General features: G+C 47.5%; 2 protein-coding genes and 3 long non-coding RNA genes across 5 annotated transcripts; all 5 read right to left on the reverse strand.

Annotated features, from left to right (window-relative positions):
• Positions 1–15,193: 15,193 nt before the first annotated feature.
• Positions 15,194–46,962, reverse strand: LOC116969836 (NACHT, LRR and PYD domains-containing protein 3-like). The gene is made up of 6 exons (XM_033016615.1): positions 46,957–46,962; positions 46,407–46,615; positions 39,370–39,540; positions 15,741–15,911; positions 15,418–15,585; positions 15,194–15,236 (listed from the first exon to the last, which is right to left on the reverse strand). Exons 1-6 carry the CDS (start codon positions 46,960–46,962, stop codon positions 15,194–15,196), a joined length of 768 nt encoding a protein of 255 aa, XP_032872506.1.
• Positions 23,232–30,647, reverse strand: LOC116969841. Its single transcript, XR_004410933.1, has 3 exons — positions 30,588–30,647; positions 23,377–23,548; positions 23,232–23,295 (listed from the first exon to the last, which is right to left on the reverse strand). It is a non-coding gene; the product is annotated as an uncharacterized LOC116969841 (long non-coding RNA).
• Positions 30,703–36,613, reverse strand: LOC116969844. Its single transcript, XR_004410936.1, has 3 exons — positions 36,585–36,613; positions 32,367–32,459; positions 30,703–30,757 (listed from the first exon to the last, which is right to left on the reverse strand). It is a non-coding gene; the product is annotated as an uncharacterized LOC116969844 (long non-coding RNA).
• On the reverse strand, positions 45,757–46,400 carry LOC116969838 (ribonuclease inhibitor-like). Its single transcript, XM_033016617.1, has 2 exons — positions 46,084–46,400; positions 45,757–45,904 (listed from the first exon to the last, which is right to left on the reverse strand). Exons 1-2 carry the CDS (start codon positions 46,341–46,343, stop codon positions 45,817–45,819), a joined length of 348 nt encoding a protein of 115 aa, XP_032872508.1. The 5' UTR covers positions 46,344–46,400; the 3' UTR covers positions 45,757–45,816.
• Positions 46,963–51,746: 4,784 nt separating the features above from the next.
• LOC116969842 lies at positions 51,747–53,877 on the reverse strand. The gene is made up of 3 exons (XR_004410934.1): positions 53,827–53,877; positions 52,084–52,255; positions 51,747–52,002 (listed from the first exon to the last, which is right to left on the reverse strand). It is a non-coding gene; the product is annotated as an uncharacterized LOC116969842 (long non-coding RNA).
• Between the last annotated feature and the right edge of the window lie 17,696 nt (positions 53,878–71,573).

Genomic DNA, 71,573 nt, shown 5'->3' on the forward strand with positions numbered 1-71,573 from the left:
CTCTGCCTATCCTTAGCCCCACGTTCCCCTCCCTTTTCATCTGCATTAATTGCCTCATATTGTGTTTTGAATTGAATTTTGTCTTTACTTTGTGTACTAGTCATGTCTCTACTATTTATTTCATTCCCCTTACATGTTTTTCCTCTCCTTGCTAAATTTTTGTAAGGTGTCCTTGAGACTCTTGAAAGGCGCCCATAAATAAAATGTATTATTATTATTATTATTATTATTATATTGGTGGGACATTTATATCTGACGTAATTCTGCAACACACCGTCGTTTGTCCTCATTGGCGAGGCCACTGGATCTACTCCCTGGTCCACTCCATCAGCCATGATGGTGACTGCCGTTTACACGTCCCGCTGCTCTGTAATACACAGATTAAAAGCTGGTATTAGACAACAATTGCAAGGAGCAGGACAGCACGTTCAGCTGATGACATCACATGCTGTCAACTGTGTAGGAAAGAACTGCAGATGTTGGTTTCAATCGCAGAAAGACACAAAATGCTGGAGTAACTCAGCGGGACAAGCAGCATCTCTGGAGAGAAGAGGTTTTTTTTAAATGGGTGACATAGAAAATAGGTGCAGGAGTAGGCCATTCGGCCCTTCAAGCCTGCACCGCCATTCAATCTGATCATCCAACTCAGTATCCTGTACCTGCCTTCTCTCGATACCCCCTGATCCCTTTAGCCACAAGGGCCACATCTAACTCCCTCTTAAATATAGACAATGAATTGGCCTCAACTTCCTTCTGTGGCAGAGAATTCCACAGATTCACCACTCTCTGTGTGTGCAAAAACATCTCATGTTTTCTCATCTCGGTCCTAAAAGATTTCCCCCTTATCCTTAAACTGTGACCCCTCGTTCTGGACTTCCCCAACATCGGGAACAATCTTCCTGCATCTTGCCTGTCCAACCTCTTAAGAATTTTGTAAGTTTCTATAAGATCCCCCCTCAATCTTCTAAATTCTAGCGAGTACAACCCGAGACTATCCAGTCTTTCTTCATATGAAAGTCCTGCCATCCCAGGAATCAGTCTGGTGAACCTTCTCTGTACTCCCTCTATGGCAAGAATGTCTTTCCTCAGATTAGGAGACCAAAACTGTACGCAATACTCCAGGTGTGGTCTCACCAAGACCCTGTACAACTGCAGTAGAACCTCCCTGCTCTTATACTCAAATCCTTTTGCTATGAATGCTAATATACCATTTGCTTTCTTCACTGCCTGCTGCAACTGCATGCCTACTTTCAATGACTGGTGTACCATGACACCCAGGTCTCGTTGCATCTCCCCTTTTCCTAATCGGCCACCACTCAGATAATATCTAAGCCGCAATTTTAGTACAGGTAGTTACTTAAGTTATGATGTCGGATGGAAGCTGCATACCCAAATCCCGTTGCACTTATGTGCATTGACAATAAAATATATTATTATTATTATCCTGCAGTGGTCAATAGATTTATGCAAATTTCACATTTCCACTCACATACACAATAGTCCCAACTCATTTGAATAATAAAATGAGAACTGACATGTACAAAATGCATGGTACACAAAAATGCTGGAGAAACTCAGCGGGTGCAGCAGCATCTATGGAGCGAAGGAAATAGGCAACGTTTCTGGCCGAAACCCCTCTTCAGACCACTTTGTACAAAATGCATTCTGTGTTGCAAATCTGAAATCCTCAAAGTATCCTTTCTTACATAGAAACATAGACCATAGGTGCAGGAGTAGAGGCCATTCGGCCCTTCGAGCCTGCACCGCCATTCAATATGATCATGGCTGATCATCCAACTCAGTATCCTGTACCTGCCCTCTCTCCATACCCCCTGATCTCTTTAGCCACAAGGGCCACATCTAACGCCCCTGTCCCACTTAGGAAACCTGAACGGAAACCTTAGATAATATCTAAGCCTAAATTTTAGTAGTTACTTAAGTTATGATGTCGGATGGAAGCTGCATACCCAAATCTCGTTGCACTTATGTGCAATGACAATAAAATATATTATTATTATTATTATTATTATTATTATTATTCTACAGTGGTCAATAGATTTGTGCAGATTTCACATTTCCACTCACATACGCAATAGTGTCAAATTTTTATGCTTTATCTGATGGGATAAATTGCAGACTTGACTTTTAAAATCTCAAAATTTTGTAACATTGCTACTTACTATCCTTCTGCTGCACCTTCTCCTGGGATCAATGTGACCAGAGGGTGATAAAAATGTGCAACTCTCCTTACAGAAGGCTCAGGAACGCCTTGACTGGCAATTGAGGAGGTTTTAGCAGCAAAAATAACAAACAGGAAAAACAGGTTTCATTGTGAAATAGTTCCCTGAACATTCAGGCATTTTGTAAACGTAAAACAAACTGGGACATTTGCTTTGATTCCAGCAACACATGAAGTGTTGGTTGCAACTTTATACAAGTGCAACTTTATACAAGTGCAACTTTATACAAGTGTAGCTTTATACAAGTGCAACTTTATACAAGTGCAACTTTATACAAGTGCAACTTTATACAAGTGCAACTTTATACAAGTGCAACTTTATACAAGTGTGTGGACAGCATGAATCTCCACCAACACAAACACAGCAGCATCTGTTGCTCAACATGACATTTCTGCTGCAAACTATCACTAGGACACATTTACACACAACAATAACTTCAATGCGCTGCTGACAAGACAAGAGCAAATCACATGCAATGGGGGGGGATTTAACCCAAGTCTCTCCCCAAGTTTAGAGCCGTGAACTGGGGAGCGGCGGGCAAAATACTCACCGATGGATGGATGTCAATCTGCTGTCGTCGCTCCCCGGCCCCGAGTCTCCCCGCCCGCCCGGACTGCCGGTTCCTAAAATGACTGCCAGTAGTTAAGATGGCCGCCTATGGCTTCACTCCCATTGACTTCAATGGGAGACTGCCAGTAGTTAAGATGGCCGCCTGTGGCTTCAATGGAGCCGCTGTTCATCGCTGAGAACGTGTGTGTCGGGTCCGTGAAGCCCCGACGGAGCGAGATCCCCAACACGTGTTGCCTCACACACTCCCCGATAAACTCATCTTCCCCCCCCCCGGTCAACGCCGGTCCCGCCAAACACCATCGATACAGATCAATAATGTTTCATCGACCGTCGCTCGGTCCCCGCGCACATTCCACAACATTCCCGCCCCCGCCCCGGACCCAACTGTCGCCGCTCCCGCTCCCGCTCCCGGCTTCAAACGGCTTTGAATGTGTCGTCACCAACGGCCGCTCCCGTCCCCGGGTAACGGCGCGGGCGGGGGGCGGGGCCCAGTGACGTCAACACACCACCCCCTCCCCCCCCCCGCCCCGCGCACATTCCACAACATTCCCGTCCCCGGGTAACGGCGCGGGCAGGGGGCGGGGCCCAGTGACGTCAACACACACCCCCCCCCCCCCCCCCCCCCCGCGCACATTCCAGAACATTCCCGTCCCCGGGTAACGGCGCGGGCGGGGGCGGGGCCCAGTGACGTCAACACACAACCCCCTCCCTCCCCCCCGCGCACATTCCAGAACATTCCCGTCCCCGGGTAACGGCGCGGGCGGGGGCGGGGCCCAGTGACGTCAACACACAACCCCCCCGCGCACATTCCAGAACATTCCCGTCCACGGGTAACGGCACGAGCGGGGGCGGGGCCCAGTGACGTCAACACACCCCCCCCCCCCCCCCCGCGCACATTCCACAACATTCCCGCCACAGACCAACTGTCGACGCCCGTTATTTCCCGCCCGCCCGCGCCCGGCGGCAGCGACAGGTGATGATGATGATGATGATGACGGTGATGGTGATGACGGAGCCGTTTCCAGAACATTCTCCACCGGCGGCCACTCGCTTCATACATTGTGAGTTCACTTCTCCACATCCACCTTCACTTTCCCCCCTACTCTCCTCATTCCCCCCCTCCATCCTCCCTTCCCTTGAGGTCCAAACGAAATGTCGTTTCTGCAGCCATACATTACAAACAAATAGACCCAAGACACATCCCTCCTCCCTCTCACTCTCCCCTCTTTCTTCCTCCTCTTCTTCTCCCCCCACCTCCTTCCCTCTCTCCTTCTCCCCTCCCCCCCTCTCCTCCTTCTCCCCTCTCTCTCCTCCTTCCCTCTCTCCTCCTTCAACACTTGGATAATAAATTCGCTGCATTTTTGCTGCTTTTTATTTTTCATTTGACACGTTTGTTTTGAAAATATTTATTTTTGATTTCATTCATTATTTCGATTTAAACCATGTTTTTAAGCCGACTGTCAATGTTTTTCTGACATTTTTGTTGCATTCACTATAAACACTGGGTTTGTTGTTGCTGTTTGTTTTGAAAATCTTTATTTTCATTTCATTCATTATTTTGATATAAACCATGTTTTAAAGCAGATTATCGATAAAAACACTGGGTTTTCTGCCCTTTTTTGTTGCTGTTAGTTTTGAAAATCTTTTTATTTTTCGATCACATTCACTATCTATAAAACACTGGGTTTTTTGTTTATTTTTTGATTTCATTCATTATTTCGATTTAAACCACTTTTTAAGCCGACTATAAAAACACTGGGTTTTTCTGCCCGTTTTTGTTGCTGTTTGTTTTGAAAATCTTTTTATTTTCGATCACATTCACTATTTCGATTTAAACCATTTTCAAAAAGGTCAACGCTTTTATTTTTTCCCCAAAACATGGGCGCTTTCTTCATATATTTGAATAATCCTTTTTAACAAGATGATTACATAACTGTTTAAAAACGTCGCGCTGATTTAGACCAAAATTGCTTTTCTTACATTTACATTAATTGTTTAATGAAACTTACATTTTGAATTTGCTCCTATAGGGAGGTTTCACGGCAGTCGGGTCACGAACTATGACCCGTACTGTTGCTACGCTACTCCAAGTGGAGTACAAGCCATGAACTGCAGGTAGGCACTCACCAGTGTTTCCAGCGTAGCGGGCCCTTTAAAACCCGTCGAAATGGTCATTTTTTGCGCTGTAAATAATTATGGAAATCGGGATAAGCGTGAGAGACATTTATCCTACTTCAGAATTCCAAAAGTGAGGAGAAATTACGGTAGATAGAAGCGAGAGCTGAAGGGACAACAACAGCCAAAGTGCTTGGCGAACAGTGGCCGTTTGCTCACTGCATTTCATCTACACTAAGGCATTATTTGTGTTTTTTCTTGATTCCTTTGGCATCTAAAACGTTTCAGAAGTGATAAATCTGGCTGTAAAATTTAAAAATAGCCCATGGATCTCAAGTGGGTTTTCACATACAAAAAGAAAACGCCTCTGAAGCAAAGTTTACAGCCAGATTTATCACCTGAGACTTTTTAGATACCAAAGGAATCAAGAAAAAACACAAATAATGCCTTACTGTTGATGAAATGCAGTGAGAAAATGCGATAATTCCCAATATTTTCAATTCCAATATCTGCACGGCCAATGTTCGCCAAGCACTTTAGCTGTTGTTGTCCCTTCAGCTCTAGCTTCTCTTTACCTTCATTTCGCTTCACGTTTGGAATTCTGAAGTTGGGTACATGTCTCTCACACTTGCCCCGACTTCCACAATTTTTTACAGAGCAAAAATTCAACATTTTGGCAGTTTTTAACAGGTAGGATAGTACGCGTTTCTTGCATTAATAACATATTGCTGCGATGTCCTCCAGATGGATTGAGCGGCTCCGTGCATCAAGCCTTATGGCCCAGTGACCTAATGTGCAACCCCCCTATATTTACCATTTATATAACGTCAAAGTTTGTAAAAGAAAATAGAAAGGAGAGAGCAGAGGGGGTTTTAAAATTCAAAAATAGTTACGTTTTATAATCTAGGGACCTATCTCCAAAACTGTATTATTGGTCATTTCTACATCTTTTTTCCCTTTCTATATAAAAAAAATAGAAGCTGTGTTAATATGTAATTGATAAACAAGGATAGCTAGGATCCCAACTATTAACAATATGTAACTGATAAACAAATTGTGTTTTGATTACGATATGTATATGCTTCTAATAAAAATATTATACAAAAAAAAGCAATAAGCAAATAAACAATTAATTTTGTAAAAATTAATTGTTTAATGTAAATGTTCTCCTTTCTATTTTCTTTTTCAAACTTAGCCATTATTTACTTTTCCGTTTATATCCCCGCTGCGATCTATCCTCAAAGTCACAAAACTAACATGTGGCGGCCGCTGATTTAGACTGAAACTGCTTTTCTTTAATTTACATTAAACAATTAAATTTTACAAAATGCTTATTTTTGAATTTTAAAACCCCCACCGCTCTCTCCTTTCTATTTTCTTTTCAAATGTTGCTGTTATTTACTTTTCCGTTAATATCCCCGCTGCGATCTATCCTCAAATTCACAGGTCGATAAACTGACGACCCTGTTTCTAGTGTGTATCTTTCAAATAAATATTCCACGATTCCCTGTAAATCCACGGTCCTGCAGGTAAGCATTGACCATTGTTTCCAGCGTAAACCCGTCGAAATTGTCTTTTTTGCGCTGTAAATAATGATGGAAATCGGGATAAGCGTGAGAGACATTTAGGCTAGTTCAGAATTCCAAAAGTGAGGAGAAATTATGGTAGATAGAAGCGAGAGCTGAAGGGACAACAGCAGCCAGAGTGCTTGGCGAACATTGGCCGTTTGCTCACTGCATTTCATCAACACTAAGGCGTTATTTGTGTTTTTTCTTGATTCCTTTGGCATCTAAAAGGTTTCAGAAGTGATAAATCTGGCTGTAAAATTTAAAGATCGCCCATGGATCTCAAGTGGGTTTTTACATACAAAAAGAAAACGCCTCTGAAGCAAATTTTACAGCCAGATTTATCACTTCTGAGACTTTTTAGATACCAAAGGAATCAAGAAAAAACACAAATAATGCCTTACTATTAATGAAATGCAGTGAGCAAATGCGATAATTCCCAATATTTTCAATTCCGATATCTGCACGGCCAATGTTCACCAAGCACTTTAGCTGTTGTTGTCCCTTCAGCTCTCGCTTCTCTTTACATTCATTTCGCTTCACGTTTGGAATTCTGAAGTTGGGTACATGTCTCTCACGCTTGCCCCAACTTCCACAATTTTTTACAGAGCAGAAATTCAACATTTTATCAGTTTTTAACAGGTAGGAATGTACGCGTTTCTTGCATTAATAACATATACCGGAAGCTGCGATGTCCTCCAGATGGATTGTGCGGCTCCGTGCGTCAAGCCCTATGACCCAGTGACCTAACGTGCAACCCCCCTATAGGACCACGTTGCTGTGAATCTTGTGTATTCTTATTATGATGTTATCAGACTACTGAAAGATCCTTCCATTGGTGAGTTGTGGCCTGTGTGTGTGGGGACACAGTCCTTATTTTTACAAACTATTTCATTGCAGACGCTGGACGTTTTCTCTGAACCTTTTCCACCCAGAGAGTTGTGTGAATCTGTGGAATTCCCTGCCACAGAGGGCAGTGGAGGCCAAGTCACTGGATGGATTTAAGAGAGAGTTAGATAGAGCTCTAGGGGCTAGTGGAGTCAAGGGATATGGGGAGAAGGCAGGCACGGGTTATTGATTGGGGACGATCAGCCATGATCACAATGAATGGCGAATGGTGCTGGCTCGAAGGGCCGAATGGCCTCCTCCTGCACCTATTATCTATGTTTCTCGCCCACTCACCCTGCACGATAAGATACAGTGGGCGGGGCCCAGTGACGTCAACACACAACCTCCCCCCCCCACCCCCCGCGCACGTTCCAGAACATTCCCGGCCCCGCCCACACCAACTGTCGACGCCCCCGCGCGTGAAGACGAAGAAGAAGCCGTTTCCAGAACATTCTCCACCAACGGTCGTTCGCTTCATACATTGTGAGTTCACTTCTCCACATCCACCTTCACTTTCATCACTACTCTCCTCATTCCCCCCCTCCATCCTCCCTCCTCCTTCTTCCCTCTTTCTCCCTCCCCCCTCCTCTCTTTCCCCCCACTTCCTCCTTCTCCCATTCATCCTCTCCTCCTTCTTCCGTCTTTCCCCCCACTTCCTTCTCTCTCTCTTCCCCTCTCCTCTCCTTCTTCCCTCCTCCTTCCTTCCCTCTCTCTCTTCTCCTTCCCTCTTCCCCTCTTCCTTCCCTCTCTCCTCCTCCCCTTCTTCCCTCTTCCCCCTCTTCTTCTCTCCTCATTCCTCCTCTCGTCCTCACTCTCCTCCCTCTTCCTTCCCTCTCTCCTCTACCCCTCCCTCCCCCTCCTCCTTCTGCCGCTTTTTATTTTTCATTTGACACTTTTGTTTTGAAAATCTTTTCATTTTTCGATTTCATTCATTATTTCGATTTAAACCATTTTTAAGCCGACTATCTATAACTCTAACTCCCCCTCCTATTCCCAATCCGACCTCTCTGTCCTGGGTCTCCTCCATTGCCAGAGTGAGCAACAGCGGAGCAACTGCGGAAATTGGAGGAACAGCACCTCATATTCCGTCTGGGGACCTTGCGTCCTTATGGCATTAACATTGAATTCTCCCAATTTGGCTAGCCCGTGCTGTCTCCTCCCCTTCCTTCACCCTCTAGCTGTCTCCTCCCACCCTCCCATCCGCCCGCCCTCGGGCTCCTCCTCCTCCTCCCCTTTTCCTTCTTTCTTTCCCCACCCCCCATCAGTCTGAAGAAGGGTTTCGGCCCGAAACGTCGCCTATTTCCTTCGCTCCATAGATGCTGCTGCACCCGCTGAGTTTCCCCAGCAATTTTGTGTACCTATCTATAAAAACACTTTTTTGTTGTTTGTTTTGAAAATCTTTCTATTTTTCGATTACATCCATTATCTATAAAAACACGGGGTTTTCTGTTGCTGTTTGTTTTGAAAATCTTTTTAGTTTTGATTTCATTCATTATTTCGATTTAAACCATTTTTTTAAGTCAACTATCTATAAAAAACACTGGGTTTTCTGCAGTTTTTTGTTGCTGTTTGTTTTGAAAATCTTTTTATTTTTCGATCACATTCATTATTCCGATTTAAACCATTTTCAAAAAGGTCAACAATTTTTCCCCCCCCAAACGTAGACGATTTCTTCAATATTTATTTATATTTGAATAATCCTTTTTAACAAGATGATTACATAACTGTTTAAAAACGTCGCGCTGATTTAGACCAAAATTGCTTTTCCTACATTTACATTCATTGTTTAATTTACATTTAGAATTTGCTCCTATATTGACCTTGTGAATTTGGAGCAGACAGCAAAGGCTGAAGGGCCTGTCCCACTAGCGCGACTTTTAGAAACATAGATGCAGGAAGAGACCATTCGGCCCTTCGAGCCAGCACCGCCATTCATTGTGATCATGGCTGATCGTCCCCAATCAATAACCCGTGCCTGCCTTCTCCCCATATCCCTTGACTACACTAGCCCCTAGAGCTCTATCTAACTCTCTCTTAAATCCATCCAGTGACTTGGCCTCCACTGCCCTCTGTGGCAGGAAATTCCACAGATTCACACAACTCTCTGGGTGGAAAAGTTTCTCCTCATCTCAGTCCCAAACGGTCACAGATTCACACAACTCTCTGGGTGGAAAAGTTTCTCCTCATCTCAGTCCCAAACGGTCACAGATTCACACAACTCTCTGGGTGGAAAAGTTTTTTCTCACCTCAGTCTTAACTGACCTCCTCTTTATTCTAAGACTGTGTGTGACCCCTGGTTCTGGACTCGCCCAACATTGGGAACATTTTTCCTGCATCTAGCTTGTCCAGTCCTTTTATAATTTTATATGTTTCTATAAGATCCCCCCCCCTCCTCATCCTTCTAAACTCCAGTGAATACAAGCCTAGTCTTTTCAATCTTTCCTCATATGACAGTCCCACCATCCCAGGGATCGACCTCGTGAACCTACGCTGCACTGCCTCAATCACAAGGATGTCCTTCCTCTAATTCCTCTAATGTCCTTCCTATAATTTTATATGTTTCTATAAGATTCTCCCCTCATCCTTCTAAACTTCAGCGACTGTCTTCGCCCTTCATGCTCGAGGGCACTCGCCTGGAATACCTTGCCGCCGATCCGTGACTTTGAGGATAGATGGTAGCAGGGATATAAAACGGGAAAGTGAATAACGGCAGCGTTTGATTAAGAATGGACAGGGCAGTGGGGGTTTTAAAAATCAAAAACAAGCAATAAGCAAATACATTTTGTAAAAATTAATTGTTTAATGTAAATGTGCTCTCCTTTCTAGTTTCTTTTTCAAACATGGACGTATTTTTCAATATTTATTTATATTTGAATAATCCTTTTTAACAAGATGATTACATGACTGTTTAAAAACGTTGCGCTAATTTAGACCGAAATTGCTTTTCTTACATTTACGTTAATTGTTTAATGAAACTTACATTTTGAATTTGCTCCTATAGGGAGGTTTCACGGCAGTCGGGTCACGACCCATGACCTGTACTGTTGCTACGCTACTCCAAGTGGAGTACAAGCCATGAACTGCAGGTAGGCACTCACCAGTGTTTCCAGCGTAGCGGGCCCGTTAAAACCCGTCGAAATGGTGATTTTTTGCGCTGTAAATAATGATGGAAATCGGGATAAGCGTGAGAGACATTTAGCCTACTTCAGAATTCCAAAAGTGAGGAGAAATGATGGTAGATAGAAGCGAGAGCTGAAGGGACAACAACAGCCAGAGTGTTCAAGAAGGAACTGCAGATGCTGGAAGATCGAAGGTACACAAAAATGCTGGAGAAACTCAGCGGGTGCAGCAGCATCTATGGAGCGAAGGAAATAGGCAACGTTTCGGGCCGAAACCCTTCTTCAGACTGATCACAACAGCCAAAGTGCTTGGCGAACATTGGCCGTTTGCTCACTGCATTTCATCAACACTAAGGCATTATTTGTGTTTTTTCTTGATTCCTTTGGCATCTAAAAGGTTTCAGAAGTGATAAATCTGGCTGTAAAATTTAAAAATCGCCCATGGATCTCAAGTGGGTTTTTACATACAAAAATAAAACGCCTCTGAAGCTCCCCCCCCCCCGACCAACTGTATTACACTCGCTCCCCCCCCCGACCAACTGTATTACACTCGCTCCCCCCCCCCACAACTGTATTACACTCGCTCCCCCCCCCCACAACTGTATTACACTCGCTCCCCCCCCCCCACAACTGTAATACACTCGCTCCCCCCCCCCCCACACAACTGTATTACACTCGCTCCCCCCCACATCTGTATTACACTCGCTCCCCCCCCCCCCACAACTGTATTACACTCGCTCCCCCCCCCTCCACAACTGTATTACACTGGCTCCCCCCCCCACACACAACTGTATTACACTCGCTCCCCCCCCACACACAACTGTATTACACTCGCTCCCCCCCCCACAACTGTATTACACTCGCTCCCCCCCCCACACACAACTGTATTACACTCGCTCCCCCCCCCAACTGTATTACACTCGCTCCCCCCCCCCACAACTGTATTACACTCGCCCCCCCCCCCCCAACTGTATTACACTCGCTCCCCCCCCCCACAACTGTATTACACTCGCTCCCCCCCCACACACACAACTGTATTACACTCGCTCCCCCCCCACACAACTGTATTACACTCGCTCCCCCCCTCCCCCCCCACAACTGTATTACACTCGCTCCCCCCCCCCACAACTGTATTACACTCGCTCCCCCCCCCACAACTGTATTACACTCTCCCCCCCCCCCACAACTGTAATACACTTGCTCCCCCCCCCCACAACTGTATTACACTCGCTCCCCCCCGATAAACTGTATTACACTCGCTCCCCCCCCCCGACCAACTGTATTACACTCGCTCCCCCCCCCCCGACCAACTGTATTACACTCGCTCCCCCCCCCACAACTGTATTACACTCGCTCCCCCCCCCACACAACTGTATTACACTCGCTCCCCCCCCCCCAACCAACTGTATTACACTCGCTCCCCCCCCCCCCCGACCAACTGTATTACACTCGCTCCCCCCCCAACTGTATTACACTCGCTCCCCCCCCCCCCCACAACTGTATTACACTCTCCCCCCCCCCCACAACTGTATTACACTCGCTCCCCCCCCCTGACCAACTGTATTACACTCGCTCCCCCCCCCGCAACTGTATTACACTCGCTCCCCCCCCCCCGCAACTGTATTACACTGGCTGCCCCCTCAACCTTTTTTTCCCCCCAAACGTAGACGTTTTTTCAATATTTATTTATATTTGAATAATCCTTTTTGAAAAGATGATTGCATAACTGTTTAAAAACGTCGCGCTTATTTGATCCGCTGATTTAGACCGAAATTGCTTTTCTTACATTTACCTGAATTGTTTAATGTAATAATAATAATAATGGATGGGATTTATATAGCGCCTTTCTAATACTCAAGGCGCTTTGCATCGCATTATTCATTCACTCCTCAGTCACACTCGGTGGTGGTAAGCTTCTTCTGTAGCCACAGCTGCCCTGGGGCAGACTGACGGAAGCGTGGCTGCCAATCTTCGCCTACGGCCCCTCCGACCACCACCAATCACTCACACACATTCACACACAGGCAAAGGTGGGTGAAGTGTCTTGCCCAAGGACACAACGACAGTATGCACTCCAAGCGAGATTCGAACCGGCTACCTTCCGGTTGCCAGCCGAACACTTAGCCCATTGTGCCATCTGTCGTCCTGATGTAATTTACATTTTCAATTTGCTCCTATATTGACCTTTTGAATTTGAGGATAGATCGCAGCTGTGCACCCCAGTGTTGCCACAGACCCCCAGCCAGAAGAACAACCCTCTATCTTCTCAGTAAACGGGTTCTGAATGTTTAGGACCACATTGCTGTGAATCTTGTGCATTCTTATTATGATGTTATCAGACTACTGAAAGATCCTTCCATTGGTGAGTTGTGGCCTGTGTGTGTGGGGACACAGTCCTTATTTTTACAAACGATTTCATTGCGGACGTTGGACGTTTTCTCTGAAACTGTATCAAAAAACCTTTCCACCCAGAGAGTTGTGAATCTGTGGAATTCCCTGCTACAGAGTGCAGTGGAGGCCAAGTCACTGGATGGATTTAAGAGAGAGTTAGATAGAGCTCTAGGGGCTAGTGGAGTCAAGGGATATGGGGAGAAGGCAGGCACGGGTTATTGATAGGGGACGATCAGCCATGATCACAATGAATGGCGAATGGTGCTGGCTCGAAGGGCTGAATGGCCTCCTCCTCCACCTGTTATCTATGTCTATGTATCGCTACATGCTGAGAAAACTATATTCAGCACTCTCTTCACTCTACCTGCTGTACTTACACTTGGCTTGGTTGTATTGATGTATAGCATTACCTGACTAGATTGGATAGCATGCATGCAAACAGAATATTTTCACTGTTTCTCAGTACATGTGACAATAATAAGTGTTCAACATCCTTGACCTCACCATCTCCATCGCAGCGGATAAACTTCTGACCGACATACACTACAAACCCACTGACTCACATGGCTATCTGGACTACACGTCTTCCCACCTTGCTAAGGACCCCAAGGACTCCATCCCCTACTCCCAATTCCTCCACCTACGCCGCATCTGCTCCCAGGATGAGACGTTCCACACCAGGGCATCGGAAATGGTCTCGCTCTTCAGGGAACGTGGATTCCCCTCCTCCACCATAGATGAGGCTCGCACCAGGGTCTCTTCCATACCCCTCAACACTGCTCTCTCTCCCCATCCCCGCACTCGCAACAAGGGCAGAGTCCCCCTAGTCCTCACCTTTCACCCCACCAGCCGGCAAATACAACAAATCATCCTCCGCCATTTTCGCCACCTCCAACGTGACCCCACCACTCGCCACATCTTCCCATCTCCCCCCATGTCTGCCTTCCGCAAAGACCGCTCCCTCCGCAACTCCCTTGTCACTTCTTCCCTTCCTTTCCGTACCACCCCCTCCCCTGGCACTTTCCGTTGCAACCGCAAGAAATGCAACACCTGTCCCTTCACCTCCCCCCTCGACTCCATTCAAGGACCCAAGCAGTCATTCCAGGTGCGACAGGTTCACCTGTATCTCCTCCAACCTCATCTACTGCATCCGCTGCTCTAGATGTCAGCTGATTTACATCGGGGAGACCAAGCGGAGGTTGGGCGATCGTTTCGCCGAACACCGCCGCTCAGTCAGCAAGAACCTACCTGAACTCCCCGTGACTCAGCACTTCAACTCCCCCTCCCATTCCCAATCCGACCTCTCTGTCCTGGGTCTCCTCCATTGCCAGAGTGAGCAACACCGGAAATTGGAGGAACAGCACCTCATATTCCGCCTGGGTAGTCTGCGTCCGGCGGGCATGAACATTGCTAGCCCTTGATGTCTCCTCCCCTTCCTTAACCCTCGAGCTGTCTCCTCCCATCCCCCCGCCCTCGGGCTCCTCCTCCTCCCTTTTTCCTTCCTTCTCCCCACCCACCCCCTATCAGTCTGAAGAAGGGTTTCGGCCTGAAACGTCACCTATTTCCTTCGCTCCATAGATGCTGCTTCACCCGCTGAGTTTCTCCAGCATTTTTGTGTACCCTGACAATAATAAGTGTTGGCACATTAGTGCAGCTAGTAGAACCGCTACCTCACGGCACCACAGACTCTGGTTCGATTCTAACCACGGCCACTGTTTGTGTGGAGTTTGCATGTTTTTCCTATGACGGCGTGTGTTTCCTCCCATATCCCTAAGGCATGCTGGCATGAACATCAATTGCCCTCTGTAAATTAGTCTCTCATACGCAGAACGCAACATAACATAAAACTAGTGTGATCGATTGGCGTGGACTCGCAGGGCCGAAGGGCCTGTTTGCATACTGTACCTCTGAACTCTGAATGCTAACCCTAAAGCTAAAGTGCGAGAATAAGTCGCGTTTAATGTCAACAACGGTGTATTCTGTCAAAAGGCGTCGACTTTGTGTCCATCCAGAATCAAGAAGAGAATGTACCCGTGGGGTTGAACAGTGGGAGAGGGACAATTGTTGTGAGTTAGCGCATTGTTTAGATGCCGCAGGGAATAAGTTACAGCAACAGCCTGGGGACTATTGTCAGGGCAAGTCGAGGATGGCAGCCGGGTCTCCCTCCCTCCCTCCGTGCAGTGTGTGGGTAGATCCGGCACGTGGCCTGACAGCAACAATATTCCGGTCCCCAGGGCAGTGACGTTTACACCCAGAGATGTTCACAGATCCATACTCAGTCCGGGTCTGCGTGCCTTCAGCGACCTCAGATCCTCCTCCCCGCTCGGACTGAACTCATTCTCCCCAGCCTGAAACAAGTCGAGGAATAAAGAGGAAATAAACAGGTTAAACAACAGTGTCAATAACAGGGACTGGGGTTAATATTTCAACAACACTTTACAGAACAAAATCACAGGAGAAAGAAGCCCGCGGATGGATGGATGGATCCCCTGATATTTTATCACATTAAACATTAACACAAACACTCACCCGATCCACTCCAGTCTCGGGAGGGTCAGTATGAGGCGGTGGAGAGCGGGGACACATCGGTCTGTGAGGGAGTTGTGTGTCAGGCGCAGATCCGTCAGTGAGGGCTTTTTCCTGAGAGCGGAGGCGAGATCCTCGGCTCCAGAATATGTGAGACCGACACTGTTCAGCCTGGAGATGAGAGAGAGTGAGGGTGAGGGACACAGAGAGACAGGAGACGGTGTAAATCCCCAGTGTGTATCAGTGACACAATTACTGATCATATTAATGTTCAGTGTCAGACACCCAGTGAGTGTAAACACAATCTCTCACAGTCTGGGACTTACCCCAGTATCTGTATTTTACAGTCCGGGTTCCTCAGAGCTTCAGACACCAGTTTCACTCCAGAATCTCCCAGTTTATTCCCACTCAGGTACAGCTTCGTCACCGTGTGCTTTGTACTGAGAGCGGAGGCGAGATCCACGGCTCCAGAATCTGTGAGACCGACACTGTTCAGCCTGGAGATGAGAGAGAGTGAGGGTGATGGACACAGAGAGTCACAGGTCTAGCAAGCTGCTTTTAAGCTCAAATACATCCCCTGACTTCATACAGACATGACGGACTGGTCTGTAGGCTTTTTTGTGGCCTTGTGCCAGAGAAAAAACATTTTCTGCTAGGATGCAAAATACAATTTTTGGCCTTTTGCAAGGTCCAGCTAGCTCCTTTTAAGCTGAAATACATCTCCTGACTTCATACAGACATGAGGGAATGCTTTCTGCACTTTTACAGGCCCTTGTGGGGCTTAAAATGCATTCTCAGCCAGGCAGGCAGCAAAATCCATTTTATGGCCTTTTCCCTGGCTTGGCAAGGTGCTTTTAAGCTCAAATGCATCTCCGGAAGTGGCGGCGCTGTGAAACGGCTGCGGCTCGCCTGCAGTCTGTCTGTTTTTACTTTTTTGTGTTGTTTTTTTGTCTAGTTCAGTTAAACCTTTGGTTATTAGGTGGTGTTATGTGTGGGGGGGGGGGGCTGAAACAGGGCTTTCTGTCTCTCCCTTCGGGGGAATGCGACTTTTTTGTCGTATCCCCCTTCTCTTTCCCCGCCTGAGCCGAGGCCTAATGGCGGAGCTGGCGGCCTCCAACCTGCGACCGACCTCGAGGCTCTGGAGGTAGAGCCAGCCAGGACTCATCAACGCGAGGCTGGCTGTCTTCGAGCTGCGGCGACGTTCGGGCAGCGGCACGACTCGGCGCTCCAGTGAGGGCGGACGGCGCGGGGCTGAGACACTCCTGTGTGGGCGGCCCGGCTACCGGCTGGAGGGCGCTCCCGTGTGGGCAGCCCGGTGCGGGGCTGAGACGCTCTCGTATGGGCGGCCCGGTGCGGGGTGAGACGCTCCGTGTGGGGGCCCGGTGCGGGCTGAGACGCACTGTGGCCGTGCGGGTGAGACGTCTGGGGGCCGGTGCGGGCTGAGACGGTGCTCCGGTGGCTTGGCGGCGGCGACCTGAATCCGGGGGCGCGGCCAGTGGAGACATCGTCGGAGCTCGCAGGTCACAGGCTGGTGCCTGTTTTCGGAGCTCCCGTGGCAACAGCTGCGTCCGCTGGACTGGAGGGCGGCAGCTTCGACCACCCCCGGGCCGCGGAGCTTGAACCGCGGGACTGACTTACCATCGCCCGGTGTCGTATCGCCTCAGCGCAGAGGGAGAAGAGGAGGGAAGAGACAGTAACTCTAAGACTTTTGCCTCCATCACAGTGAGGAGGTGCTTGGTGAACTCACTGTGGTGGATGTTAATTTGTGTTTATTGTGTGTTGTTATTATTACATGTATGGCTGCAGGCAACGACATTTCGTTCAGACCGAAAGGTCTGAATGACAAATAAAGGATTCAATTCAATCTCCTGGGTTCATACAGGCATGAGGGAATGTGGTTCCTTTATCTTGACAGGAACGGTACTGATTGTGGATTATCAGCCGTGATCCCATTGAATGGCGGTGCTGGCTCGAAAGGCCGAATGGCCTACTCCTGCACCTATTGTCTATTGTTTATTAACCTTTTGGGAATCCTGCACCAATACTCCCAAGTCTCATTGTATCTCCGATTTCTGGATTGTCCAGCCTGGAGATGAGAGAGAGTGAGACAGGAGACGGTGCAAATTCCCAGTGTTTATCAGTGAAACAATTACTGATCATATTAATGTTCAATGTCAGATACCCAGTGAGTGTAAACATAACCTCTCACAGTCTGGGACTTACCCCAGTGTCTGTATTTTACAGTCCGGGTTCCTCAGAGCTTCAGACACCAGTTTCACTCCGGAATCTCCCAGGTCGTTGAGTCCCAGTCTAAACACAAACAGACAGAGTAAGAAACAAAGGTACACAAAATTGCTGGGGAAACTCAGCGGGTGCAGCAGCATCTATGGAGCGAAGGAAATAGGCGACGTTTCGGGCCGAAACCCTTCTTCAGACAGTAAGAAACAAACCCCGGCCGACGAGGCTGGGATAGATAACTTCTCCCAAACGGATATTTATGGAAACACCTCATCACATTATTGAACAAATCTCTGTGAATGTGGTGTTTAGTGACTTTCACCATTTATTCTCATTCCCCGACCGACGACCAGGAAATGTTCCCCGTGCAGAGAACGGCGACAGGGCAGGCAGGCAACACGCGTGACCCGGGGGAGGGAGTCGATCACAGGTGAGCCGGGGGAGGGGGAGTAAAATAGGAGGGGTGCCCCCGTGCACAGTGACGGCCGCTCGGTCCCATAGAAGGGGTGCTGGACGGAATAACAAAATAGTGAAACAATTTTACAGTTCAGTGTTAGCGTCAAACGGACAGTTACCTCAAGTGCTGACACTTGTGCAGAGCCGGTCCCAGCCGCTGGAGACCTTCACACTGAATGCGGCAGCTATCCAGATCGAGGTGGTCGATTGTATCACAAAGCCTGATGGTATGAGACAGGATCGCGCAGTCAATCGGGGTCAGTACCAGTCTACTGAATGAAAGTGTTTCCACAGATCCCAGTGTCTCCTGAGCCAGTGCAGGATTCTGAGACTCAAACAGGTAGTGCATCGTGTTCAGGAGCCTCCGTTTACCAGCGTCACTCTCTGTGTTTCTAGCCCAGCGTTTAACCTCCTTCTTCACCCAGTCAATCACTCGGCAGATTGTTTGATGAGGGAATTTACCCAGAAACTTCTCCAGGATCCAAGCTGCCCGTGGGGAGGAGAGACCAGCGACAAAACGGAGAAACACTTCAAATCGCCCGTCTGCCATGCCATGGGCTTCAATGAGGAGTGTCGTGATATCCCCGCGATCTACAGTCATGAATTGTGCGAGTGCGGCTACAAACTCTTGGATGGTGAGGTGCGGGAAGGTGTACACCACGCTCCGGGCTGAATCCTCTCTCTCCAAAAGTTCCATCAGGAACCCGGACAGGAACTGGGAAGGCTGCAGATTGTATTTGATCAAATCTTCATCTGTGAACACAATCTTCTTCTCAGCCACTCCAGTGAAGGCCATCTGACCAACCCTCAGTAACACCTCACGGAGGTTCTCAATCTCACGGCTGTGGTTTTTCAGGATGTTGTAAATAAAGTAGCAATATAGTTGTGTGATGGTCTTGGGAACTTGCTGCGGGTCCCGGTGTGTTTGTGTGAAGAAGGGGCCCAGTGTCAGGACAAGGATCCAGCAGTAGGAGGGGTTGTAGCTCATGGTGTACAGGATCTCGTTCTCCTTCACGTGTTTGAAAACAGCTGCTGCCACCGTCTGATCTTCAAAATACCTGGTGAAATATTCCTTCCGTTCCTCACCACCAAATCCCAGGATTTCAGCCCGGACACTGATCTCTGCCTTTTCCAGTAAATGTAACGCAGTGGGGCGGGTGGTCACTAGCACTGAACACCCTGGGAGCAGCTTGTGCTGGATTAAACTGTACACAATGTCAGACACTTCACACCACCACTCGGGATCTGGGCACTGGTGCTTAGGTTCGGTGTCTCTCCGACTGTCAGCAAAATCAATTCTGCCCTTGAATTCATCCAGACCGTCGAATATAAACAGCAATCCCTCTGGGTTCTTCCAGACCTCTCCTAGCATATTCCCAAAGTATGGATACTGATCCAGAATCAGTTCCCTCAGGTTTGTTCTGCCTTTAATCATGTTCAAATCCCGGAATTTGAAACTGAAGACAAACTGGAATTGTTGGTATATTTTCCCCGTGGCCCAGTCATGAACAATCTTTTGCACCATTGTTGTTTTTCCGATCCCTGCGACTCCGGCCACGGCAGACGAACTCCCAGATTTGGATTTGCTCGCTGAAATGTTCTGGAATAACTGATCAGTTCGGATTTTTTCAAACTCTCCCCCGAGATGTTCCTCTCTCCACTCTTCATGGTCCCGGCCTCTTGCCAGCAGCTCATGTTCCACCAGTGTCCGATCTCGAACAGTGGAGATGACCGTGAGCTCAGCGTATCGATCACGCAGCTGGAAAACCTTAACCTTCTCGTTCATCAGGATGGTGTTCACTCTCAGTGTTTCAGTCTGTGCTTGCAGAGTCTCCTTGTGTTTCTGCTGAACATCTTTTATCAGGTGAGATAAACAAGAGGTCCTGAAATTAGATTCATCACGCAAAGAAAAACACATTCACGGATTCTAATATTACGGTTATTAGTTGACTGTGTTATTGATCATATGTTATCTGATAGTTATTGTTATTTATTGGTCAACTAAGCAGAATATTTGGACAAGTACAGGGATTGGAAAGGTTTAGAGGCGCGACTCACGTTGCAGCGGCCCCTGCAGCCTGTCTGTCTTTTTTTAATTGTTGTCCAGTTGAATGTAGTTTGTTGTGTTCTTTTATACTGTTTTTCACTGTGTATATGTGGGGGGCGGGGGGAAACTTTTAAAATCTCTTCCCTGCACGGGAGACCCGATCTTTCCCTGTCGGGTCTCCGTTGTCGTCGGGGCCTAGCACCGTGGAGCGGCCTCCAACCGGAACGACCTGGGGGCTTCAGTCGCGGAGTTTGAGTCCTTACCATCGTGGGGCTGGCCGGCCTTGGAGCGTGGGGAGCGGTGGTGGCTCGCTGCTGCGGCTGGACTTCGGAGGCTCCAGCCGCAGGCCCGGTGGACTGGACATCGGGAGCTCGCGGGTCCGGGTGGGAGACCGCATTTCGGAGCTCCCGCAACGCAACTTCTCCCGCCTGTGTCGCGGGGTTGGAACGACCCGGAGCGGGGCCGTACATCGCCCGGCGCGGCTTTAATGGCCGCGAGACATGCCAACGCCCGCCGGGGGCTCCCACATTGAGACATTAAGACCTGGAGCGGGGCCGTACATCGCCCGACGCGGCCTTAATGGCCGTGGGACTTACCATCGCCCACCTGGGGGCTTTAACATCGGGAGAAAAATGGAACACAGGGGAGAGAAAAGACTTTGCCTTCCATCACAGTGAGGAGGAGATTCTCTGTGATGGATGTTTGTGTGAATTGAATTGTTTGTGTGTCTTGTAGAATTGAATTGTTTGTGTGTCTTGTCTTTGCGTGATGAATCTTGTTACTTTTTTTATGGCTGTAGAAACAGAGTTTCGTTTGAGCCTCATTGAGGTTCAAATGACAAGGAATAAATATTATATTGTATTATAATATTGGACAATCGTGGCTGGTCGGGAGAGCTTAAATGGGGCAGTTTGGTCGGCATGAACAAATTAGATAGAAGATCCTGTTGCTGTGCTGTGTGATAGTGTAAATCTATCGCTACAACTCTAAATTCAAGAGTAATCAACGCGGGAATGAAAGAGTTTCCCGTAAAGTGGGTGGTGCGAGTTATGCCGTCATTCATTAGATAGTGTACTTCCACTATTTGAGACTATCAATGACGTGTCTCTCCATAATCGCAGAGGACTGGAGAGTACCCAGGATTGTTCCTTTGTTTAAAGAAGGAAGTAGAGATGAACCAGGACATAAACCTCGTCAATGGTTAGGAAGCCATTGGAGAGGGATTGTTGGAATATGATTTGCTCGCACATGGAATAGGATATGACTACTAGGGAAAGTCAGCGTGACTTTGAAACATAAAGACATAGAAAATAGGTGCAGGAGGAGGCCATTCAGCCCTTTGAGCCAGCACCACCATTCATTGGAGTCCGCAGTGATCTGTTTATGATATATGAAAATGACTTGACTGTAAATATAGATAGGCTGCTTCGGAAATTTCCAGACACAACCAAAACCTTTTTTGTTACATTTAATGCATAGAGTTCTCACATTAATATCATTTAGAGGAGAACTGTCCCCTCAGAGATAAAGTACTTTTTGATTTATTATATATACTTTTTGTTATATATACATATTTCCTACATGTTGTAGGAAATAAACAGGATGGGTGAGTGGGCAGATGCGTGGCAGATGCAGTTTAATGCTGACAAATGTGGTTATCCACTTTGGTAGCAAAAACAGGAAGGCAGGTTATTATCTAAATGCCGTCAAGTTGGGAAAAGGGAAAGGGATCTGGGGGTCCTTGTTCATGAATCAATGAAAGTAAGCATGCAGGTACACCAGGCAGTGAAGAAAGTCGATCATAACAAGAGTAGTTGGCCTTCATAACAAGAGGAGTTGAATATAGGAGCAAAGAGGTCCTTCTATTGTTATACAGGGCCTTAGTTAGACCACACGTGGAGTATTGTGTGCAGTTTTGGTCTCCAAATTTGAGGAAGGACATTCTTGCTATTGAGGGAGCCCAGCGTAGGTTCACCAGGTTAATTCCCGGGATGGCGGGACTGTCATATGCTGAGAGAATGGAGCGGCTGGGCTTGTACACTCTGGAGTTTAGAAGGATGACAGGATATCTCATTGAAACATATAAGATTATTAAGGGTTTGAACACGCTAGAGGCAGGAAATATGTTCCCGATGTTGGGAGAGTCCAGAACCAGGGGCCACACACACACACACAGTTTAAGAATAAGGGTTCGGCCATTTAGAACGGAAACGAGGAAACACTTTTCCACCCAGAGAGTCGTGAGTCTGTGGAATTCTCTGCGTCAGAGGGCGGTGGAGGCCGGTTCTCTGGAGAGAATTCTTTCAAGAGAGAGCTAGATAGGGCTCTTAAAGATAGAGGAGTCGGGAGATATGGGGAGAAGGCAGGAACGGGGTACTGATTGTGGATGATCACAGTGAATGGCGGTACTGGCTCAAAGGGCCGAATGGCCTACTCCTGCACCTATTGTCTATTGACGATGCTCTGAGCAGTGTTGATGTACTGATCCTTGTGGTACAAACCCATAACCCCTGACCAAGTGCCGACAAAGTTGATAAAGTGGTGAAGAAAGAATATGGTATGCATTGTCCCACGGGACATTCAGTATGAGAATCACAAATTCATGCTGTAGATTTACAGAAATATAGGATAGTACTGGAGTAACTCATCAGGTCAGGCAGCATCCCTGGAGAACATGGATATGAGAAGAGTCATGTCAGGAAACCTCTTCAGGCTGTTTATAGTGGGGGTGGTTGGAGAAAGCTGGGAGCCCTGGAAGACGACTGCCTCACAGTGCCAGAACCCAGGTTTGATCCTGACCTCAGGTGCTGTTTATGTGGAGTTTGCAGCTTCTTCCCGTAACCGTGAGGGTTTTTTCTCCCAGAGTCCTTCACTTTCCTCTCACACCACACACACGTAGGTTAATTGGACTTCTGCAAATTGTCCCTAGATTGCAAGTTGATATAAACATGGGATACACTAGGACTAGCGTGAAAGGGTGATCGATGGATGGATGGCGTGTACGCAGTGGGCAGAATGTCATGTTTCCATGCCGTCTCCCTGAACTAAACTAAACAAAACATGCAATTGAATACCTTTCAGATCAGCAGGTAGTTCCCAGGAAACCTTCATGTTTTTGAACAATTCGATCAGATCAGAACCTGTTGGAATCAGTTTGTGAAATGAGTCTGAGTTGCATTTTGACAAAAAGATCACATTCTCTATAGAAAAATGTCCTGTACCTTCTTCCCCCATTGCTTTCAGCAACTCCTCCAGTTCGGGGAGCAGGTGGTGCATTTTTACGAAGCATTTCCATATCAGTTTAAGGACCCGCGGCTCTTTCTCAGTCACCAGGTTGAGGAGAAGTGTGGAACCGGCCGCACGGCTTCCTCTCTTCGTGCGTTTGATGACTTGCTGTGAAGAGTGTAGAGACAAGTAGTTATAGAGCTGTACTGCATGGAAACAGAACCCTCGGCTAACCTTGTCGATGGATTTACTAGAGTCACATAAGTGGTAGAGTGATGGAGCAGTATACCACACGGAGACAGGCCATTCAGCCCACATTGGCCATGCCAACCAAGTGGCAATTGTAAGCTAGGGCCATTTGCCTGCATTTGGCCTACAGCCCCGTAAGCCCCTCCTATCCACTTGATGAAGCTGAATTTTAGTTAAAATATAAGAAGATATTAAATTGGCTTCTGGGCTAGCTTACAGCTTATATTTAGTCTCAAATTAGGCTTGCCTCAGGTTGCGGGTGTGTGGGATAATAAATCCTATAACATTGTCTCCCAAGTGAGGAAGTGACAGAGAAAGAAACAGCTAGTCACATCTTTGAAGTAAAATGGCATTATCCAAATAGCCAATGTTTATGAAGGACGAGAGAGGAACAGGGAAGTGGAAAGATAAAATGTCGTAAACCAAATGGCCAATGTTATCTTGTAACATGTAAACAAAAGGCCTTTGATGTGATGCATTCTGTGGAAACCTTTTCCTGTACCTCTGACCATGACTAATGTCTGTGAAATGTGCTAAGGGGACAAAAAAAACCCTATTTAAGGCAATGTAATTCTGTTGTTCAGTGAGGTGAACGGAGGACGGTCAAGTGTCTGTAATGGTCACTTGACTGGAGTTCTCCCTCCCTTCCATCGGCCGATAATAAGTAAAGTTGTGAACTGGTCTACCAAATAGTTTGTGTGGTGTCTGTTTATTAAGAAGCGAACCTGGTTTAGTAGTTAAGAAAGTAGCTTTTTCATTGGCGTAGTTATGCAGGCCTCGCTGGGACCACATCAACAGCTGACTGTGCAAGAGGTTGCAGAGGTTGCCGGGATTGGAAGGGAGATAACTGAGCTCTATCGGCCCCCTTGTAAGACCGACTCCCTAGAAACTCCCGGGAACGTTTGTGATCCTTCAGCAGACATTGAATTGGTTCCCTGCCGAGGTTCTTAGAAACAGACAAAGGTAAGACCAGTTGGGCTTTATATGGTTTTTTTTTGAGAAGGGATTGTGTATGTATTTTTAAGACAGAATTGTGTATGTATTTTTGAGAAGGGATTGTGTATGTATTTTTAAGACAGAATTGTGCATGTATTTTTAAGAAGGGCTTGTGTATATTTTTAAGAAGGACTGGAGCGGTTTCTCTTTCTATCTCTCTTTGTTTTCTGTTTTTTATCTCTATCTCTACTAAGGGCTCATCGGCCTCGTTAAGACATCCGTGATTTGTCGGGTTGAATGGGGGGTGAGGTGTGCGTCTGGCTTATTGAGACATCTGAAGAGATGTCGGATTCAGAAATAAGTGGCGTTGAATATTAAAGATTTAAAAAATCTGCCAGGTTGAGAAACAGGGGTCCCGGTTAGTGGGTCTGCTTCGTTGAGACACTTGGGTCGTATATTAAAGGGTTAAAAAGTCAGCCAAATTGAGAAACTGGGGTCTCGAGTAGCGAGTCGGCCTGGTTGATATATTTGGAACAATTAGTCAGCCAAATTGAGAAACTGGGGTCTCATTAGCGGGTCAGCCTAGTTGATATATTTGGAACGATTCGGAATTAAGAAGTCTGTTTTCTCTTTCTCTTTCTTTCTATCTATCTATGGGGAATGCTCTGGATAACAGTCCAACATATGTGTTATTTGAATCCTAGGTATAATAAGAAATTTAGAATGTTAAGTTACAAGTTGACCAAACGGTTAGGGGATGAAGCCTGGCCAGTAGGGGGAACATGGAATGTAGAGACATTTATATGGGAAAGGAAGGCAGGAAAGAAATGGAAGAAAGGAATTAAAACATGGGACGCAGACGCAGTGAAGAAGCATGAGGAGAGTATAGAGTTTGAAGTTGGATGGATGTTGCATGTCAGAAGGGGATAGAGTTAAGAAACAAGGATAGAACTCGGAAAGGATGGAACGTATTGCAACTAGAATGCCAGTGGGCAGAGGAACAAGAGGAAATAATTAAAAGACAGACAGGAGGTGAGAAACAGGTGATGGTTAGTAAAAAATAAACCCAGTACTGGTAAATCCTCTGGAGGAGACTTCATGTCTGGCACGACGACCCTATTTGCTAATGAAGATGAGGAGTTAGATAATCTTGGGAGATGTCCACCTCCCTATGCCCTACCAGTAGCAATGGCATCTTTACCTGGGACAGTTCCGTCAGTAACATCCCTATACCTTGAAGTTCTGACCTTACAAAGCTCCCCAGGATTGGGAGCACGGGAATGCCTTTCTGTGCGTAATTTGTTTAACGCATTGATGCTACCAGAACAGCTGGTCATTGTTAAATGTACTGCACACACTGGTGCTAGGGACCCTATAGCAAAAGGCAATAGGTTGCTGATAATGTATCCAAGCAAGCAGCCTGTACATCCAAATGCGTAGTGACAGCACGTAAACAGATGCTAGCAAATAGAACGGTCCTGCCAAACATGAAGGAGGTATGTACATTACAGAGGGACGCCTCTCATATATAATAATAACTATGGAAACAAGAGGGCTGTGCCATTGATTCAGCACACCCCGCTTGGACAAGTTGGTGTATTCGTTACATTTTTACTCGTCTTACCCATGCTGGTAAGGAGGGAATGATAGGATAACAAAGGAAATGTGGTGGCAGGCCTCTGAATGTAAAATTTGCCAACAAAGTAATCCAGGCAAACCATTTTAAGATACCCTCAGGGGTGACGCCAATGCCATCACGATCATTTGAATGCATACAGATTGATCTTATTGGTGACGCCAATGCCATCACGATCATTTGAATGCATACAGATTGATCTTATTGAAATGCCAAAGGGCCCAGTGTTATAAATATTGCTTAGTGATATTAGATTTATTTAGCAGGTGGAGTGAAGCTCTACCAACCACTAATAATACTACTGAAACTATGGTAACATTGTTGTTAAGAGAAGTTATTCCCAGGTTTGGCCTACCTAATGTCATAAGCTCAGACAATGGTCCTCATTTTAACCACTATTAATAAGGAAATATGTGCACATTGTAATACTCAACAGCAATTCACTGTGTACACCACCCACAGGCATCTGGGATGGTGGAAAGAGTCAATGGGGATTGCAAAACAAAATTACCCCGGAGGTAAATCCTTTTTCTGACAGGCAACTATGTTATAAAAAAATTGGGGATGAAGGGAAATTTGATGGAGAAATGAGGAAAGAGCTAGGGAGACTGAAAAGTCAAGGGGAGTCTGACTAATCATGATCTGGATCAATGTCCAATTAGGGTTGGTAACCAGGATTTTGGTAAACAGAAGTCTTGTCAGAAAAAGGGAAAGTAAATTACAAAGAGATGTCTTTGAAGATGAAATATTATATACTGCTGGTAAAACAATGTTTTTGTATATATACTGCTGGTAAAACAATGTTTTTGTATATGTACTGCTTGTAAAACAATGTTTTTTATGTGGAATGTGTGAAATTCGAAGCAATGAGCAAAGTTGTGTGTCGCTTTAAGAAGTTTGTCCTTTAAAATGCAAATGCGACAGACAGTTTATGGTGTGCTCCGTTAAGAAACAGGCATGAATGGGGGGGGCGGAGCTATACTCAAATGATAAAATGTGTTGGTTGATTATAAATCTTTTGAACCAAGTTTAAAAAAGACTCATCCCAATTAAAGTGTTAAATGAGATTGGAAATGTCAAAATTACAGAGAAAAAGAAAATGTATTATTGATTACTGATTCTGAGTGAGTTCTTTTAGGTAAGATTGTTTTGATATGATAACAGAGGTTGTCTTTTAAAATGCAAATGAAGCAAGATTACTGTTTTCAAGCAAACAAAAAGATGTTGAAGCATGGGCTGTTTGAGGAAAATGAAGGTAGATGAAAAATTGTCTTATGACTTACAAAAGGGGGTTTGAGGGAACTCACAATGAGGGATGAAAGGTAAGAACATAAAGTAGATTTGGGAAGAGAACATATTTGGAGAATTGAATATTCAGGTGGAGAGAGCCTCTTCGGATATAATCGAATTAAAGAATAAATTCAAAGGGAAGTGTTAAGAAGGAACTGAGATACTGAAGGATCAAAGGAAAACAAAAGTGCTGGAGAAACTCAGCTGGGAACAAGATTTACAACTTTTTATTGATACAGGAAAAGCTGATGTGTCCACCCCCTGGAGAGTGGGGGGAAGCCACCTACAGACCCTGGGCAATTAACTAATTATGTATGGTCGGCAATTAACCCATGTCTTGCCAGATCTACATTCCCAGGTTGGAGGAGTTTTTGCTGGAAACCAGTGACCAAGGCCATAAAAGCTATATGATGATGGTGCTGGGACAAGAAGAATTGAGACTGTGTTGAAAAGAACAACCAAGTGTTGCTAACAACATGAACTGCTGTAAAGATTGAAGATCATCGTCGCTGGATACATTTGATTGACTGTGAACAGTTTGTGGAAACAAGGACGATGGGCTATTGATACTCCCTTTATTCTGGGGTGGCCCAGCCCACATGGACTGAACTTTCTTCAGAATGGCAAACTTGCGGACTAACCCACATTTAAAGGATGGTACACACCTCCTTTTAAACGAGATTGAAGTCAAACATGACAAGCACAGCAAAGATATCCTGACTACAGACAGTAAGAGGTCTGCAAAGGCCAGTTAAATCTACCTGTTTTTGCCACAACCAAGGCACTGGTGTATTTTTAGGAAACAGTATATTTGTGACAGGCATTGTTATGTTGCAAATGCAGTGCCACACAAGAGAAGCATGAACCAGTTACACCAGCACACGGGGAATTCCAAGCGAAGCCGAATAAAGGCTGAGCAATTTTTATGATCCTTTTCCTGTCCTATGGTAGTATCTTAGTGTCACGTTCGGGGGAGGTTGGTGGCCATTTAAAATGTTTGGAGGGACTTGTGGAACGATTGTCCACTATGAAATGATTGTGTTACTAGTGTACTATTAATTTGTCTGATGAGATGCTTATGGTCTTTCGTATGTACTCAGCAAGGACTGTAGTTGTTATCAAAAATTTGATAAAAGGATGGAATGATGAAGCTGAATTTTAGTTAAAATATAAGAAGATATTAAATTGGCTTCTGGGCTAGCTTACAGCTTATATTTAGTCTCAAATTAGGCTTGCCTCAGGTTGCGGGTGTGTGGGATAATAAATCCTATAACATTGTCTCCCAAGTGAGGAAGTGACAGAGAAAGAAACAGCTAGTTACATCTTTGAAGTAAAATGGCATTATCCAAATAGCCAATGTTTATGAAGGACGAGAGAGGAACAGGGAAGTGGAAAGATAAAATGTCGTAAACCAAATGGCCAATGTTATCTTGTAACATGTAAACAAAAGGCCTTTGATGTGATGCATTCTGTGGAAACCTATTCCTGTACCTCTGACCATGACTAATGTCTGTGAAATGTGCTAAGGGGACAAAAAAAACCCTATTTAAGGCAATGTAATTCTGTTGTTCAGTGAGGTGAACGGAGGACGGTCAAGTGTCTGTAATGGTCACTTGACTGGAGTTCTCCCTCCCTTCCATCGGCCGATAATAAGTAAAGTTGTGAACTGGTCTACCAAATAGTTTGTGTGGTGTCTGTTTATTAAGAAGCGAACCTGGTTTAGTAGTTAAGAAAGTAGCTTTTTCACACTCATCTGTGTGAATGTACTCTGTAATCCCTAATGTTATCCACTTTTCCAGCTTCCTGTGGCATTGTGTTCCAGATATGGGCTGCTCTCCAGGTAAACCTGTTGTCCCCAGATCCCACCTACATTTTTCCCATCTCCCCTCAAGCCTGCACCCACCAGTTTGTGGATCCTTTATCCTGGAAAACAAGACAGTGTTCCCTTTATCCCAGCATCTCCTAGTCTTACACACCTCAGTAAAGTCACCCCTCATTCTCTTGCACACCAAAGAAAAAATATCCCAGCCCACCTAACCTCTTAAATATAGTCAATGAACTGTGGCCTCAACTACCTTCTGTGGCAGAGAATTCCACAGATTCACCACTCTATGTAAAAAATGATTTCCTCATCTCGGTCCTAAAAGACTTCCCCCTTATCCTTAAACTGTTACCCCTAGTTTTGGACTTCCCCAACATTGGGAATAATCTTCCTGCATCTAGCCTGTCCAACCCCTTAAGAATTTTGTACGTTTCTATAAGATCCCCCCTCAAGCTTCTAAATTCTAGCGAGTACAAGCCAAGTCTATCCAGTCTTTCTTCATATGAAAGACCTGCCATCCGATTCAATAAAGCATGTTGCCATGGTCTGATTGGTTACTGCTTTCTCAAAGAATTAGATTAAAAAAAAATATTATTGAGCCTATCATCTTGCTAACAATAGATGTTAAACGAAATGGCCCAGTGGTTGATGTAAGACATTTTGAAATTCATAGGAGTAAGTTAGTAGCATGTTTAACCCAAGAGTTTACATACTAAGGAAGCATGTTGGGGAAAAAGGTCAAGATATAGAAGGCAAATTACACTGGGAAAGGCAATTATAGATTCAGAAAGTGTTTACATTGTAAAGCATAGCTGGCCGCAGTAATGATAAATATAGGAGTTTGTAAACCAGGTTGAGGCTAATAAGACTCACCAGGAAATAACAGAAGACCTTTAATTGTATCCATTTGGCAGAGAAGATTAAAAATGGGGGAAAACAAGGATGTAAGACTGCAAAGAGAAGTTGATCACCTCTTAATTATCCCAAAAATGTAAAAGGTGCATATAACTATTGTGTGGCGAGTGTTTTGCTAGCGATGTGAATCATCAAAACGCTTTGTGTTGTGTCAGTGTATTACACCACATCCTGAATATAATGGCGTGTTTGACAAACTCACCGCCACTGTACGGGATATTCCTTGTGACTGCACCGTACTGAGCTGTAATTATAGAGGGCAGTACAGCACAAGAATGGACTCTTCGGCCCACAATATTTGTGCATGAAAACATTTGAGTATCGGCTGAAGTTACCCACTCATCCATTCCTCTCCCTACCTTGTACTCTTGCTCACTGAAATATCTCTCGTATGCTAGAACGAAGACGACATTCTTCACCGCCTCTTGAATCGCCTCTTCCAGCCTCTGGCGGTAATGATTTGTCAAATCCAGCAGCTGTGAATCATCGCACCTTTCCAGGAGCTCCATCATCGAAGATATTGGAGGAGCTGTGATGAATCAAAATAATGGAATTATCAAGGGTTGTCTGTTTTCCACCACGGATAGCTGTCACCACCCCACTCTGCTAAAAGGCAGACCACATGATGGAGATGAGGTGCTCCGATCAGCAGGTTGCTGTCAGGCCACGTGCCGGATCTACCCACACATTGCACGGAGGGAGGGGGAGACCCAGCTGCCATCCTCGACTTGCCCTGACAATGGTCCCCAGGCTGTTACTGTAACTTATTCCCTGCGGCATCTAAACAATGCGCTAACTCACAACAATTGTCCCTCCCCCACTGTTCAATCCCACGGGTACATTCTCATCTTGATTCTGGGTGGACACAATGTCGACACCTTTTGACAGAATACACCGTTGCGACATCTCTCCAACCTTTCAATACTTCATAGTCCCTTTCCTTCTCTCCTTATCCCAATACATAACCTATTCCCCATCCGCAAATTTCCCCAACCATTCCACCCAAATCTCAGCACCTGTCCCACCAGCATGCGATTGCATGCGTCTAGCGCGACCAAACGTGGTGGCTTGAGGCGTACGGCCTCGCCGGGCCGGTCCCACTTCCAACCGCGGAGGCGTCTGGAGTTGTGCGGGGCTGGTCCCGACATCGTACTCACCAATCAGCTGGGCAGGAGGCGGGCCGACTGAATTTGGACGTCGGGCGGTGATGTCATCGCGCAATGGCAGGCGCTAGCCGTACGACGTCAAGACGCTGCGTACGCCCTCAATGTGGCTGCGGGCCGGCAGGCCGTTGTCACGCGGGATTTTCTGACAGTGCAAGATTTTTGGAGCCCCGCGCGATGTCGGGACCAGCCCCGCACAACTCCATACGCCTCCGCCGATCGAAGTGGGACCGGCCCCGCGAGGCCGTACGCCTCAAGCGACCACGTTTGGTCGCGCTAGACGCATGCTATCTCATGCTGGTGGGACAGGCCCTTTACATTTCACATCATTCAAACATCGTGTCGCATTACAAGACCTTTGACTCGTTTTCTCTTTAGTCTCATTTTAGTCCTGGTTTCATCTCTAACCATCTGACAATCAACACCCCCCCCCCCCCCCCTCATCCATATCCAACTTTCCCGTGCCGGGCTCCCATCACTTTCCACATTCTCTCCCCAACTACAATCAACCCTTTCGGGTTCAGGCCTCTTTTGACCTTCCTAATTCCTTGGTTCTCTCTCATTTCCCCATTAAACCTCAAATGATTCACTGAGAATAGCTTCCCATCCCCGACATTATTGTCCCTAATCAGACCTTCAACATTCTTTGTTCACCAAGGCTCACAAAACGTAACCTCTGCTTCTTCCACTAACTGCCACGCTGAGTCTGAACAGTTCCCTCACTTTTAAAAACATCTAATCATCATCATATGTTCGCTCCCCTCTAGTAGCTGCTCCCAGGCAGTCTTTATACCCATCAAATGACCCCAATGCAGACACACCTGCCCTATCATTCCTGTACTCTCTCTGGCTCAGGTCTGTTGCCCTTCCGTTGATCCACTATTCCCTCTCCCCGTGTGTGTGTGCTGCAGGTCAGGCAATCTGATCCGGTCACATTGGTGGGACATTTATATCTGACGTAATTCTGCAACACACCGTCGTCTGTCCTCATTGTCGAGGCCACTGGATCTCCTCCCTGGTCCACTCCATCAGCCATGATGGTGACTGCCGTTCACACGTCCCGCTGCTCTGTAATACACAGATTAAAAGCTGGTATTAGACAACAATTACAAGGAGCAGGACAGCACGTTCAGCTGATGACATCACATGCTGTCAACTGTGTAGGAAAGAACTGCAGATGTTGGTTTCAATTGCAGAAAGACACAAAATGCTGGAGTAACTCAGCGGGACAAGCAGCATCTCTGGAGAGAAGAGGTTTTTTTTAAATGGGTGACATAGAAAATAGGTGCAGGAGTAGGCCATTCGGCCCTTCGAGCCTGCACCGCCATTCAATCTGATCATCCAACTCAGTATCCTGTACCTGCTTTCTCTCGATACCCCCTGATCCCTTTAGCCACAAGGGCCACATCTAACTCCCTCTTAAATATAGACAATGAATTGGCCTCAACTTCCTTCTGTGGCAGAGAATTCCACAGATTCACCACTCTCTGTGTGTGCAAAAACATCTCATGTTTTCTCATCTCGGTCCTAAAAGATTTCCCCCTTATCCTTAAACTGTGACCCCTCGTTCTGGACTTCCCAACATCGGGAACAATCTTCCTGCATCTAGCCTGTCCAACCCCTTAAGAATTTTGTAAGTTTCTATAAGATCCCCCCTCAATCTTCTAAATTCTAGCGAGTACAAGCCGAGTCTATCCAGTCCTTCTTCATATGAAAGTCCTGCCATCCCAGGAATCAGTCTGGTGAACCTTCTCTGTACTCCCTCTATAGCAAGAATGTCTTTCTTCAGATTAGGAGACCAAAGACGTTTTGGGTCAAGACTGATTCAGTTCCTCCAACACATGCTTGTCTTATCAATAAATGAAACCCCCAAAATATACGATGGAGACAGCACTAACGGCAAAGTATCTTTCCAGGAAATAAGATGGGAGAACTGGGTAGAACTGGAAATTAGGTTTATTTGGAACACTAAATGAACATATTAGGAGCAGGAATATGACACTTGGCCTCTTGAGTTTGATATGCCTTTTTGTAAGGTAGGGTGGGGGAAGGGGGACCTGTGGCGGTCTCTACCCTGCTCCCACGCCCTGGACAGTGGGGTCCTACACTCTGCTCCCCCGCCCCAGGCAGCGCGGACCCGCACCCCGCCCATAAACGATGGGGTCCCTCTCCCCGCCCCGGACAGCTGTGGAAAAGTGACGCCCCTCTATCTTAATCAGAAACTTAAATAATCTTGTGCACCTAACTTGGCATCAAGTCAAGTCATGTTTATTCGTCACATACACATACGAGATGTGCAGTGAAATCAAAAGTGGCAATGCTCGCGAATTCAATATGATCATGGCTGATCATCCAACTCAGTATTCTGTACCTGCCTTCTCTCCATACCCCCTGATCCCTTTAGCCACAAGGGCTACATCTAACTCCCTCTTAAATATAGCCAATGAACTGGCCTCAACTACCTTCTGTGGCAGAGAATTCCACAGATTCACCACTCTCTGTGTAAAAAATGATTTTCTCATCTCGGTCCTAAAAGACTTCCCTCTTATCCTTAAACTGTGACCCCTTGTTCTGGACTTCCCCAACATCGGGAACAATCTTCCTGCATCTAGCCTGTCCAACCCCTTAAGAATTTTGTAAGTTTCTATAAGATCCCCCCTCAATCTATTAAATTCTAGCGTGTACAAGCCAAGTCTATCCAGTCTTTCTTCATATGAAAGTCCTGCCATCCCAGGAATCAGTCTGGTGAACCTTCTCTGTACTCCCTCTATGGCAAGAATGTCTTTCCTCAGATTAGGAGACCAAAACTGTACGCAATACTCCAGGTGTGGTCTCACCAAGACCCTGTACAACTGCAGTAGAACCTCCCTGCTCTTATACTCAAATCCTTTTGCTATGAATGCTAACATACCATTGGCTTTCTTCACTGCCTGCTGCACCTGCATGCCTACTTTCAATGACTGGTGTACCATGACACCCAGGTCTCGTTGCATCTCCCCTTTTCCTAATCGGCCACCATTCAGATAATATCTAAGCCTAAATTTTAGTAGTTACTTAAGTTATGGTGTCGGATGGAAGCTGCATACCCAAATCCCGTTGCACTTATGTGCATTGACAATAAAATATATTATTATTATTATTATTATCCTGCAGTGGTCAATAGATTTGTGCAAATTTCACATTTCCACTCACATACGCAATAGTCCCAACTCATTTGAATAATAAAATGAGAACTGACATGTACAAAATGCATGGTACACAAAAATGCTGGAGAAACTCAGCGGGTGCAGCAGCATCTATGGAGCGAAGGAAATAGGCAACGTTTCTGGCCAAAACCCCTCTTCAGACCACTTTGTACAAAATGCATTCTGTGTTGCAAATCTGAAATCCTCAAAGTATCCTTTCTTACATAGAAATATAGAAAATAGGTGCAGGAGTAGAGGCCATTCGGCCCTTCGAGCCTGCACCGCCATTCAATATGATCATGGCTGATCATCCAACTCAGTATCCTGTACCTGCCTTCTCTCCATACCCCCTGATCCCTTTAGCCACAAGGACCACATCTAACTCCCTCTTAAATATAGCCAATGAACTGGCCTCAACTACCTTCTGCGGCAGAGATTTACTACTCTCTGTGTGAAAAATGTTTTTCTCATCTCGGTCCTAAAACATTTCCCCTTTATCCTTAAACTGTGACACCTTGTCCTGAACTTCCCCAACATCGGGAACAATCTTCCTGCATCTAGTCTGTCCAACCCCTTACGAATTTTGTAAGTTTCTATAAGATCCCCCCTCAATCTTCTAAATGCTAGCGAGTACAAGCCGAGTCTATCCAGTCTTTCTTCATATGAAAGTCCTGTCATCCCAGAAATCAGTCTGGTGAACCTTCTCTGCACTCCCTCTATGGCAAGGATGTCCTTCCTCAGATTTGGAGACCAAAACTGTACGCAATACTCCAGGTGTGGTCTCACCAAGACCCTGTACAACTGCAGTAGAACCTCCCTGCTCTTATACTCAAATCCTTTTGCTATGAATGCTAGCATACCATTTACTTTCTTCACTGCCTGCTGCACCTGCATGCCTACTTTCAGTCTGAAGAAGGGTTTCTGCCCGAAACGTTGCCTATTTCCTTCGCACCATAGATGCTGCTGCACCCGCTGAGTTTCCCCAGCAATTTTGTGTACCTTGCCTACTTTCAATGACTGGTGTACCATGACACCCAGGTCTCGTTGCATCTCCCCTTTTCCTAATCGGCCACCACTCAGATAATATCTAAGCCGCAATGTTAGTAGTTACTTAAGTTATGATGTCGGATGGAAGCTGCATACCCAAATCTCGTTGCACTTATGTGCATGGACAATAAAATATATTATTATTATTATTATTCTACAGTGGTCAATAGATTTGTGCAAATTTCACATTTCCACTCACATACGCAATAGTGTCAAATTTTTATGCTTTATCTGATGGGATAAATTGCAGACTTGATTTTTAAAATCTCAAAATGTTGTAACATTGCTACTTACTATCCTTCTGCTGCAACTTCTTCTGGGATCAATGTGACCAGAGGGTGATAAAAATGTGCAACTCTCCTTACAGAAGGCTCAGGAACGCCTTGACTGGCAATTGAGGAGGTTTTAGCAGCAAAAATAACTGAAACAGGAAATAACAAGCTGGTGGTTTCATTGTGAGATAATTCCCTGAACATTCAGCCATTTTGTAAATGTAAAACAAACTGGGACATTTGCTTTGATTCCAGCAACACATGAAGTGTTGGTTGCAGCTTTATACAAGTGCAACTTTATACAAGTGCAGCTTTATACAAGTGCAGCTTTATACAAGTGCAACTTTATACAAGTGCAACTTTATACAAGTGCAACTTTATACAAGTGCAACTTTATACAAGTGCAACTTTATACAAGTGCAGCTTTATACAAGTGCAACTTTATACAAGTGCAACTTTATACAAGTGTGTGGACAGCATGAATCTCCACCAACACAAACACAGCAGCATCTGTTGCTCAACATGACATTTCTGCTGCAAACTATCACTAGGACACATTTACACACAACAATAACTTCAATGCACTGCTGACAAGACAAGAGCAAATCACATGCAATGGGGGGGATTTAACCCAAGTCTCTCCCCAAGTTTAGAGCCGTGAACTGGGGAGCGGCGGGCAAAATACTCACCGATGGATGGATGTCAATCTGCTGTCGTCACTAGGTACACAAAATTGCTGGGGAAACTCAGCGGGTGCAGCAGCATCTATGGAGCGAAGGAAATAGGCAACGTTTCGGGCCGAAACCCTTCTTCAGACTGATGGGGGGTGGGGAAAGAAAGAAGGAAAAGGGGAGGAGGAGGAGGAGCCCGAGGGCGGGCGGATGGGAGGGTGGGAGGAGACAGCTAGAGGGTTAAGGAAGGGGAGGAGACAGCAAGGGCTAGCCAAATTGGGAGAATTCAATGTTAATGCCATAAGGACGCAAGGTCACATTCATTATCTATAAAAAAAAAACACTGGGTTTTCTGTTGCTGTTTGTCTTGCTTTATGTTTTGAAAATCTTTTTATTTTTCATTTCATTCATTATTTCGATTTAAACCATTTTCAAAAAGGTCAACGCTTTTATTTTTTTTCCAAAACGTGGACGCTTTCTTCAATATTTATTTATATTTGAATAATCCTTTTTAACAAGATGATTACATAACTGTTTAAAAACGTCGCGCTGATTTAGACCAAAATTGCTTTTCCTACATTTACATTAATTGTTTAATTTACATTTAGAATTTGCTCCTATATTGACCTTGTGAATTTGGAGCAGACAGCAAAGGCCGAAGGGCCTGTCCCACTAGCGTGACTTTTAGAAACATAGATGCAGGAAGAGACCATTCGGCCCTTCGAGCCAGCACCGCCATTCATTGCGATCATGGCTGATCGTCCCCAATCAATAACCCGTGCCTGCCTTCTCCCCATATCCCTTGACTCCACTAGCCCCTAGAGCTCTATCTAAATCTCTCTTAAATCCATCCAGTGACTTGGCCTCCACTGTCCTCTGTGGCAGGGAATTCCACAGATTCACAACTCTCTGGGTGGAAAAGTTTCTCCTCATCTCAGTCCCAAATGGCCACAGATTCGCACAACTCTCTGGGTGGAAAAGTTTTTTCTCACCTCAGTCTTAAATGGCCTCCCCTTTATTCTAAGACTGTGTGTGGCCCCTGGTTCTGGACTCGCCCAACATTGGGAACATTTTTCCTGCATCTAGCTTGTCCAGTCCTTTTATAATTTTATATGTTTCTATAAGATCCCCCCCCTCCTCATCCTTCTAAACTCCAGTGAATACAAGCCTAGTCTTTTAAATCTTTCCTCATATGACAGTCCCGCCATCCCAGGGATCGACCTCGTGAACCTACGCTGCACTGCCTCAATCACAAGGATGTCCTTCCTCTAATTCCTCTAATGTCCTTCCTATAATTTTATATGTTTCTATAAGATTCTCCCCTCATCCTTCTAAACTTCAGCGACTGTCTTCGCCCTTCATGCTCGAGGGCACTCGCCTGGAAAACCTTGCCGCCGATCTGTGACTTTGAGGATAGATGGTAGCGGGGGTATAAAACGGGAAAGTCAATAACGGCAACGTTTGATTAAGAATGGACAGGGCAGTGGGGGTTTTAAATATCAAAAACAAGTAATAAGTAAATACATTTTGTAAAAATTAATTGTTTAATGTAAATGTGCTCTCTCCTTTCTAGTTTCTTTTTCAAACATGGACGTATTTTTCAATATTTATTTATATTTGAATAATCCTTTTTAACAAGATGATTACATAACTGTTTAAAAACGTTGCGCTAATTTAGACCGAAATAGCTTTTCTTACATTTACGTTAATTGTTTAATGTAACTTACATTTTGAATTTGCTCCTATAGGGAGGTTTCACGGCAGCCGGATCACGACCTATGACCCGTACTGTTGCTACGCTACTCCAAGTGGAGTACAAGCCATGAACTGCAGGTAGGCACTCACCAGTGTTTCCAGCGTAGCGGGCCCGTTAAAACCCGTCGAAATGGTGATTTTTTGCGCTGTAAATAATGATGGAAATCGGGATAAGCGTGTGACATTTAGCCTACTTCAGAATTCCAAATGTGAGGAGAAATGATGGTAGATAGAAGCGAGAGCTGAAGGGACAACAACAGCCAGAGTGTTCAAGAAGGAACTGCAGATGCTGGAAGATCGAAGGTACACAAAAATGCTGGAGAAACTCAGCGGGTGCAGCAGCATCTATGGAGCGAAGGAAATAGGCAACGTTTCGGGCCGAAACCCTTCTTCAGACTGATCACAACAGCCAAAGTGCTTGGCGAACATTGGCCGTTTGCTCACTGCATTTCATCAACACTAAGGCATTATTTGTGTTTTTTCTTGATTCCTTTGGCATCTAAAAGGTTTCAGAAGTGATAAATCTGGCTGTAAATTTTAAAACCGCCCATGGATCTCAAGTGGGTTTTTACATACAAAAAGAAAACGCATCTGAAGCAAAATTTACAGCCAGATTTATCACTTCTGAGACTTTTTAGATACCAAAGGAATCAAGAAAAACCACAAATAATGCCTTACTATTAATGAAATGCAGTGAGTAAATGTGATAATACCCAATATTTTCAATTCCGATATCTGCACGGCCAATGATCGCCGAGCACTTTAGCTGTTGTTGTCCCTTCAGCTCTCGCTTCTCTTTACCTTCATTTCGCAGATCCGTCAGTGAGGGCTTTTTCCTGAGAGCGGAGGCGAGATCCTCGGCTCCAGAATATGTGAGACCGACACTGTTCAGCCAGGAGATGAGAGAGAGTGAGGGTGAGGGACACAGAGAGACAGGAGACGGTGTAAATCCCCAGTGTGTATCGGTGACACAATTACTGATCATATTAATGTTCAGTGTCAGACACCCAGTGAGTGTAAACACAATCTCTCACAGTCTGGGACTTACCCCAGTATCTGTATTTTACAGTCCGGGTTCCTCAGAGCTTCAGACACCAGTTTCACTCCAGAATCTCCCAGTTTATTCCCACTCAGGTACAGCTTCGTCACCGTGTGCTTTGTACTGAGAGCGGAGGCGAGATCCACGGCTCCAGAATCTGTGAGACCGACACTGTTCAGCCTGGAGATGAGAGAGAGTGAGGGTGATGGACACAGAGAGTCACAGGTCTAGCAAGCTGCTTTTATGCTCAAATACATCCCCTGACTTCATAGACATGACGGACTGGTCTGTAGGCTTTTTTGTGGCCTTGTGCCAGAGAAAAAACATTTTCTGCTAGGATGCAAAATACAATTTTTGGCTTTTTGCAAGGTCCAGCTAGCTCCTTTTAAGCTGAAATACACCTCCTGACTTCATACAGACATGAGGAAATGCTTTCTGCACTTTTACAGGCCCTTGTGGGGCTTAAAATGCATTCTCAGCCAGGCAGGCAGCAAAATCCATTTTATGGCCTTTTCCCTGGCTTGGCAAGGTGCTTTTAAGCTCAAATGCATCTCCGGAAGTGGCGGTGCTGTGAAACGGCTGCGGCTCGCTTGCAGTCTGTCTGTTTTTACTTTTTTGTGTTGTTTTTTTTGTCTAGTTCAGATAAACCTTTGGTTATTAGGTGGTGTTATGTGTGGGGGGGGGGGGGGCTGAAACAGGGCTTTCTGTCTCTCCCTTCGGGGGAATGCGACTTTTTTGTCGTATCCCCCTTCTCTTCCCCCGCCTGAGCTGAGGCCTAATGGCGGAGCTGGCGGCCTCCAACCTGCGACCGACCTCGAGGCTCCGGAGGTAGAGCCAGCCAGGACTCACCAACGCAAGGCTGGCCGTCTTCGAGCTGCGGCGACGTTCGGGCAGCGGCACGACTCGGCGCTCCAGTGAGGGCGGACGGCGCGGGGCTGAGACACTCCCGTGTGGGCGGCCCGGCTACCGGCTGGAGGGCGCTCCCGTGTGGGCGGCCCGGCTCTCGGCTGGAATGTGCTCCCGTGTGGGCGGCGCGGTGCGGGGCGGAGACGCTCCCGTGTGGGCGGGCCGGTGCGGGGCTGAGACACTCTCGTGTGGGCGGGCCGGTGCGGGGCTGAGGCGCTCCCGTGTGGGCGGCCCGGTGCGGGGCTGAGACGCTCTCGTGTGGGCGGGCCGGTGCGGGGCTGAGACGCTCCCGTGTGGGCGGCCCAGTGCGGGGCTGAGGCGCTCTCGTGTGGGCGGGCCAGTGCGGGGCTGAGACGCTCCCGTGTGGGCGGCCCGGTGCGGGGCGGAGACGGTGCTCCGGTGGCTGAATCCGCGGGCCAGTGGACGACATCGTCGGGACCTCGCAGGTCACAGGCTGGTGCCTGTTTTCTGGAGCTCCCGTGGCAACAGCTGCGTCCGCTGGACTGGAGGGCGGCAGCTTCGACCACCCCCGGGCCGCGGAGCTTGAACCGCGGGACTGACTTACCATCGCCCGGTGGCGTATCGCCTCAGCGCAGGGGGAGAAGAGGAGGGAAGAGACAGTAACTCTAAGACTTTTGCCTCCATCACAGTGAGGAGGTGCTTGGTGAACTCACTGTGGTGGATGTTAATTTGTGTTTATTGTGTGTTGTTATTATTACATGTATGGCTGCAGGCAACAACATTTCGTTCAGACCGAAAGGTCTGAATGACAAATAAAGGATTCAATTCAATCTCCTGGGTTCATACAGGCATGAGGGAATGTGGTTCCTTTATCTTGACAGAAACAGGGTACTGATTGTGGATGATCAGCCGTGATCCCATTGAATGGCGACGTCTGTCTGTCTGTCTTATTCTCACACTTATTCTCGCACTTTAGCTTTAGGGTTAGCATTCAGAGTTCAGACTTGGGAGTATTGGTGCAGGATTCACAAAAGGTTAATAAACAATAGACAATAGGTGCAGGAGTAGGCCATTCGGCCCTTCGAGCCAGCACCGCCATTCACTGCGAACATGGCTGATCGTCCACAATCAGTACCCCGTGCCTGCCTTCTCCACATACACTAGCCCCTAGAGCTCTATCTAACTCTCTCTTAAATCCATCCAGTGACTTGGCCTCCACTGCCCTCTGTGGCAGGGAATTCCACAGATTCACAACTCTCTGGGTGGAAAAGTTTCTCCTCATCTCAGTCCCAAATGGCCTCCCCTTTATTCTAAGACTGTGTGTGGCCCCTGGTTCTGGACTCGCCCAACATTGGGAACATTTTTCCTGCATCTAGCTTGGCCAGTCCTTTTATAATTTTATATGCTTCTATAAGATCCCCCCCCTCATCCTTCTAAACTTCAGCGACTGTCTTCGCCCTTCATGCTCGAGGGCACTCACCTGGAAAACCTCGCCGCCGATCCTCTTACTCGTGACTTTGAGGATAGATGGTAGCAGGGATATAAAACGGGAAAGTCAATAACGGCAACGTTTGATTAAGAATGGACAGGGCAGTGGGGGTTTTAAAAATCAAAAACAAGCAATAAGTAAATACATTTTGTAAAAATTAATTGTTTAATGTAAATGTGCTCTCTCCTTTCTAGTTTCTTTTTCAAACATGGATGTATTTTTCAATATTTATTTATATTTGAATAATCCTTTTTTTTATTTTTTTTTAATTTATTTATTAGAAGTAGACATATTATAAAATGTAGTTACATATTATAGTAAAAAAAAAACTTTTCATATACATCAGTCATACATTATTAAAATTTTCCATTATCAATTACTTCTGCTTCTAGTATTTAATTTTTTATAGAAAGCGAGAAAAAGAGAGGGTAGAAAGTTACAAATAAAAAAGAAAGCAAAAAAAAAACAAAAAACAACACAACAGAAAAACAAGGGAGGTGGAATGGGTTACCTGTAATACATCAATGGAGATAGGTTCGTAGGTTATAAAGTATAGTTTTTCATCTGTTCCTGAGTTCAAGTTTCAGCTGGGTCCTCGTGCTGTGCCAATCTATCCCTTCAGATAGTTAATGAATGGAGCCCAAATTTTATGGAAAAGATCTTGTTTGTCCATTAAGACAAGTCTAATTCTTTCTAAGTATAGGGTCTCCGACATTTCCATAATCCACATTTTAATTGTGGGGGTTGTAGGGCCTTTCCAAAATTTTAATATTTATTTTTTTCCGGTTATTATACTGTAATTGAGGAAGTTTCTTTGGTTTGTTGTGAGTGTTAAGCTTTGTTCTGATATTCCAAGTATTATTAATTTTGTGTCTGGGTCCAGTTTTGTATTAATAACTTCTGAAGTTATTTCAAAAATATCTGTCCAGAAATGTTTAAGTTTTATACAGTTTGCAAACGTATGTGTTAAATTAGCCTCTAAATGTAGACATTTATCACAAATAGGAGAGATTTGTGGGAAGATTCTATTTAGTTTTATTTTAGAGAAGTGTAGTCTATGTAAGACCTTGAATTGTATTAAAGTATGTCTGGCATTTAATGAACATTGATGTATTTGTTGTAAACTTTCGTCCCACATATCTTTCGTGATAGGATGACCTATTTCATTTTCCCATTTGTATCTATATGGTTCGGTCGGTGGTACCTCGTTATTTAGTAGGGTGTTATAAATATAAGCTATTAGTTTTTCAGTATTAGGATGCTTGTTCAAACATTCATCAAGGATTTCTGGTTCCCTAGTCCTGTAGACTTGTGCATTAGATTTAACATAATCTCTAATTTGTAGATATCTGAAGAAATTATTTGAGTGCAGTCCATAATTCAGTTGTAACTCTTGAAATGAAAGAAAAGTACCTTTCCCATAAAGATGTCCTATATTTTTGATTCCATGATTTTTCCATTGTGTGAAACCTTTGTCCATAAAGGATGATTTGAATAAAGGATTATTTACAATGGGAAGGCAGAGTGGTATATTATTCAATTTTAAATCTTTTTTTATTTGTTTCCAAATTCGTATTCCACTATGTATTATGGGGTTTTCTTTATAGGTTTTTTTGTGCAGTTTTGTGGGGGCAAATATGATCGGTCCAATTTCAAAAGGTAGACAGTCTTCCTTTTCCATCATTAGCCAATCTGGTTGTTGGTCCATTTCTTCCAGCCAAAAATTCATGTTTTTAATATGGACTGCCCAAAAATAAAACAAGAAATTTGGCAAAGCCAAACCTCCATTTATCTTTGACTTACATAAATGTTTTTTACTTATTCTATGATTCTTATAATCCCAGGCAAAACTTGTAACAATGGAGTCGACTTTTTTGAAAAAAGTTTTTGGGATATATATCGGAATTAATTGAAGTAGGTACAGTAGTTGCGGTAAGAAGATCATTTTTATAGCATTAATTCTCCCAAGCATTGAAATGGGAAGTGTTTTCCAGTATTGAATATTCTTATGTAGTTTATTCAGTAAGGGTGGGAAATTTAGTTTAAATAAAGAGGTATATGTCTTAGTTACATAGATTCCTAAGTATTTAAATTTATCTTTAACTATTTTAAAAGGGGATTGTTGTAATGTGTGTAGATTGAGTTTTGTTATTGGCATGATTTCGCTTCGTTTATGATTTAAAAACGTCGCGCTAATTTAGACCGAAATAGCTTTTGTTACATTTACATTAATTGTTTAATGAAACTTACATTTTGAATTTGCTCCTATAGGGAGGTTTCACGGCAGTCGGGTCACGACCTATGACCCGTACTGTTGCTACGCTACTCCAAGTGGAGTACAAGCCATGAACTGCAGGTAGGCACTCACCAGTGTTTCCAGCGTAGCGGGCCCGTTAAAACCCGTCGAAATGGTCATTTTTTGCGCTGTAAATAATTATGGAAATCGGGATAAGCGCGAGAGACATTTAGCCTACTTCAGAATTCCAAAAGTGAGGAGAAATGACGGTAGATAGAAGCGAGAGCTGAAGGGACAACAACAGCCAAAGTGCTTGGCGAACATTGGCCGTTTGCTCACTGCATTTCATCAACAGTAAGGCATTATTTGTGTTTTTTCTTGATGCCTATGGCATCTAAAAAGTTTCAGAAGTGATAAATCTGGCTGTAAAATTTTAAAATCGCCCATGGATCTCAAGTGGGTTTTCACATACAAAAAGAAAACGCCTCTGAAGCAAAATTTACAGCCAGATTTATCACTTCTGAGACTTTTTAGATACCAAAGGAATCAAGAAAAACCACAAATAATGCCTTACTGTTGATGAAATGCAGTGAGCAAATGCGATAATTCCCAATATTTTCAATTCCAATATCTGCACGGCCAATGATCGCCAAGCACTTTAGCTGTTGTTGTCCCTTCAGCTCTCGCTTCTCTTTACATTCAGTTCGCTTCACGTTTGGAATTCTGAAGTTGGGTACATGTCTCTCACACTTGCCCCGACTTCCACAATTATTTACAGAGCAAAAATTCAACATTTTGGCGGTTTTTAACAGGTAGGATAGTACACGTTTCTTGCATTAATAACATATACCGGAAGCTGCGATGTCCTCCAGATGGATTGTGCGGCTCCGTGCATCAAGCCCTATGACCCAGTGACCTAACGTGCAACCCCCCTATAGGACCACGTTGCTGTGAATCTTGTGTATTCTTATTATGATGTTATCAGACTACTGAAAGATCCTTCCATTGGTGAGTTGTGGCCTCTGTGGGGACACAGTCCTTATTTTTACAAACTATTTCATTGCGGACGTTGGACGTTTTCTCTGAAACTGTATCAAAAACTTTTCCACCCAGAGAGTTGTGAATTTGTGGAATTCCCTGCCACAGGGGGCAGTGGAGGCCACGTCACTGGATGGATTTAAGAGAGAGTTAGATAGAGCTCTAGGGGCTAGTGGAGTCAAGGGATATGGGTAGAAGGCAGGCACGGGTTATTGATTGGGGACGATCAGCCATGATCATAATGAATGGCGGTGCTGGCTCGAAGGGCTGAATGGCCTCCTCCTGCACCTGTTATCTATGTCTATGTATCGCTACATGCTGAGAAAACTATATTCAGCACTCTCTTCACTGTACCTGCTGTACTTGCACTTGGCTTGGTTGTATTGATGTATAGCATTACCTGACTAGATTGGATAGCATGCATGCAAACAGAATATTTTCACTGTTTCTCAGTACATGTGACAATAATAAGTGTTTTAATAATAACTCTGAATGCTAACCCTAAAGCTAAAGTGCGAGAATAAGTCGCGTTTAATGGTGTATTCTGTCAAAAGGCGTCGACATTGTGTCCATCCAGAATCAAGAAGAGAATGTACCCGTGGGGTTGAACAGTGGGGGAGGGACAATTGTTGTGAGTTAGCGCATTGTTTAGATGCCGCAGGGAATAAGTTACAGCAACAGCCTGGGGACTATTGTCAGGGCAAGTGGAGGATGGCAGCCGGGTCTCCCTCCCTCCCTCCGTGCAGTGTGTGGGTAGACCCGGCACGTGGCCTGACAGCAACAATATTCCGGTCCCCAGGGCAGTGACGTTTACACCCAGAGATGTTCACACGGTCACTCTCAGTCCGGGTCTGGGTTCCTCCAGCGACTTCAGTTCCTTCTTCCCGGTCGTACTGAACTTATTCTCCCCCAGCCTGAAACAAGTCGAGGAATAAAGGAAATAAACAGGTTAAACAACAGTGTCAATAACAGGGACTGGGGTTAATATTTCAACAACACCTTACAGAACAAAATCACAGGAGAAAGAAGCCCGCGGATGGATGGATGGATCCCCTGATATTTTATCACATTAAACATTAACACAAACACTCACCTGATCCACATCAGTCTCGGGAGGGTCAGTATGAGGTTGCGGAGAGCGGGGACACATAGGTTTGTGAGGGAGTTGTGTGTCAGGTCCAGCTCCGTCAGTGAGGCGTTTGTACTGAGAGCGGAGACGAGATCCTCGGCTCCAGAATCTGTGAGATCGACACTGTTCAGCCTGGAGATGAGAGAGAGTGAGGGTGAGGGACACAGAGAGACAGGAGATGGTGTAAATCCCCAGTGTGTATCGGTGACACAATTACTGATCATATTAATGTTCAGTGTCAGACACCCAGTGAGTGTAAACACAATCTCTCACAGTCTGGGACTTACCACAGTATCTGTATTTTACAGTCCGGGTTCCTCAGAGCTTCAGACACCAGTTTCACTCCGGAATCTCCCAGTTTATTCCCACTCAGGTACAGCTTCGTCACCGTGTGGTTTGTACTGAGAGTGGAGGCGAGATCCACGGCTCCAGAATCTGTGAGACCGACGTCGTTCAGCCTGGAGAGAGAGTGAGGGTGAGGGACACAGTCACAGGTCTAGCAAGCTGCTTTTAAGCTGAAATACATCTCCTGACTTCATACAGACATGACGGACTGGTCTGTAGGCTTTTTTGGGGCCTTGTGCCAGAGAAAAAGCATTTTCTGCTAGGATGCAAAATGCAATTTTTGGCCTTTTGCAAGGTCTAGCTAGCTCCTTTTAAGCTGAATTACATCTCCTGACTTCATACAGACATGAGGGAATGCTTTCTGCACTTTTACAGGCATTTGTGGGGCTTAAAATGCATTCTCAGCCAGGCAGGCAGCAAAATCCATTTTATGGCCTTTTCCCTGGCTTGGCAAGGTGCTTTTAAGCTCAAATGCATCTCCTGGGTTCATACAGGCATGAGGGAATGTGGTTCCTTTATCTTGACAGGAACGGGGTACTGATTGGGGACGATCAGCCATGATCTGATTGAATGGCGGTGCTGGCTCGAAGGGCCGAATGGCCTACTCCTGCACCTATTGTCTATTGTTTATTAACCTTTTGGGAATCCTGCACCAATACTCCCAAGTCCCATTGTATCTCCGAATTCTGGATTGTTCAGCCTGGAGATGAGAGAGAGTGAGGGTGAGGGACAGAGAGCGAGACAGGAGACGGTGCAAATTGCCAGTGTTTATCAGTGACACAATTACTGATCATATTAATGTTCAATGTCAGATACCCAGTGAGTGTAAACACAATCTCTCACAGTCTGGGACTTACGCCAGTATCTGTATTTTACAGTCCGGGTTCCTCAGAGCTTCAGACACCAGTTTCACTCCGGAATCTCCCAGGTCGTTGTATCCCAGTCTAAACACAAACAGACAGAGTAAGAAACAAACCCCGGCCGACGAGGCTGAGATAGATAACTTCTCCCAAACGGATATTTATGGAAACACCTCAGCACATTATTGAACAAATCTCTGTGGATGTGGTGTTTGGTGACTTTCACCATTTATTCTCATTCCTCGACCGACAAATGTTCCCCGTGCAGAGAACGGCAACAGGGCAGGCAGGCAACACGCGTGACCCGGGGGAGGGGGTCGATCACCGGTGAGCCGGGGGAGGGGGGGTAAAATAGGAGGGGTGCCCCCGTGCACAGTGACGGCCGCTCGGTCCCATAGAAGGGGTGCTGGACGGAATAACAAAATAGTGAAACAATTTTACAGTTCAGTGTTAGCATCAAACGGACAGTTACCTCAAGCGCTGACACTTGTGCAGAGCCGGTCCCAGCCGCTGGAGACCTTCACACTGAATGCGGCAGCTCATCAGATTGAGGTGGTTGATTGTATCACAGGGCCTGATGGCATGAGACAGGATCGCGCAGTCAATCGGGGTCAGTACCAGTCCACGAATGAAAGTGTTTCCACAGATCCCAGTGCCTGCTGAGCCAGTGCAGGATTCTGAGACTCAAACAGGTAGTGCAGCGTGTTCAGGAGCCTCCGTTTACCAGCTTCACTCCCTGTGTTTCTAGCCCGGCGTTTAACCTCCTTCTTCACCCAGTCATTCACTCGGCCGGTTGTTTGATGAGGGAATTGACCCAGAAACTCCTCCAGGATCCAAGCTATCCGTGGGGAGGAGAGACCAGCGACAAAACGGAGAAATACTTCAAATCGCCCGTCTGCCATGCCATGGGCTTCAATGAGGAGCGTCGTGATATCCCCGCGATCTACAGTCATGAATTGTGCGAGTGCGGCTACAAACTCTTGGATGGTGAGGTGCGGGAAGGTGTACACCACGCTCCGGGCTGAATCCTCTCTCTCCAAAAGTTCCATCAGGAACCCGGACAGGAACTGGGAAGGCTGCAGATTGTATTTGATCAAATCTTCATCTGTGAACACAATGTTCTTCTCAGCCACTCCAGTGAAGGCCATCTGACCAAGCTTCAGTAACTCCTCACGGAGGTTCTCAATCTCACGGCTGTGGTTTTTCAGGATGTTGTAAATAAAGTAGCAATATAGTTGTGTGATGGTCTTGGGAACTTGCTGCGGGTCCCAGTGTGTTTGTGTGAAGAAGGGGCCCAATGTCAGGACAAGGATCCAGCAGTAGGAGGGGTTGTAGCTCATGGTGTACAGGATCTCGTTCTCCTTCACGTGTTTGAAAACAGCTGCTGCCACCGTCTGATCTTCAAAATACCTGGTGAAATATTCCTTCCGTTCCTCACCAACAAATCCCAGGATTTCAGCCCGGACACTGATCTCTGCCTTTTCCAGTAAATGTAACGCAGTGGGCCGGGTGGTCACTAGCACTGAACACCCTGGGAGCAGCTTGTGCTGGATTAAACTGTACACAATGTCAGACACTTCACACCACCACTCGGGATCTGGGCACTGGTGCTTAGGTTCGGTGTCTCTCCGACTGTCAGCAAAATCAATTCTGCCCTTGAATTCATCCAGACCGTCGAATATAAACAGCAATCCCTCTGGGTTCTTCCAGACCTCTCCTAGCATATTCCCAAAGTATGGATACTGTTCCAGAATCAGTTCCCTCAGGTTTGTTCTGCCTTTAATCATGTTCAAATCCCGGAATTTGAAACTGAAGACAAACTGGAATTGTTGGTATATTTTCCCCGTGGCCCAGTCATGAACAATCTTTTGCACCATTGTTGTTTTTCCGATCCCTGCGACTCCGGCCACGGCAGACGAACTCCCAGATTCGGATTTGCTCGCCGAAATGTTCTGGAATAACTGATCAGTTCGGATTTTTTCAAACTCTCCCCCGAGATGTTCCTCTCTCCACTCTTCATGGTCCCGGCCTCTTGCCAGCAGCTCATGTTCCACCAGTGTCCGATCTCGAACAGTGGAGATGACCGTGAGCTCAGCGTATCGATCACGCAGCTGGAAAACCTTAACCTTCTCGTTCATCAGGATGGTGTTCACTCTCAGTGTTTCAGTCTGTGCTTGCAGAGTCTCCTTGTGTTTCTGCTGAACATCTTTTATCAGGTGAGATAAACAAGAGGTCCTGAAATTAGATTCATCATGCAAAGAAAAACACATTCACGGATTCTAATATTACGGTTATTAGTTGACTGTGTTATTGATCATATGTTATCTGATAGTTATTGTTATTTATTGGTCAACTAAGCAGAATATTTGGACAAGTACAGGGATTGGAAAGGTTTAGAGGCGCGACTCGCATTGCAGCGGCCCCTGCAGCCTGTCTGTCTTTGTTTATTTGTTGTCCAGTTGAATGTAGTTTGTTGTGTTCTTTTATACTGTTTTTCACTGTGTATATGTGGGGGGCGGGGGGAAACTTTTAAAATCTCTTCCCTGCACGGGAGACCCGACCTTTCCCTGTCGGGTCTCCGTTGTCGTTGGGGCCTAGCACCGTGGAGCGGCCTCCAACCGGAACGACCTGGGGGCTTCAGTCGCGGAGTTTGAGTACTTACCATCGTGGGGCTGGCCGGCCTTGGAGCGTGGGGAGCGGTGGTGGCTCGCTGCTGCGGCTGGACTTCGGAGGCTCCAGCCGCAGGCCCGGTAGACTGGACATTGGTAGCTCGCGGGTCCGGGTGGGAGACCGCATTTCGGAGCTCCCGCAACGCAACTTCTCCCGCCTGTGTCGCGGGGTTGGAACGACCCGGAGCGGGGCCGTACATCGCCCGGCGCGGCTTTAATGGCCGCGAGACATGCCAACGCCCGCCGGGGGCTCCCACATTGAGACATTAAGACCTGGAGCGGGGCCGTACATCGCCCGACGCGGCCTTAACGGCCGTGGGACTTACCATCGCCCGCCTGGGGGCTTTAACATCAGGAGAAAAATGGAACACAGGGGAGAGAAAAGACTTTGCCTTCCAGCACTGTGAGGAGCAGATTCTCTGATGGATGTTTGTGTGAATTGAATTGTTTGTGTGTCTTGTAGAAATTGTTTCTTTTTGTATGGCTGTAGATACAGAGTTTCGTTTGAGCCTCATTGAGGTTCAAATGATATTGAATATATATTATATTGTATTATAATATTGGGCAATGGTGTCAAGTTGGGAAAAGGGGAAATACAACGGGATGTGGGGGTCCTTGCTCATCAGTCAATGAAAGTAAGCATGCAGGTACAGCAGGCAGTGAAGAAAGCCAATGGCATGTTGGCCTTTATAACAAGAGTTGGCCTTTATAACAAGAGGAGTTGAGTATAGGAGCAAAGAGGTCCTTCTGCAGTTGTACAGGGCCCTGGTGAGACTGTGTGCAGTTTTGGTCTCCAAATTTGAGGAAGGACATTCTTGCTATTCAGGGAGCCCAGCGTAGGTTCACCAGGTTAATTCCCAGGATGGCGGGACTGTCATATGCTGAGTGAATGGAGTGGCTGGGCTTGTACACTCTGGAGTTTAGAAGGATGAGAGGATATCTCATTGAAACATATAAGATTATTAAGGGTTTGGACACGCTAGAGGCAGGAAACATGTTCCCGATGTTGGGAGAGTCCAGAACCAGGGGCCACACACACACACAGTTTAAGAATAAGGGGTCGGCCATTTAGAACGGAGACGAGGAAACACTTTTCCACCCAGAGAGTTGTGAATCTGTGGAATTCTCTGCCTCAGAGGGCGGTGGAGGCCGGTTCTCTGGAGAGAATTCTTTCAAGAGAGAGCTAGATAGGGCTCTTAAAGATAGCGGAGTCAGGGGATATGGGGAGAAGGCAGGAACGGGGTACTGATTGTGGATGATCACAGTGAATGGCGGTACTGGCTGGAAGGGCCGAATGGCCTACTCCTGCACCTATTGTCATTGACGATGCTCTGAGCAGTGTTGATGTACTGATCCTTGTGGTACAAACCCACAACCCCTGACCAAGTGCCGACAAAGTTGATAAAGTGGTGAAGATAGAATATGGCATGCATTGTCCCACGGGACATTCAGTATGAGAATCACAAATTCATGCTGTAGATTTACAGAAATATAGGATAGTACTGGAGTAACTCATCAGGTCAGGCAGCATCCCTGGAGAACAAGGATATGAGAAGAGTCATGTCAGGAAACCTCTTCAGGCTGTTTATAGTGGGGGTGGTTGGAGAAAGCTGGGAGACCTGGAAGACCACTGCCTCACAGTGCCAGAGACCCAGGTTTGATCCTGACCTCAGGTGCTGTTTATGTGGAGTTTGCAGCTTCTCCCCGTAACCGTGAGGGTTTTTTCTCCCAGAGTCCTTCATTTTCCTCTCACACCGCACAGACGTAGGTTAATTGGACTTCTGCAAATTGTCCCTAGACTGCAAGTTGATATAAACATGGGATACACTAGGACTAGCGTGAAAGGGTGATCGATGGATGGATGGCGTGTACGCAGTGGGCAGAATGTCATGTTTCCATGCCGTCTCCCTGAACTAAACTAAACAAAACATGCAATTGAATACCTTTCAGATGAGCAGGTAGTTCCCAGGAAACCTTCATGTTTTTGAACAATTCGATCAGATCAGAACCTGTTGGAATCAGTTCGTGAAATGAGTCTGAGTTGCATTTTGACAAAAAGATCACATTCTCTATAGAAAAATGTCCTGTACCTTCTTCCCCCATTGCTTTCAGCAACTCCTCCAGTTCGGGGAGCAGGTGGTGCATTTTTACGAAGCATTTCCATATCAGTTTAAGGACCCGCGGCTCTTTCTCAGTCACCAGGTTGAGGAGAAGTGTGGAACCGGCCGCACGGCTTCCTCTCTCCGTGCGTTTGATGACTTGCTGTGAAGAGTGTAGAGACAAGTAGTTATAGAGCTGTACTGCATGGAAACAGAACCCTCGGCTAACCTTGTCGATGGATTTACTAGAGTCACATAAGTGGTAGAGTGATGGAGCAGTATACCACACGGAGACAGGCCATTCAGCCCACATTGTCCATGCCAACCAAGTGGCAATTGTAAGCTAGGGCCATTTGCCTGCATTTGGCCTACAGCCCCGTAAGCCTCTCCTATCCACTCATCTGTGTGAATGTACTCTGTAATCCCTAATGTTATCCACTTTTCCAGCTTCCTCTGGCATTGTGTTCCAGATATGGGCTGCTCTCCAGGTAAACCTGTTGTTCCCAGATCCCACCTATATTTTTCCCATCTCCCCTCAAGCCTGCACCCTCCAGTTTGTGGATCCTTTATCCTGGAAAACAAGACAGTGTTCCCTTTATCCCAGCATCTCCTTGTCTTACACACCTCAGTAAAGTCACCCCTCATTCTCTTGCACACCAAAGAAAAAATATCCCAGCCCACCTAACCTCTTAAATATAGTCAATGAACTGTGGCCTCAACTACCTTCTGTGGCAGAGAATTCCACAGATTCACCACTCTCTATGTAAAAAATGATTTTCTCATCTCGGTCCTAAAAGACTTCCCCCTTATCCTTAAACTGTGACCCCTAGTTTTGGACTTCCCCAACATCGGGAATAATCTTCCTGCATCTAGCCTGTCCAACCCCTTAAGAATTTTGTACGTTTCTATAAGATCCCTCTCTCAATCTTCCAAATTCTAGCGAGTACAAGCCGAGTCTATCCAGTCTTTCTTCATATGAAAGTCCTGCCATCCCATGTTGCCATGGTCTGATTGGTTACTGCTTTCTCAAAGAATTAGATTAAAAAAAAATATTATTGAGCCTATCATGTTGCTAACAATAGATGTTAAACCAAATGGCCCAGTGGTTGATGCAACACATTTTGAAATTCATAGGAGTAAGTTAGTAGCATGTTTAACCCAAGAGTTTACATACTAAGGAAGCATGTTGGGAAAAAGGTCAAGATATAGAAGGTAAATTACACTGGGAAAGGCAATTATAGATTCAGAAAGTGTTTACATTGTAAAGCATAGCTGGCCGCAGTAATGATAAATATAGGAGTTTGTAAACCAGGTTGAGGCTAATAAGACTCACCAGGAAATAACAGAAGACCTTTAATTGTATCCATTTGGCAGAGAAGATTAAAAATGGGGGAAAACAAGGATGTAAGACTGCAAAGAGAAGTTGATCACCTCTTAATTATCCCAAAAATGTAAAAGGTGCATATAACTATTGTGTGGCGAGTGTTTTGCTAGCGATGTGAATCATCAAAACGCTTTGTGTTGTGTCAGTGTATTACACCACATCCTGAATATAATGGCGCGTTTGACAAACTCACCGCCACTGTACGGGATATTCTTTGTGACTGTGCCGTACTGAGCTGTAATTATAGAGAGCAGTACAGCACAAGAATGGACTCTTCGGCCCACAATATTTGTGCATGAAAACATTTGAGTATCGGCTGAAGTTACCCACTCATCCATTCCTCTCCCTACCTTGTACTCTTGCTCACTGAAATATCTCTCGTATGCTAGAACGAAGACAACATTCTCAAACGCCTCTTGAATCGCCTCTTCCAGCCTCTGGCGGTAATGATTTGTCAAATCCAGCAGCTGCGAATCATCGCACCTTTCCAGGAACTCCATCATCGAAGATATTGGAGGAGCTGTGATGAATCAAGATAATGGAATTATCAAGGGTTGTCTGTTTTCCACCATGGATAGCTGTCACCACCCCCACTCTGCTAAAAGGCAGAACACATGACGGAGATGAGGTGCTCCGATCAGCAGGTTGCTGTCAGGCCACGTGCCGGATCTACCCACACATTGCACGGAGGGAGGGAGGGAGACCCAGCTGCCATCCTCGACTTGCCCTGACAATGGTCCCCAGGCTGTTACTGTAACTTATTCCCTGCGGCATCTAAACAATGCGCTAACTCACAACAATTGTCCCTCTCCCACTGTTCAACCCCACGGGTACATTCTCTTCTTGATACTGGATGGACATAATGTCGACACCTTTTGGCAGAATACACCGTTGCCACATCTCTCCAACCTCTTTCAATACTTCATAGTCCCTTTCCTTCTCTCCTTATCCCAATACATAACCTATTCCCCATCCGCAAATTTCCCCAACCATTCCACCCAAATCTCAGCACCTGTCCCACCAGCATGCGATTGCATGCGTCTAGCGCGACCAAACTTGGTGGCTTGAGGCGTACGGCCTCGCGGGGCCGGTCCCACTTCCAACCGCGGAGGCGTCTGGAGTTGTGCGGGGCTGGTCCCGACATCATACTCAGCTGGGCAGGAGGTGGGCCGACTGAATTTGGACATCGCACGGCGTCGGGCAGTGACGTCATCACGCAACGGCAGGCGCTAGCCATACGACGTCAAGATGCTGCGTACGGCGTCAAGACGCTGCGGGCCGACAGGCCGTTGTCGCACGGGATTTTCGGACAGTGCAAGATTTTTGGAGCCCCGCGCAATGCCGGGACCAGCCCCGCACAACTCCATACGCCTCCGCTGATCGAAGTGGGACCGGCCCCGCGAGGCCGTACGCCTCAAGCGACCACGTTTGGTCGCGCTAGACGCATGCTATCTCATGCTGGTGGGACAGGCCCTTTACATTTCACGTCATTCAAACATGGTGTCGCATTACAAGACCTTTGACTCGTTTTCTCTTTAGTCTCATTTTAGTCCTGGTTTCATCTCTAACCATCTGACAATCAACACCCCCCTCCCCCCCTCATCCATATCCAACTTTCCCGTGCCAGGCTCTCACCACTTTCCACATTCTCTCCCCAACTACAATCAACCCTTTCAGGTTCAGGCCTCTTGACATTCCTAATTCCTCGGTTCTCTCTCATTTCCCCATTAAACCTCAAATGATTCACTGAGAATAGCTTCCCATCCCCGACAAATGTTCACTTATTGTCCCTAATCAGACCTTCAACATCCTTTGTTCACCAAGGCTCACAAAACGTAACCTCTGCTTCTTCCACTAACTGCCACGTTGAGTCTGAACAGTTCCCTCACTTTTAAAAACCTCTAATCATCATCACATGTTCGCTCCCCTCTAGTAGCTGCTCCCAGACAGTCTTTATACCCATCAAATGACCCCAATGCAGACACACCTGCCCTATCATTCCTGTACTCTCTCTGGCTCAGGTCCGTCACCCTTCCATTGATCCACTATTCCCGCAGAAGTCCATTTTGCAAGTCGAATTGGTAGTACGGTAGGCAAATTTAATGCCAGCCTTTATATCAAGAGGACTGGAATACAAAAACAGGGATGTAATGCTGAGGCTCTATAAGATGCTGGTCAGGTTACATTTGGAATATTGTGAGCAAACTTGGGCCCCATATCTTAGGAAGGGTGTGCTGGCTCTGGGGAGGGTCCAGAGGAGGTTTACAAGAATTATTCCAGGAATGAGTGGGTGAACATATGATGAGCGTTTGCCAGCACTGGGCCTGTACTCGCTGGAGTTTAGAAGGTTGAGGGGGGAACCTCATTGAAACTTACAGAATAATGAAAGGCATAGATAGAGTGGATGTGGAAAGGATGTTTCCACTGGTGGGAGAGTCTAGGACCAGAGGGCACAGCCTCAGAATTAAAGGGTGCTCTTTTAGAAAGGAGGTGAAGAGAGGCTTCTTTACTTAAGAGGATAGTTAATCTGTGGAACTCATTGCCACAAAGGGCTGTGGAGGCCAAGTCAGTGGATATTTTTAAGGCTGAGATAGACAAATTCTTGATTATAATGTGTGTCAAGGGTTATGGGGAGAAAGCAGGAAAATGTGATTAGGAGGCAGAGATCAGCCATGATTGAATGGCGGAGTAGACTCAATAAGCCAAATGGCCTAATTCTACTCTTATAACTTGTGACGTTAACTTGGCTTAGTATAAATTGTAAATTATCCCTAGTGTGTAGGATGGTGTTAGTGTACGGGGCGATCGGACTTTTTTCACACTGTATCTCTAAACTGCAGAAAAAGGGGCAGAGAAATGGCAGATGGAGTTTTATCCGAGCAAGTGGGAGGTGAAAGGTTACGAGTAAAATGCAAGTGGAAGGTATTCAATAGATGGCAAGACTGAGCGGCATTGATGTACAGAGGAATCTTGGGGTCCATGTCCATAAACTCCCTGAGAGTGGCAACACAAGCAGACAGAGCGGTAATGAAGGCGTACGGTGAGCTGGCCTTCATTGGTCGGGGCGTTGAGTACAAGAGCCTGGAGGTCGCGATGCAGCTTTATAGGACTTTGGTCAGGCCGCATTTGGAGTGTTGCGCCCCCCCCCCCCCCCCCCATTGCAGGAAAGATGTGGAGGCTTTTGAGAGGGGGCAGAAACTTAGGCCCCCTTCGATCATGGCTGACCATGGGCGTCTCCAGGGTACTATTCCCTACATGGAGGACGCCTGTGCGTGACTTTGTTTAACGTGGGGAGACTGGTGCACAGACAGCCACCCCACGTGGGGTCCTTGACAGATCTGGGTCAGGATCCAGTGGCATGGAGTCCGAGACGACCGGAGACCCTTTGCAGCTGCAGCCTTCATCCGCCTTCCCAGCCGTTGTGACGTTAGCTCCACTCAGGTCAGCCATCGTCCTCCGCCTGTTCCACCGTTGAGGAGTTGGTTGGATTGCTCTTTGTCAGAGTCCTCCCCCCTCGACCTTACCGCCATGGGTGGCCCTACCAGGAGCATAGATAGCTCCAGACGGCATCGCTCTCAGGATCTCGGGTCCACACAAGCTTCTCCACCACGACAAGGTGACAATCCACGGGCCACTTATCAGAATGATGCCTGGATTACAGGGTTATAGCTGCAGGGAGAGGCTGGACAGACTGGGATTGTTTTTTCTGGAACATCAGAGGCCTGACAGATTATAAAATGGTGAGAGGCATAGACAGGGTAGATAGTCAGAACCTTTCCCCCCAGGGTGGATATGTCAATGACTAGAAGGCCTAGGCGTGAGGGCAAAGCTTAAAGGAGGTGTTTAGTTTAGAGTCACAGCACGGAAACAGGCCCATCGGCCCACACCGACCAGGGATCCCCGCACACTAACACCAGCCTACACAAACGCAGGTCACAGGGAGAATGTACAAACTCCTTGCAGACAGCACCCGTAGTCGGGATCGAACCCAGCGCCGCAAGCGCTATAAAACAGCAACTCTGCCACCGTGCCGCTCCGAGATGTGTGGGGCGTTTTTTCTTTTTACAGAGTGGTGCGTGCCTGGACCATGCTGCCAGGGGGTGGTGGTGGAGGCAGATACGATAGTTTTGTTGAAGAGGCTTCTAGACAGGCAGTAGAATGGAGGGATATGGATCACGTACAGGCAGAGACGGTGACGTTTAGGGTCGGGGACCCTTCTCAGACTGACCCGAAACATCACCTGTCTGTGTTCTCCCGTGATGCTACACGGTGGCGCAGCGGTAAGAATTGCGGCCTCACAGCCCCAGAGACCCGGGTTCGATCCTGAGCGCGGGTGCTGTCTGTGTGGAGTTTGTACGTTCCCCTCGTGACTGCGTGGGTTTTCTCCAGGAGCTCCAGTCTCCTCCCACACGGCGAAGACGGACAGGTTTGCAGGTTAATTGGCTTCGGTTCAATTGTAAATTGGCCCCAGTGTGTTTAGGATAGTGTTAATGTTCAGGGATTGCTGGTTGGTGCCGACTCATAGAAATATAGACAATAGGTGCAGGAGGAGGCCATTCAGCCCTTCGAGCCAGCACCGCCATTCATTGTGATTATGGCTGATCGTCCCCTATCAATAACCCGTGCCTGCCTTCTCCCCATATCCCTTGATCCCACTAGCCCCTAGAGCTCTATCTAACTCTCTTTTAAATCCATCCAGTGACTTGGCCTCCACTGCCCTCTGTGGCAGGGAATTCCACAAATTCACACAACTCTCTGGGTGAAAAAGTTTTTACTCACCTCAGTCTTAAATGACCTCCCCTTTATTCTAAGACTGCGTGGCCCCTGGTTCTGGACTCGCCCAACATTGGGAACATTTTTCCTGCATCTAGCTTGTCCAGTCCTTTTATAATTGCATATGTTTCTATAAGATAACCCCTCATCCTTCTAAACTCCAGTGAATACAAGCCTAGTCTTTTCAATCTTTCCTCATATGACAGTCCCGCCATCCCAGGGATCAATCTACGCTGCACTGCCTCAATCACAAGGATGTCCTTGTGGACTCGGTGGGCCAAAGAGCCTGTTTCCGCGCTGTATCTCCAAACTAAAAAAATCAACTCGGATGCTGCCTGACCTGCTGTTACTCCAGCACTTTTTGTCTATGTACTATTTCAAGGACGTTTGGACAGGTTTAGGAGAGGTTTAGATCGATGTGGGCGGATGGAACCAGTTTCGATGGGGCATCTTGGATAGTATGGGCAAGTTGGGCCGAAGGGCCCGTTTCTCTGCTTTGTGACTATAATGCCACCAGCATTGATTAAGAACCCTAAGTCTCTCACTGGTCACTCCCTCTTAAAGACTTATCTAGACTCCCAAGCCTTTCCTGACGTCCTCTGAGTGAGGGCTACATGTATATATGTATGTAGTTTGTTTTGTTGTGCTATTCTTATAACAAATGTAAAGCACTTTGGCCAACGAGAGTTGTTTTTTAAATGTGCTATAGAAATAAATGTGAATTGACTTGACCTCCCCTCTCATCGGGCAAAAGGTACAGAGGTGTGAAGTTACGATTGTAATCATGTATAGTCTTTCCACTGACTGGATAGCACACGATAAGAAATGCTGAAGACACACAAAGCTGGAGTAACTCAGCGGGACGGGCAGCATCTCTGGAGAGAAGGAACGGGTGACTTTTCGGGTCGAGACCCTTCTTCAGACCATACGCCTCGACCCGAAACGTCACCCATTCCTTCTCTCCAGAGATGCTGCCTGCCCCTGCTGAGTTACTCCACCATTTTGTGTCTATCTTTGGATGAAACCAGCATCTGCAGTTCCTTATGTGTAGGAAATAACTGCAGATGCTGGTTTAAATCGGAGGTATAAAGACACAAAATGGTGGAGTAACTCAGCAGGACAGGCAGCATCTCTGGAGAGGAGGCTGAGTCTGAAGAAGGGTCTCGGCCCGAAACGTCACCCATTCCTTCTCTCCAGAGATGCTGACTGTCCCGCTGAGTTACTCCAGCATTTTGTGTCTTTATATCTGCAGTTCCTTCCTAAACAATTTTTTAAAGCTTTTCGCTGTGACAATGAACTCGGCACAAAACTTCTGCAGTTGTACAGAGCCCTAGTGAGACCACACCTGGAGTATTGTGTGCAGTTTTGGACCCCTAATTTGAGGAAGGACATTCTTGCTATTGAGGGAGTGCAGCGTAGATTCACAAGGATGGCGGGACTGTCATCTGCTGAGAGAATGGAGCAGCTGGGATTGTACACTCTGGAGTTTAGAAGGATGAGAGGGTATCTCATTGAAACATATAAGATTATTAAGGGCTTGGACACGCTAGGGGCAGGAAACATGTTCCCGATGTTGGGGGAGTCCAGAACCAGGGGCCACACAGTTTAAGAATAAGGGGTAAGCCATTTAGAACGGAGACGAGAAAACCTTTTTTCTCACAGAGAGTGGTGAGTCTGTGGAATTCTCTGCCTCAGAGGGTGGTGGAGGCAGGTTCTCTGGATGCTTTCAAGAGAGAGCTAGATAGGGCTCTTAAAGATAGCGGAGTCAGGGGATATGGGGAGAAGGCAGGAACGGGGTACTGATTGGGGATGATCAGCCATGATCACATTGAATGGCGGTGCTGGCTCGAAGGGCCGGGTGGCCTACTCCAGCATCTATTGTTTAAAGCTCACAGAAGAGTGGAGGGGGAGGTCAGAGACCTTGGACTAATGGTACTGTGTTCTCCCTTCCCTCAGGAATGTCCTTGGGAGACTGGCCGAGCGAGTAGCTCCCACCGGCATGGCAGCCAGATGGAAGCAGAGCGAGGGGGAGGAGGAGAGGGGATGGAGTGGCCTGCCATGGCCGCAGCAGGAGACGGTGGTGTACGACCGGGAACATGACCGGGAGCTGCCGCTGGGTCCTCGTGAGCGCTGGCGAGAGGAGGAGGAGGTGGATGAGGTGGAGGTGGAGGTTGAGGGGGACGAGGAGCAGCCACCGGTGGAAGGAGAGGGAGAGGACGAGGACGGGCAAGATGGCTACCACTGCCAGATCTGCGGTTTCCACGCCGAGCAGCTTCAGCCCTTCAACGTGCACCTCCACACGGCCCACCCTGCCGTGGTGCTGCAGGAACTCTACGGCCTGCTGGGCCTGAGCGGCAGCCCCGGGCCCGGACTCTTCGGGACTCCCATCCCCGGCCTGGGAGTCATCATCGGGCCCAGCCCCACACAGGGGCCCGAGGCCAGTGGGGGGCAGCAGGCCTAATTGGAAGGCCCAATATCATCCTGGCACCAGGGCCGGAGTCAGGCCTAACAAACAGGCCCAATATCAGACTGACTACAGAGCGAGAACCAAGCCTAACTGGAAGGCCCAGCATCAACCTGACTGTAGAGCCGGAGTCAGGCCTAAGTGGAAGGCCCAATATCATCCTGGCACCAGGGCCAGAGTCAGGCCTAACAAATAGGCCCAATATCAGCCTGGCTGCAGAGCGAGAAACAAGCCTAACTGGAAGGCCCAATATCAGCCTGACTGCAGAGCCAGAGTCAGGCCTAAGTGGAAGGCCCTATATCATCAGCCTGACACAGGAGCCGGAGCCAAGCCTAACTGGAAGCCTCAAACACAGCCTGACTAGAGGCCCGGACATCAACCTGAGTGAAGGCCCCATACCCAGCCTGACCGAAGGCCTCAGGCCCGGCTTGAAGGGAGAGCCGACCCCAGGCCTGGGCCTGACTCGAGGGCCGCATCCCAGCCTGTCCTCGGGGCCCAGCCCCCCCCTGGGCCTGACGGCAGGCCCTATGGAGGCAGGCAGTGGAGGGGAGGAGGGAGGGGAGAGGGGCATGGTGCAGATCGACCTGACCGGGGATGAGGAGACCCCCGGGCCCCTGCTCCCGGCAGCCCCCGACCCTCTGGACCCCGAGCTCGACACCGGCGGTCCCCTGGTGGAATCCTTCAGCCGTTTCCCGTACCCCAGCCCAGAGGAGCTGTCGAGATGCGGCGTGTCGCTCGGGCTGCCCCCAGAGAGAGTGGGAGTGTGGTTCGCTCAGCAGAGGCTGCGTCACGGCATCAGCTGGACCCCCGAGGAGGTGAGGGAGGCTCGGGACAAGCTCGGCCAGGCGGGAAGGCCCGAGTCTGACATTGACACCGAAAATGAGCCCGCAGCCCCCGCCCCCAGGGGCCCTCGCTTCCGCAAGACCCAGGGCCAGCTGGCGGTCCTCAAAAGCAGCTTTGTGCGCGGGCCCTACCCCGACCAGGCCGAGACCAGGCGTCTGCAGGCCCGCACGGGGCTAGGCCGGGCTGAGATCCGCCGCTGGTTCAGCGACTGCCGTTACCAGCGGCGACGGAGCCCGGCGGGCGGGGGGAGGCCGATCGCCGTCCCGGACCCTCGGGCCCCCGTCCCCGGACGGCCCCGCAAGTCGCAGCAGCAGCTGGCGGTGCTGAAGGCCTTCTTCCTGCGCTGCCGCTGGCCCAGTGGGCAGGACTATGGGCGGCTGGTGGAGCGTACTGGCCTCGCTAGGCCCGACATCATACAGTGGTTCGGCGACACCCGCTACGCCCTCAAGAACGGGCAACTCAAGTGGGTGCTGAGGGGCCCCGCTGGCTTACCCGGGGACCACAGGGTGGGCCGGGGGGAGGGGGGAGAACTCGGGGTGGTCCAGGAGGGCAGCCTGACACTCTGACCCCCTGGGGAGTGGGGTGTCCAAACTAGGGCCCGGTGGGGCCAACCTGACACCTGGGGGAGGGGGGGGGAAGAACTGGACCCCCAAGGGGTCCACCTGACCCCTGTGGACTGGGGAGGAGGGTCAGTGTCCATACACAAGACCCAAGGGGTCAGCCTGATTCTCTGACCACTGGTGGCCGGGGGGAGGGGGAGGGGGAAGAGTGAACAAACAAGGGCCCCCTGGAGTCAGCCTGACCCTCGGTAAGGCCCCAGCTTGCGTTGGTACTTCACCGCCCCTGGCGTGTCTGACCGGAAATGTGTGGCAATTTCCATTATTAAAAAAATAACAAAAAAAATCTTTTTATAAACCCACCCACCCTGTGTCTGGTCCTGCAATTATTTTTGGGGGAAGGGGTTGGGGGGGTTTTGTCCGGCTAACGCCAGGGTATAAATCCTGGTCGGCACAAACACAAGTGTTTCTATGCTGTATCTCTAAACTAAACTTGACACACAGAACCAGTGTGAACAGGTCGGCACGGAATCAATGGGCCGAAGGGCCTGTTTCCACGCTGTATCTCCACACCACGGCAACTCTCGGCCACGCGTTCACTAGCGACACGGTGACGCAGCGGTAGAGTTGCTGCCTCACAGCACCGGAGACCCGGGTTCCATCCCGACCACGAGCGCTCTCTGTACGGAGTATGCACGTTCTCGCTGTGACCTGCGTGGGTTTTCTCTGGGTGCTCCGGTTTCCTCCCGCACTCCAAAGACGCGCAGGTTTTGTAGGTTAATTGACTCCTGTAAATTTTCCCTAGTATGTCGGATGGAACTAGTGTGATAGGGCGATCGCTGGTCAGCATGGACTGGGTGGGCCAAAGGGCCTGTTTCGGCGCTTCATCTCTAAACTAAACTAAAACAAAACAAAATGCGGCCCCCCCCCCCCCTCCCCTCACCCAAACGGGCAACTTATGAGGAAAGAATGGGTCGACTGGGCTTGAATTCACTGTAATTTAGAAGGTTGAGAGGAGATCTTACCAGAAACATATAAAATTCTTAAGGGCTTGGACAGGCTAGATGCAGGAAAAATGTTCCCGAGGTTGGGGGAGTCCGGAACCAGGGGTCACACACAGTTTAAGAATAAGGGGTCGGCCATTTAGGACTGAGATGAGGGAAGTCATTTCCACCCAGAGAATTGTGAATCTGTGGGATTCTCTGCCACAGAAGGTAGTGGAGGCCGATTCACTGGATGTTTTCAAGAGAGAGTTAGATTTGGCTCTTGGGGCTAACGGAATCAAGGGATATGGGGAGAAAGCAGGAATTGTAGATGATCAGCCGTGATCATGTTGAATGGCGGTGCTGGCTCGAGGGGCCGAACTCCTGCACCTATTGTCTATGTTTATCAAAAGCAAACATGCAGGAGCCTGTGACGTCAGGGACACTGCTTTAATAAGTCTGGAGTGTGGTGCTGGAGCACAGAGGGGCGAGTGGTGGTGGTGGTGGTGGGGAGGGGGCTTCTACCTGTCCCGACCTCCAGTGGCTTCGTGTGCCTTCCATCCTGGGCTGGGAGAGGGGGGGGGGGTGCCGCACGACCCCCCCCCTGCAGACTGTGCCCCCAAACCCTTCCTCTCACACCGCCGTGTCTCTAGATAAAGGCCTGCAACGGAACACGGGGCTGTTAGACGGGACGGGACGGGGCAGCGGGTGGAGCTACTGCCTCTCAGCGCCAGAGACCCGGCTTTGGTTCTGGCCGCCGGTGCTGTCATAGAGTGATACAGTGTGGAAACAGGCCCTTCGGCCCAACTCGCCCACACCGGCCAACAATGTTCACGAAGGAACTGCAGATGCTGGAGAATCGAAGGTAGACAAAATTGCCGGAGAAACTCAGCGGGTGCGGCAGCATCTATGGAGCGAAGGAAATAGGCAACGTTTCGGCCCGAAACGTTGCCTATTTCCTTCGCTCCATAGATGCTGCCGCACCCACTGAGTTTCTCCAGCAATTTTGTCTATTGGCCAACAATGTCCCAGCTACCCTAGTCCCACCTGCCTGCGTTTGGTCCATATCCCTCCAAACCTGTCCTATCCATGTACCTGTCTAACTGTATCTTAAACGGTGGGATAGTCCCAGTTTCAGCTACCTCCTCCGGCAGTTTGATCCATACACCCACCTGGGTGGAAAAAGTTACCCCTCGGATTCCTATTAAATCTTTTCCCCTTCACCTTGAACCTATGTCCTCTGGTCCTCGATTCCCCAACTCCGGATAAAAGACTCTGTGCATCTACCCGATCTAGTCCTCTCATGATTTTGCTGTCTGTACTTACTCCCCGCGACTTCCGTGGATTCTCTCCGGGTGCTCCGGTTTCCTCCCACGCTCAAAGGACGGACAGGTTTGTAGGTTAATTGCCTTGTGTTAATTGTCCCCAGTGGGATAGAACTAGTGTGTGGACGGACTAGTGGACTCGGTGAGCCGAAGGGCCTGTTTCCACACTGTCTCTAAACTACAGAAGTGGCAGGTGGAGTCTGTACGGAATATGTACGTTCTCCCTGTGACCGTGTGGGTGTTGTCCGGGTGCTCCGGTTTCCTCCCACACTCCAAAGACGCGCGGTTTTGTAGATTAATTGAACTCTGTAAGATTGTCTATGAGTGTGTAGAGCGAGGATGAGAAGGTGGGATAACATAGAACCAGTGTGTGAACGGGCCATCGATCACTGGTCGGTGTGGACTCGGTGGGCCGAAGGGCCTGTTGCCGCTCTGAGAGTCGATGCACAACCACCCCACCGACACCTGTTCCCCGGTGGGACGGAGACGGGGTGAGTACACTCCTCTGGGCAGTGCTGGGGGGGGGGAAGAGATGGCAGCTCTGGAGCTGCGTACAGACCAGCGGTGGTGATACTCACACAGAGGGCTGCCGGAAGATGACGCTCCGCGGAATGGTGTTCAGCTGTGGAGGAGGAGGAGAGGGGGCAGAGTCAGTAAGGGTGGGGGGTGGGAGATGAGACACGGAGCGGGTCAACAAAGGTCCCGCGATCGGCTACACTAACGCCAGCCGGTCACATGGACCCTGGCTCCGATCACAGGCTACACCTTACAGTAATCTCCACTCAATAGACAATAGGTGCAGGAGGAGGCCATTTGGCCCTTCGAGCCAGCACCGCCATTCAATGTGATCATGGCTGATCATCTCCAATCAGTACCACGTTCCTGCCTTCTCCCCATATCCCCTGACTCCGCTATCTTTAAGAGCCCTATCTAGTTCTCTCTTGAAAGTATCCAGAGAACCGGCCTCCACTGCCCTCTGAGGCAGAGAATTCCACAGACACTCACTACAGTCTGACCCCACACATTAGTCTGACCAGAACCAGGGGCCACAGTTTAAGAAGAAGGAGCAAGCCATTTAGAACGGAGACGAGGAAACACTTTTTCTCACAGAGAGAGTGGTGAGTCTGTGGAATTCTCTGCCTCAGAGGGCGGTGGAGGCAGGTTTCCTGGATACTTTCAAGAGAGAGCTAGATAGGGCTCTTAAAAATAGCGGAGTCAGGGGATATGGGGAGAAGGCAGGAACGGGGTACTGAATGGGGATGATCACATTGAATGGCGGTGCTGGCTCAAAGGGTTGAATGGCCTCTACTCCTGCACCTATTGTCTATTGACCCCACTCAATACAGTCTGAATCGAAATGCAGCAGTAGGAACAGACACAAAATGCTGGAGTAACTCAGCGGGACAGGCAGCATCTCTGGATAGAAGGGATGGGTGACGTTTCGGGTGGAGACCCTCCTTCAGACTGCGAGTCAGGGGAGAGGGAGACACAGATATGAGGAAGGGTAGGGTGTGAAGGCGAGACATCAAAGGAAAATGTGGAATGGATCTTTGTTAGCTAGGGGAAGCTGCCAACAAAGCATACAGAGATAAAAGTTCATCGGGGGGGGGGGGGGGAGGGCGTTAGACTGGTTGGAGAATGAGGTGGGGGAAGGGGGATGGAGAGAGAGGGAAAGCAAAGGTTACTTGAAGTTACAGAAGTCGATGTTCACACCGCTGGGGTGTGAGCTGCCCAAGCGAAATATGAGGTGTTGTTCCGCCAATTTACGCTGGGCCTCACCCTGACAGTGGAGGAGGCCCAGGTCAGAAAGGTCGGTGTGGGAATGGGAGGGGGGGATGTTTTCTGCTGCAGGAGGAATGAAGGGTCGTGAAAGGGTTCAGCTTTGAAAAGGCGCGGAGGAGATTTACGAGAATGTTGCCAGGACTCGAGGGCCTGAGCTACCGGGAGAGGTTGAGCAGGCTGGGTCTCTATTCCCTGGAGCGCAGGAGGATGAGGGGTGACCTTATAGAGATGTATAAAATCATGAGAGGAATAGATCGGGTAGACGCACAGAGTCTCTTGCCCAGAGTAGGGGAATCGAGGACTAGAGGACATAGGTTTAAGGTGAAGGGGAAAAGATTTAACAGGAATCTGAGGGGTAACATTTTCACACAAAGGGTGGTGGGTGTATGGAACGTACTAATGGAGAAGGTGAATACTGCAGGGACTATTCCAACATTTAAAATACATTTGGACGGGTACATGGATAGGACAGGTTTCGAGGGATATGGGCCAAGCGCAGGCAGGTGGGACTAGTTTAGATGGGGCCTGTTGGTCGGTGTGGGCAAGTTGGGCCGAAGGGGCCTGTTTTCCAGGCTGTGTGACTCTAAGCTGCAGCGAGAATGAAGATTCCATATGCGGATTAGCCTCCATCGTGGGCCCGCTAATTACTGGCAGCAGGCGGAGCTGGGAGCCTGGGATTGGGAATACCAGGATAGAGGCTCCAAACAAACCAAGTATCTTGGCATCAAATTGCAGAATGATCTGCGTTGGAATGGTCAGACTCATCATGCAACGGTGAAAGCAACAGTTGTCCTAAACTTCCTGAGGCGCAACTTTCATCATTGTTCAACTTCTGTCAAGGAGAAGCTATACTTCACCCTCGTTAGACCTCATTTGGACTAGGCAGTTGCAGCATGGGACCCATACACAAATAAAAACATTTCTTCCATCGAACGTGTCCAAAGACAGGCAGCTCGATTTGTTACTAACACCTATGAGAGAGAAGTGAGTGTCACCAAACTTCTGAATTCTCTGGGGTGGAACCTTCTCCAAGACAGACGTGAAGCTCACCGTTTGACCTGTTTTTACAAAATGTTAAATGGTCAGCTCGACATAGATTACAAGACCTACACCAAACCCAAACCAATTAGGAGCAGACGAGGGCATTCGATCCAATTTGTGATCCCAGCTACAAAGACAGATGTGTACAGCAATTCGTTCTTCCCCCGCACAATTAAAGCATGGAATAATCTCCACCCAACTATAGTTACCCAACCAGATGCAACTACATTTAAAGTAGCTCTTTCTTCCCAATAACCCTTTCTGGCTTAAGCCCTCCCTTCACCACCTCCAGTTTAAATTCCATTTGGAATATTTTGGAGGACCAAGAAACCATGAACCAAGGCCCTGCAGCAGCCTGGGGCTTGCCTGGAACGGGCTCCGCTCATAACAAACGGAGCGAGGGCTGGACTTGGGGAATAAATGGCTCCAAAACATGGCGCCTCTTCCACGCGGGCTCAGTGGAGCACAGTTCAACCTCCAATTTTCCGGCACCCGCGGTTCCGGAGCCTGCCGGGATTATCCGTGTTTCCGGACCAACAGAGGTCGGCCTCGGGAGTCGGCTGTGGGAACGGACCTGCCGGCTCTGGCCGGGCCGGAGGTCCAGAGCCCCCCCCGCAGGAGGGCAAAGTCGACCCGCCGATCGGTCGTGGACGTCCCGATCAGGTTGAGATCGGCCGCCCCGCCCGGCCTGGATGTCACATTTTCGGGGAGGACTTCCAGGGGTATTTCAAGTGCGTTCTTGTAGTTTAGTTCAAAGATCCTATAGCGGAGCAAGATAGACCACTCCTGCTAAATGCAATGGGCTGACGTGTAGTACGCAACGGAGCGGAACGTGGGCCTTTTTTTCATCCATTTCAGTAACCGGACCCGACCCGACCCGACTCGCAGTGTAATCAACGTTGCGGGGGAACAGTTTGTGTTAATAAATTATATTTCTGAAAATGAGGAGATGATTTTCACCAAATAACTTTTATTTTTACGAGGATGTTTCCGTAACCGGCTCCCGTCTCCGCACTAGTATCTTTGCTCCGCTGTGATGGGATCTTTGGTGCTGAGACGGAAGCCGGTTACGGAAATGGGGCCGGAAATTACCCGTGAATCTGCCCGTGACCGTACTACGTCTTTTTCGTCGAGTGGACCGTCTTGCTCGCTATAGGATCTTTGGGAAAGACTAGGAGCTGAGAGCTCTCTTATACCTGCATTAGGTAGGCAATTCAACACACATGAGCAATTACAAACACCTGTGAAGCCATGTGTCGCAAACATTATGGTGCCCTGAAATGGGGGGACTATGTCAAGTCAAGTTTATTTGTCACATACACATACGAGATGTGCAGTGAAATGAAAGTGGCAATGCTCGCGGACTTTTGTGCAAAAGACAAACAACCAAACAAACTATAAACACAATCATAACACATATTCTTTTACATAATAAATAATGGAAGGAAAAACGTTCAGTAGAGTTAGTCCCTGGTGTATAAACACAGCTGCGATTTCTACATGGTGAAACCAAAATGTATAAAAATGGCCTTTAATAAAATCTGACAATGTGCACTTTAACCACATTGTGATTTTTTTTCTATTACAAATCTCAAAATTGTGGAGTACAGAGGCAAAGAAATAAACGATGGGTCTTTGTCCCAAACATTATGGAGGGCAGTGTGAGAATGGAATTTCACAATGCGTCTGCACTTTGCATGCGTGACTGACAATAACATCTCAGCTGGCTGAGCCGTTGAGCCCTGGGGCTGGCTCTTTGTGACCGGTTCTCACCTGGATCTGTCGCCTTGGTTCACTGCCGACGGAGGGAGTTTGACGGCCCCCATTCAGCCCTGAAAACACAAGACATTATTTCACTCAATGCTTCACGAAAGATGTTGTCAAGCTGGAAAGGGTGTGCAGAGAAGTTTTGCCAGAACGGTAGTTACATAGAAACATAGAGAATAGGTGCAGGAGTAGAGGCCATTCGGCCCTTCGAGCCTGCACTGCCACTGATTCCTGGGATGTCAGGACTGTCTTATGAAGAAAGACTGGATAGACTTGGTTTATACTCTCTAGAATTTAGGAGATTGAGGGGGGATCTTATAGAAACTTATAAAATTCTTAAGGGGTTGGACAGGCTAGATGCAGGAAGATTGCTCCCGATGTTGGGGAAGTCCAGGACAAGGGGTCACAGCTTAAGGATAAGGGAGAAGTCCTTTAAAACCGAGATGAGAAGAACTTTTTTCACACAGAGAGTGGTGAATCTCTGGAACTCTCTGCCACAGAGGGTAGTCGAGGCCACAGTTCATTGGCTATATTTAAGAGGGAGTTAGATGTGGCCCTTGTGGCTAAAGGGATCAGGGGGTATGGAGAGAAGGCAGGTACAGGATACTGAGTTGGATGATCAGCCATGATCATATTGAATGGCGGTGCAGGCTCGAAGGGCCGAATGACCTCTACTCCTGCACCTATTGTCTATGTTTCTATGTTTCTAATATGATCATGGCTGATCATCCAACTCAGTATCCTGTACCTGCCTTCTCTCCATACCCCCTGATCCCTTTAGCCACAAGGGCCACATCTAACTCCCTCTTAAATATAGCCAATGAACTGTGGCCTCAACTACCTTCTGTGGCAGAGAATTCCACAGATTTACCACTCTCTGTGTGAAAATAAAATTTCTCATCTCGGTCCTAAAAGACTTCCCCCTTATCCTTAAACTGTGACCCCTTGTTCTGGGCCTTCCCAACAATCTTCCTGCATCTCGCCTGTCCAACCCCTTAAGAATTTTGTAAGTTTCTATAAGATCCCCCATCGATCTTTTAAATTCTAGCGAAACCTATCTCTCCTTACTAACCCATTCTCCTGCCTTCTCCCCATAACCCCTGACACCCGTACTAAACAAGAATCAATCTCTGCTTTAAAAATATCCATTGACTTGGCCTCCACAGCTGTCTGTGGCAAAGAATTCCACAGATTCACCACCCTCTAAGTAAAGAAGTAGTCTGAAGAAGGGTCTTGGCCCGTCACCTATTCTTCGCTCCATAGATGCTGCCTCACCCGCTGAGTTTCTCCAGCGTGTTTGTCTACCTTCGATTTTTCCAGCATCTGCAGTTCTTTCTCAAAGAAATTTCTCCTCATCTCCGTCCTAAAAGAACATCCTTTTATTCTGAGGCTGTGCCCTCTGGTCCTAGACTCTCCCACTAGTGGAAACATCCTCTCCACACCCACTCTATCCAGGCCTTTCACTATTCGGTAAGTGTCAATGAGGTCCCCCTCTCATTCTTCTAAACTCCAGCGAGTGCAGGCCCAGTGCCGACAAACGCTCATCATAGGTTAACCCATTCAATAGACAATAGACAATAGGTGCAGGAGTAGAGGCCATTTGGCCCTTCGAGCCAGCACCGCCATTCAATGTGATCATGGCTGATCATCCCCAATCAGTACCCCGTTCCTGCCTTCTCCCCATATCCCCTGACTCCGCTATTTTTAAGAGCCCTATCTAGCTCTCTCTTGAAAGCATCCAGAGAACCGGCCTCCACCTGAGGCAGAGAATTCCACAGACCTGGGATCGTTCTTGTAAACCTCCTCTGGACCCTCTCCAGAGCCAGCACATCCTTCCTCAGATATGGGGCCCAAAATTGCTCACAATCTTCCAAATGTGGCCTTACCAGCACCTGATAGGGAGAGAGACAGCGTCAACATGACATGGGTGAGTGGGTGGGGGGGTAACTCACCGAGTAGCTGGAGTGGGGTGGTGTAAGCCCCTCCAAGGGGTGTAGCCGAGCTGTGAGTGTGGAGCCTGGCGTCTCCGAACCCCTGGCCCTGAGAGAGGGGGATGGTGAGCAGGTTCTGGGACCGGCCTAGGGATCTGGGGAGGAGACGGAGGGTCGTTAACTGGAGCAAAGACCACCCGTAATGCCCAGAGTCCACCCCCATTCACCGCGACTCCCAGTCCTAGCCTTAACCACCTGCCACCCCCTCCCCCCAACCCCGTCTCAGTCCCACAGTTAACCTCTCAAATCCCAGTTAACCCCTCAAATCCCAGTTAACCCCTCAAATCCCACAGTTAACCCCTCAAATCCCAGTTAACCCCTCAAATCCCAGTTAACCCCTCAAATCCCAGTTAACCCCTCAAATCCCACAGTTAACCCCCCAAATCCCACAGTTAACCCCTCAAATCCCAGTTAACCCCTCAAATCCCACAGTTAACCCCCCAAATCCCACAGTTAACCCCTCAAATCCCAGTTAACCCCTTAAATCCCAGTTAACCCCCCAAATCCCAGTTAAACGGTAAAACCCCAGTTACCCCTCAAATACCAGTTCCCCTCAAATCCGTTAACCCCT

Source organism: Amblyraja radiata, unplaced genomic scaffold (genome assembly GCF_010909765.2).
Source record: "Amblyraja radiata isolate CabotCenter1 unplaced genomic scaffold, sAmbRad1.1.pri scaffold_141_ctg1, whole genome shotgun sequence".
In the NCBI taxonomy this organism is placed as follows: domain Eukaryota; kingdom Metazoa; phylum Chordata; class Chondrichthyes; order Rajiformes; family Rajidae; genus Amblyraja; species Amblyraja radiata.

Coding starts and splice junctions, on each gene's coding strand:
- LOC116969838 (XM_033016617.1), bottom strand. CDS start 46,343: ATGATCAGTAATTGTGTCACCGATACACACTGGGGATTTACACCATCT. Junction 45,905..46,083: donor CCGAGACTGATGTGGATCAG/GTGAGTGTTTGT, acceptor GACTTGTTTCAG/GCTGGGGGAGAATAAGTTCA.
- LOC116969836 (XM_033016615.1), bottom strand. Junction 39,541..46,406: donor TGTAAAATACAGATACTGTG/GTAAGTCCCAGA, acceptor TCTCATCTCCAG/GCTGAACAGTGTCGGTCTCA. Junction 15,237..15,417: donor CCGAGACTGGAGTGGATCGG/GTGAGTGTTTGT, acceptor GACTTGTTTCAG/GCTGGGGAGAATGAGTTCAG.